The 59,022-nt window shown below is 36.1% G+C and overlaps 3 protein-coding genes and 1 long non-coding RNA gene across 9 annotated transcripts; 2 read left to right on the top strand and 2 right to left on the bottom strand.

The window, feature by feature from the left end:
- Positions 1-1,250: 1,250 nt before the first annotated feature.
- LOC127871712 (beta-1,3-glucan-binding protein-like) lies at positions 1,251-7,908 on the bottom strand. 2 transcript variants are annotated; one of them, XM_052414854.1, is made up of 13 exons: positions 7,742-7,908; positions 7,567-7,644; positions 7,180-7,299; positions 6,571-6,704; positions 6,237-6,311; positions 5,522-5,582; positions 5,007-5,174; positions 4,159-4,236; positions 3,831-3,921; positions 3,502-3,564; positions 2,940-3,058; positions 2,495-2,547; positions 1,251-1,574 (listed from the first exon to the last, which is right to left on the bottom strand). In XM_052414854.1, exons 1-13 carry the CDS (start codon positions 7,875-7,877, stop codon positions 1,362-1,364), a joined length of 1,389 nt encoding a protein of 462 aa, XP_052270814.1. In that variant the 5' UTR covers positions 7,878-7,908; the 3' UTR covers positions 1,251-1,361. The 2 variants fall into 2 exon arrangements, with proteins under 2 accessions (XP_052270814.1, XP_052270815.1); XM_052414855.1 differs by lacking the exon at positions 2,495-2,547 and having other exon boundaries at positions 2,932-3,058.
- Positions 7,909-13,777: 5,869 nt separating this feature from the next.
- LOC127871708 (serrate RNA effector molecule homolog) lies at positions 13,778-46,779 on the top strand. Of its 3 annotated transcripts, none has more exons than XM_052414847.1 (22): positions 13,778-13,850; positions 19,756-19,886; positions 20,251-20,412; positions 21,062-21,199; positions 22,130-22,303; positions 23,870-24,039; positions 24,756-24,867; positions 25,264-25,303; positions 26,869-26,970; positions 28,627-28,759; positions 31,073-31,183; positions 35,876-36,045; positions 36,646-36,786; positions 39,021-39,215; positions 39,588-39,675; positions 39,975-40,048; positions 41,996-42,149; positions 43,506-43,615; positions 44,142-44,294; positions 44,985-45,192; positions 45,566-45,689; positions 46,179-46,779. In XM_052414847.1, exons 2-22 carry the CDS (start codon positions 19,771-19,773, stop codon positions 46,252-46,254), a joined length of 2,751 nt encoding a protein of 916 aa, XP_052270807.1. In that variant the 5' UTR covers positions 13,778-13,850; positions 19,756-19,770; the 3' UTR covers positions 46,255-46,779. The 3 variants fall into 3 exon arrangements, with proteins under 3 accessions (XP_052270807.1, XP_052270806.1, XP_052270808.1); XM_052414846.1 differs by having other exon boundaries at positions 45,566-45,704; XM_052414848.1 differs by lacking the exons at positions 13,778-13,850; positions 19,756-19,886; positions 20,251-20,412; positions 21,062-21,199; positions 22,130-22,303 and adding an exon at positions 22,342-23,505 and having other exon boundaries at positions 45,566-45,704.
- LOC127871721 (uncharacterized) lies at positions 38,094-38,964 on the top strand. 3 transcript variants are annotated; one of them, XR_008045520.1, is made up of 3 exons: positions 38,094-38,123; positions 38,472-38,851; positions 38,888-38,964. It is a non-coding gene; the product is annotated as an uncharacterized LOC127871721 (long non-coding RNA). The 3 variants fall into 3 exon arrangements; XR_008045518.1 differs by having other exon boundaries at positions 38,196-38,851; XR_008045519.1 differs by lacking the exon at positions 38,094-38,123 and adding an exon at positions 38,164-38,227.
- Positions 46,780-51,305: 4,526 nt separating the features above from the next.
- Positions 51,306-58,391, bottom strand: LOC127871718 (phosphatidylinositol N-acetylglucosaminyltransferase subunit H-like). Its single transcript, XM_052414861.1, has 5 exons — positions 57,011-58,391; positions 56,663-56,735; positions 56,082-56,206; positions 55,519-55,602; positions 51,306-53,371 (listed from the first exon to the last, which is right to left on the bottom strand). The coding sequence occupies exons 1-5, from the start codon at positions 57,179-57,181 to the stop codon at positions 53,291-53,293; spliced, it is 534 nt and encodes a 177-aa protein (XP_052270821.1). The 5' UTR covers positions 57,182-58,391; the 3' UTR covers positions 51,306-53,290.
- Positions 58,392-59,022: the final 631 nt, after the last annotated feature.

Here is a 59,022-nt window from a genome sequence, read left to right as displayed (position 1 = left end):
AGAGAATAAGTTACAATGATGTTGTTATGTGTTTTAATTGACTTTTATCATAACATCCAAACGATTTTTATTCGTAAAAAAGGAATGAGTTGTTTTTTTGTAAATTAAAATGTCTGTAATTCGTTGGATTTCACACGGACCTCACTGTTTGTTAATAGAGATTAACCACAATTCCAACTGTCAAATGTTGCTTAATATTTTTCATTTAGCCTCGGTCTTACTTAATAACGTGTGTATGATGACCAATGCTTGGAAACAAGGCTTGCACCTACGAATCGTTGACGTAATTTGCTGGAGCAAAACGAAATGCTCTTACGCAGCAACTAAATGCGAGCTCTTGTCAAAGAAATATGTGCACGAATGCCGTACGGGAATTAATTGTATCCATTCGTAACTTCAATCGATATCAATACGATTCCTCCTTTTTTTAAATCTAGCATTTTATCAAATGCCAACCCTACTATATTCTAATTACTATCCCTTTCGTTATTAATAGACCTTTTCACAGACTTTGTTATGTATTGAAATTTGTCATTAAATCCTTTACATTGAATAATGTAAATATTGGAACTAAATAACTCCAGTAAAACAAAAACAGGAAAAAATAAAGAACGAAAAAAAGTAATTATGAAAAGGGCTCGAACCGCTATCCCTGGAAATGAAAATCTAGCACTTTAATAACTTGGTCATCCTTGCTCACTGAAAGAGTGATGTAATTTATACTTTATATAAACAATCCTTGTAGTATCACAAAACATAACGATAACAACAGAATTCTCCAAATTATTTAATCGTTTCGCGTTTGTAACGCTTGATACTTTTCAGGTTTTCAAATCGTCAAAATATGCAAATAATGGATATTTTAGAGCATGGTTAATGTTCAATATTACTGTTTTCTCGCAAATATCATAACCATAACTAACATTTTCGAATCTGAAACAATTTTTATTTCATTTTTATTCAATTTTTCTAAAAGTCCAAAACGTGAAAAGCCCTTTTAAGAGACAACCGAAAAGCATAATGTGCCAATTTTTGAAACAATAATCTTAATAAATGTCAATTTCAACAAACCTGCAGCATGACCGTTTAAAAAAATACTTCGGCGCGTTTTTTAACATTATTTTCTGCTGCATCAAAGTATGGCGTGACCATGAAGAATTAATGAATAAACAATACAGACAAAATATTGCACCGGGTAGTGCCTTAGAAAACCACCAGAAACAAAATGATACAAACAACAAATAAAACGATTATAATTCAATTATATCATTTTGCACCATTTAATATACACTGCAATATAATGGTTATAAAATCCAAAACTAATTTTGGTATTGTCTTGCGCCCCTCAGCGCCACGAGGACCTAGCTGTATTCGACCATCTCCACGTAGTCCACCTCCATGGCGACGTCGTCCCCATGCCACGAGCCTTGCCAGTTGCTGCGGCCGTCCCAGAAAGATTTCTGAGCGTCCCGCTGACTCTGGTGGTTGTTCCATGGCTTGTGCGAGTTGTAGTGGACGCTGTCGGACCACCAGCCTTTCGTACCGCCCACGGCCACGTTTAGGATCAGGTAGAACTAAACACGCAATAGACCGTGATACATAGGGACACACAGTCACTACCGGTATATCAGTTTCTTGGAACAGTAGGTGCTTCTCTATTTCTGTTTAAATGCGATATGATTGAACTGATAAAAGTGAAGAATTTTACACTGGAATACACACATCTGTCATGGGATCTTATGAAAATTGGTTGGGACTGTAATTTTGTAAACTTATCAGGTAGAACTAACACAAATATTTCGTATAAAGATATTGGGATTACGTAATCATTATAATGAACAAGATGCAGTGTAATTTAAGTTTCAACATAAAAATTGAAAAGATTGTAAGCAATACTTGATTTCACGTACACACAATACGCCAAGTACTACATACAAGATCGCGCTCCTGGATTCAGGATATCGGTTTTTATGGACATTTAATCCCTACGCTTATTTGGTACATCGCAGAATCGACTTGGCGATGTAACTACTGTTCGAGTTCAAGGTATGTCAGAGATGTCCATAGGAACATTTTCACGTAAATATAATAATACATAAAAAATGTATGTGTCGTTTCAATACAATAAGTAAATTTTACTAACTATATTCGAACAAATGTCCGCGTGGCATTTTTGATTGTACATATGCATATGTTTACAATACTTGTAAAATTGAAAATTAAGCTAAACCTAAAACAAAAGTCCATTTTATAAGCTGTAATACTCTATATATGTTTCTGCATAGACTTCTTAAAAACCAATAAACGCTCAAAATCAACGAATAGTTCGTAGCATTTCTCGAAAAATAAAGTTGATACATAAAAAATCAATGTTCCTTATAGCAACAGCCAACATTTCAATTCTAGTTGTGGTCTGGTAACATAGATATAACATGATACAAAATGCTCTTTCTTGTTTTTTGTGGGACAATATATTAGTCACATGTTCATGTACCATGTTAGTGTTCGTGTGTCGTACGAATAGAGATCGTTGCGGGAAATAAAAATGGAATATATTGTGCCGGAAAAACATAAACGAGCATTTTGTATTATGTTTAATTCTATGTTACCATACAACATCTAGCGTTGAAATTTTGGCTATTGCTATAAGGAACACTGATGTTTAATGGGTTAACTTTATGTTACGAAATATTTTGCGAAATATTCGTTGATTTTGAATATTTATGTTACTTTAAATATACTAAGAATATGAGATCTTGTCGATTTACAATATGCTTGTCATTATCATATTACCGTTCAAAACGTGATCAAGAAACATTAATAAAGCACTCTCTCAAGTATTGCTGAACTAAGCCACATCCGAAACAACACAAATAAACAAAAAAAATGTCTTTACAATAAGACTTGCGACAAAGTAAAAAAAGGACTGACATGGTGATCGAAGGGAGCCATCTTTGTTCCGCTTTGCCATATATTTGCTCCTGAAAACCCGCCTTTCTGCCAGAAGCCACCATTACCAATTGCCACGTAGAAAATTTGCTGATCATCTACTGAGACTCTATGCAAAAGAAAACAATAAATAAATCAGGCGAGTCCACAAAATGTCATTATTAACAGGCAAATTGGAATTTCATTGCTCCATCACCACACGGTAGAATAGCAAATGTAGCTTAATTTTAATTGTCCTCAGCTAACTGAGTTTACGATGTAAGTGACGAATAAAAACCAGATGAGTTACATATATGCATGTAGTATATCATATTTATTGCATAAAAGGAAGTCACTGAATATCTAAAGCCCATTTTTGCAATAGGACTTGCAATTGAAATCATAAACGAAACGTCACGCATAAAATATAGGATCAAACAGTATTATCACTCTATGTAACTAAAAATCCCATATGTGTACGTAAGTACATGTACCGGGGTACTTCCAAAATTGTCACGTTGTAAAAGTGCCGTGGTTATTCTAAGTTATCACAAGAACTGATGGGTCACTTACTTGATATGGTCCATGGTCCAGTCAAGAACGTATGTGTGCATGCCCTGAGCAAAGCTTCCTTGTCTGAAGGCACATTGCAATAGATGCGTGAATATATTGAACACCATGACCAATTACAAGAATACACACATAATATTAACAATTGGAATATTATTTCTTACTTCCGCGCACTATATAGTAATATATGGCCTAAATTGGCGTATGAAGTACATTGTAGTTATGTATGTTGGCGTTGAGATTAGGCGGAAATACTGACGCAACACCTCAAAATAGAATACTAGTAGTTAGCCTTTAGGATAAACGGTGCATTAAATCGGTGGCTCACTCACTTAGAGGCGTGGGTCATCGAAAATCTGTTTTGGTTTGGATCCGGACCCCAATGCAGGGTGGTTTCCACCGCGTTGTTAAACCCAGTGTTACCTGTTGGGAAGGATTTAGTAGTTACATGTGTTTAATTATAGCCACATCAGCAAAACGCAGGCCACCAGCAATACGTTTTTTTTTCCATATTTGACACTTTTTATTGTACATTCGTTATAAAGGGACGATCCATATATATTTGGATGGATGTATGGATGTATTGATGTATGTATTGATGGATGGATGGATGGATGGATGGATGGATGGATGGATGGAAAGATGATGTCTGTTATATACCTTTACTCTCCATCATGTCGATCTCTCCGGATCTCGGCCAACCGCCGTAAGCACTGCTTCCCGGCAACATCCAGATGGCTGCAGACGACATTTACGTAACTAAATGGTTTTGTCTAGTGTTTCGTTATATGCAAAGACTGAACTAGAATTCCAAGCATGTCATCATTGCGGGTCTTAACTCAAATATAACAAAATCATTTATGCAGAAACTCTAATTTAATTGTCCGGATATTTTTACTTTCGTTTACGCATTCATATTCATATTTAACTAGTAGTTCACTTAAACTCATGTCTCAAGTTATTGTCAAACGAGGTGTTCAAAAGGGACGCCGTCGCGTATATTATCAGCCATATGCCGCCCGATTAAGCGTCACAGGCCATGACAGTAAACCAAGAGTTATTGATTCGCAGTTTACTATATTAGTAAATAATCTTAGCATAAACGTCAGTTTGTGCTTAATTTCGTATTCGTTATAGACACAAAAGAACGACCAAGCTTTCGCGTTAATTCATCATTCTGAGTTAACCAGCGATGTTATGTAAAAGTATATACATGTACATTGTACGTCGAAATTTAAGAAAAAATCACAACAAGAACAACATCTGAAAAATATTAAATTTCAGAACTAGCTTTCAGAACAAAAATATGCACTCTTTTAAACGTTTTACAAATAAGTTTCACGTACCATGCTAGTTTTTTTAATATTTCATATTATTTGATATGTGTTCATCATGTACGTATGTCATATGTTTAAAACGCTGCTTTACAATGCTGGCGTATGCATTAGTTAAGACTAAGAAAAAATCTGTATAAAATAGATTCTCATTTTCTATCCGAATGAGCCTACCTGGCCACAGCCAATCGCCTCGAGGAGTTCTGGCACGAACGGTGACACGACCAAACCGAATTTGATTCTTGCTTTTCAGTTTTCCGGACATAACCGGTGGAAGTATGCCGTCGTGTCCGTTCCTGTGGCAGCCATTTTCTCCGGAAACCGTGCAGGACCCGCACATTTCTGGTATTTAAAGAAAATGGTTTTTACAGAAAAAATGTTTTATTATTTGCTGATCATTCAATACAAAGCATAACACGCATATTTAGAAAATTAGAAGTACATGTAGTATCGTTTTCGTACGGACAAAGTACAATCTTGTTTGCACCCAATCAGATGATATCTATTTCAAAATGAGTTTCGCATAATGTTTTAATTCATCATTGAAACAACTCTTTGTTTATTACACATGGAGTCATGTAACAGTCATACAATCACTTTGTGTAATTTAAATACATTATATCGTCGTCAAAATGGTAACTATTGTTCTCGTCTACAGAATGCAGCATAACTTGTACTAGACTACGCACGCGCCATATCCATGGTGCCGGAGTGCAGATATGCTTCGCCATACTTCTCGGACGTCAGAGTCTGCATTGCAAAAGCACGTTTATGTCATTAGCGAAATATTTTTAACTTGTCAACCATTTGCATAACTGACAAATATGCTACGATTCTCAAGCAATCATCATATGAACTCTATTATCATTCTTAAGAACTCCGTGATCATACTTATGAACTACATGATCATACTTGAACTTTATTATCATACTTATGAACTCTATGAGCATGTACCCCATAAAATATGCACTATATATGTTATGCCGAAAATCAAATAAGTTCTTAGATAAAAGGTTTTTCATTTTGCTTAGTTCAAATATCAGAAAATGTTGCCGGTTTGATGAAAAGATTAGAGCTCTCACGACAATATTACAGTTCTGATTCACGAATTTCACATACAAGAGTTCATGAAATGAATCGCGTTCTGACAAAACTGGACTTAATGCATGTGCGTAAAGTGTCGTCCCAGATTATCCTGTGCAGTCCGCACAGGCTAATCAGGGACGACACTTTCCGCTTTTATGGTATTTTTAGTTTCAAGGAAGTCCCTTTTTACCGAAAATCTAGTTTAAGCGGAAAGTGTCGTCCCTGATTAGCCTGTGCGAACTGCACAGGCTAATCTGGGACGACACTTTATGCATATGCATTATGCCCAGTTTTCTCAGAACGCGGCTCAAATGTTACCGGCTTGATGAACAGATGTCCGTCCCGCAGAAATACGTTCTTAGGGTCGCAACCGTACACTTGGAACTCGCCGTTCTGATAAAAAAAAATAGCGTTTGATCTAACTTCATCTTTATTTTTCCCATACTTTCTTATCCGTTGAATTTAACCGATGAATTTTTGTTTGAGAATTTCCCAAACAAAACAAGTATCAAGCCATATATTTTAAAACACATTGTAATAAAATTGCTGTAACTCATGTGTAGTCTACACAAAAGCTAGGTGTCAACCAGAAAAGTATTCCACTACTACATATACAAGAAAAATGACAACTTAAGACGTTAATTTCACGTACATAACCTCCGTACATGGAGTGCTCTAAGTCCCAGAGGCCCCTGTTTAGAGAGCCGCCGTCGAAGTCGTCACGCATCACTCTGTGTTCCGCCCGGCGAGGACGCCCATGGGGAAACAGTATCATAGCAGGGGGAGCTGATACGTGAATAGTGTCTGAGTTTCACTTTAGTTTAAACCTATTTTACTAATTAAGCTCTATTGCATCGAAATACTATGGTTTATTGAAACGTTCCCGAGTCCGTTTCTTGGGTAGAATCAGTACTTGGTGTATTTTGGGGTTATGTTAAGAACGCGTCCAATCGGGGATCGAACCCGTGACGTCCCGGTCGCCAGGCGGACACCATGCTTATGTGAGTTTCATTTTGACACCATGGCTACTCGTATTTAATATGCAATGCGATTATAAAACAATACAAATATATTAACCATTTAGTTGATTTTTGTTAAACAAATCTGTTTATGTTTACAGATTCAATATCATCTTATCCTTATCTGTTTTGACCTTTTCGGTAAATAACATCTTCACCTTCTTTCTCAATTGATGGCAACAATATCGTTCTACAAAACCATTATATAAAATCCAATGTCACCAATATTGAAGGGGCGGTACCTGTGTCGCGAAATCCGTCCACAACAACCATCTGCCTGTCCTTCTCTCCGACCAGAGTGTAGTGGACTTTCCCTCCCAGCTGACCAGCGTCTTGTTTGTGGTGGTAGAAATGACCACCAGCTAAAAAGCGTCGAGGTGTAATTTATACCCTTACCACATTTAATACAAATAACATATAATCCAATGATTGTAAAAACTTCAAAAATTAAAGAGAAAAATAATGACAAAATACTATCGGATTTGTTACTTACTTCTGACTCCCCATCCGGTAGGGACAGCAAACAAAAAATTAGTTTCAAGTACAATGCTGTGAAATTGTTTTGTAAATTTTAAACTTTAAATATGTCGAGCTTATCCTTATAATATATTCGCTAATTGAATACATACGCGACTTGTGAAACACGCCACTGTGTTGAACACCTTCAATGGTGTATCGAACTTGCTGCCACTCGACATCAGGGGGGCCTGAAAACACCACACAATAAGTTCATACGGAAATACAACTGCGTGGGTTCCAAGTACATTAGAAACATGTTCCGACCTAATTTCTTGTACAACGCACCTTCAATAGCGATTTCTACCTCGCCCGACGGTAACTGAGATATTCTCGGCTCGTGCACGTCGCCGCTAACGACGGTCACCACGACCAACGACAAGACCAGCAACATTTCGAAAAGTGTCGCCTTATCTGTCGACATCACGCAATTTTATATGCGCAAAGTAGGTCAAGAATTGTGAACGAGCATTTGTTCTGTATTTTATAGAACATGTTTATAGAGTTCAGAAGCTATGAGGTGGAAAAGCACAACCAAAATCAGTCTTAAGTACACACTATCACCAGTTCTTCACAGTCAGCGTTACCTAATTGATTATTTGGAGAAAAAAACATACAAGGTCAATATCTACCGGTATACCGATTTAGTTATACATGCTTGAAATTTATAATATATATTTTGTTATAATATTTAATAGTACCTGCATTATCGGGTGGTTGGGATTTTTTTATTCTAATTTATCAAACGTGTAAAGGAATGTAATGCTATTTGTCCATATACTTGTAAGGCTTTATATTTGGAATAAAGTCAATGCTTAATTTCTTTCTTCATAAATGAAATAGTTGAGGATCTACAGTCCGCTGTCCGGATTTTTTTAGATGATGCAATATTCTACGCCACCATTACTTTTGATGGAGTTGCCAAAGTCCTCAAAAGGCCTCGACAAATCAGACAGATGGGAATAAATTTGGAAAATAGAGTTCCACCTGAGCAAATGCCAAGTTCTATCAATGACAATGAACTAAACACAAATTCACTTCGACTGCAGTCGGCATAATAATAAATGTAAACATGTAAAATAATCAAAATATCTTAGATCCACCGTTATCCAAAACTTGGACTACTTTACGAGGTTACATATAAAGTACAACACCTGTGAACCTTGTTGGTTCACACAAGTTGTGCGCTATCTTCGAGGAAGGCGGTATTTATCAGTTCAACAGTCCGTCTGTGCGAAACTTTCTGTCTCAGCCATCACTTTGCCATATATTGATGGATTTCACATGTCAACAATCCTAAGGGGACGAGTCGTGTGTAACGACCGTCTCTTTACCTTAAAGGTCAAGGTCCCATTTAGATGTCAATTTTTCAAAATTTGCCATAATAAGCTTAACAATAGACAGTATGCTGGTTAATATGTTTGCAAAGTGTCGGTCATTGAAGCTCAAAAGAAGTTAAACAAATGTAACTTTTGCTGAAAAGGGGGTTATAACTCCGGTGATGTCGAAAAAAGATATTGCTGAGCGAACACGACAATCAAATGCAAGAATTTCAATATTTATTTTAATATTCATGTATATTGGAATCGTGGTTGTATAAGGAATAAGGTTTAATTGCACCTGCCTATCAACTTTTCTAGTAGATGGTATATTTAATTTTTAACATCTTTCTGCGAGTAATGTATGAAGTAAACGTTAGATCGAATTACATGTTTAAACAGAACGTTATCGTTCGATACTTTGCACACGAACTGGATTTACGCGTCGGTACAATACAAACGAAAGCAAGTAAATGTAAGCTTCATATTTTTTCCTATTTAAATTTAACCGTAAAATGACGAAAACTATGTTAACATATGTTCAGTTTAAGAATGTATGTTATAAATGCTCCTTTAAGTTAATTTCAACAGCTTAATCTAACACCTGTGTAAATTACAATCGAAAGAAATAATATAGCTGTAATTGGTATATGTGAAACAATGCCAGTTGTCGCGTAGTTTAGTTTACCATAACTGTAGCAAATGTGTCCGATTCGACTGGTGTTGAATGTTGCCGAAGTATATATTATATCAGGAAATCTAGGTCACAACTTTTCTGACCGACAAAACCATATATCTTTAAAATGCTTCTTTATAATTATATCAAAGAAACTTCATTTGCAGACAGACTTCTAAAACTAACGCTCTGCGTTGTGTTAACACATGCGCATGTCTGACTGTCTTGATATTCATTTATTGGTAATTAGCGATAGCATAATTCATTAATTTGCAGTTTTTCTACAGTAATATACATGCATGTTTAGTATAATTCTTTTTCAGTATCATTTTGTAATACACTTTAGACCATTCATATCGCTTATGACATTTAGTACGGGCAAAAGCCCGCGAAGCGGGCGTTGACAGTTCATACATATGGAAATTTAGACATAAAATTACATAAGAATACCACATAGGGATACGTCTCAAAAAAAATTGCCACGTGACATATATTTTCGCGATGCTATTTACGACCTTGAACAAATCAAAAACACTTTGACATATGCTAAATCACATGTAAATACATACCTCAGGAAAAATTATATAAATGACATCATAATTGTGTAGCGAATCGCACTTAATATTCTCGCATGATTTGTTTTTCTTCGCAACCGTTCCAGAATTAAGTCATTACTCAATTATCTCCCCTGAATATTCATCTTCAGCCGAAGACTGGTTCACTGCATATAGTGACAGTCTTTACCAAACATAATTTACGTGAACATAACCCGTCTTAAATATGTTGCCGAATCTCAAATTTCTGTCGAATTTATTTGCTTTGATCTTTTCGATATCTTATTGTTATTATTATCCTGACAAATCACAAACGCTTGTTAAAAAATTATTTGTTTTAAACATTATAGTTGGCATCTCTATTCTTCCAGTATTCTCGCGGTATTCCAATAACGACACCCTACTGTTTATTTGTCAGAATTCGAGACGCATTTTCCATTTGCTCTCAGAAAGAAGTTTTACGTGTGATCATGAGCAATATTCTGGTAAGTTGTCGTTGTTATCCATCAGAAACACATTTATTCATAAAGTTTAAAGACATTGCGATCTTACTTTTTTGTCTTTTAGCTTTAATTTTTAACGTATTTACACCTCGTCTGCTCGCACTTTACAGATATCCCGAAAGGTTACATATCACTATAATATGTTTAGGCCTAAAACCACAAAATCCGATACCGTTGGATTTTCGTACGACAATCTTACGTAAAAAATCTTTCAGATTCGAAATCAACAAAAAACAAGACATTTATAAATTGTCTGCATTATTGATCAAATTCTAAGATATTTGTTGGTTTTCCGTTTTTAGAAGCTGTTCTGCCATGGCAAGAACTGGGCATCACACAAGCCATTCTATCCAGCAAAACTGACAGTTTTGGTTTACAGAAATCAACAAAAGAGGGATTCCTGAACTATCAAAATTTCCAAGCTATTCACACAGTTATTATCTGTGGTGATCTTTATTGGTTCTGTTGGTTTACTTGGATGGAACATGTGTGAACTTTTATAGAACTTTAAAAAGTCTATATCTGTCTATCTATAAACAAAAATCAGCTATGGTATAATAAGATCAGATGTGCAAACAATGTCAAAGGGTTGTTAAATTAACAATTTGAAGGCAATTATGCTGAAAAAATATGAAAGTTCCCATGCAAATTTAGTCTGTATATCGACAAGTGTCTGCCAATAAATGTCAAACTAGTAATACAAAACTTACCACAAGTATGTAAAAGCACTAAGTACCTGTTGTGATCATTTTTAGTAAGATAGTGTAATTCTAAACAGTAGCAAATAGCTTGTTTAGTAAATGCATAATGCAATTAATATGATTTCCTTTCTATTGTGTAATTAAATTGGTTGTTACTTGTTAATCCGTGATAAATGTTTTATGGCTAGTACAAAACCAGCATTGTTAATTTTGTAAAAGGTAATAAAATAACACCACTTTGTAATTTCATATACGTAAAAATTCTTGTACTGTATGTTGATGACAGTGTTTTAGTATTACTTATTTTGTAACTATTATTTTATGTGCAAATAAATGATGTGAAGTGTTTTGTATCTCCACGCAATACCACATACCTTTTTATATATGTACTGTGTTATGTGTTATTTGAATGTTTAAATAAAAAAAATGGATGATATAACATGATGCATTCTAATATTTGCATTCAAATTGTAACTATAGAGCTAAGTGTTTAGACTGTGATTTAAGAATTGCTACAAAATGGCTAGTTTTTTAGTGGCGACAAAATTTAAACTTTTCAACAATAGTTTGCAAAAGAAAATTAGAAACCTGCAAGATACCTGTATTTATTAAATATTTTAATTGCGAAACAAGTATGTTGTTATGCTACTACACATAATTATACATTGATAATAAATAAGAAGACAATTAGCGGTGTTAACGTTTCCCAACAGTAGAAGTCAATCTTCTGATGAAGTCAGTGGTATACAGACGAAAGCTCCATGTATGGCTTTCAATACGTAGTGTGTGTTATTTGACAGTCTAAAACTTATTGGATTCAAAAAAATCCTGTCAAATTTGTCAATCAAAATTGATTTGACACATCACATGATTTTGATTATGTTAAATCAGTGTACTGTATGCTAAATGCAACTGCTTTAGCAAGCTGTCAAGTTGAATTGAGACATTTGATGAAACCAACTGTTTCCTGGGTAGGACCAGTACTTAGTGTCTATATGACGTACCATGACGTCGAAAGTCTACAAGACCTACTAGGTAGAACGGGAAATGTACTTCAACGTACAATTTTCACCGACCCTTGAGTGTTAGCCAATCAGAAGACACCTTACATCTTTTTCTTTTAGAGATATTTGACATTGAACATTATTATTATTATTATTTATACCAAATTATGCGACTATCGACCGCTTACTCATAGATATTGTGCGTATTTATTAAACATTATTATTATTATTATTTATACCAAATTATGCGACTATCGACCGCTAACTCATAGATATTGTGCGTATTTATTGACCTGGCGTGGCGGAATTAACCTCTGACTTATGCAAGTTATGGTTATCACAAAATACGACCAACGGGGAGGTTATTATACATTATTTATCCCGTTAATGTTTCGTAACTGTTTGGTTACCGTTGGGAATTTCCTACACAGTAATGCGCTGGACGGTCGTGATACTCCGCCCCGCATGATCAATAAATACTCGCAATATGCTGAATAATTTTAATTTTAAAAAGGTAACAATTGAATCTTCTTCAAATTTGTATATAATCTATTTCAATGCATTAAATACTTGAAACTTTTATGTGTTTTTTTTTTGCCATTCTGATATTTTTATTCATTTTGTCCTCAATTAAAAAAGAGATTTTAAACATTTATTATGAATAAATCTGAAGGAAAAGCGGCTCCAGAGACAAATGTTTTGATTGGCTGTTCAGAAAATGTGTACGTCGAAGTACAAACATGTATGTCGAAGTACAAATTTTACTTTGACGTACAAATATATACTTCGAAGTATATTTTATATTCGTATGTCGACGTACAATTATTGTACTCTGACGTACATTTCTCTTTTTACCTTGTAGGTCTTCTGGACTTTCAACCCAAATGGTACGCCATAGTATGTTTTTACTTTTTAGGGTTATCTTAAGAATGCTCCCACTTAAGGGATCAATACAGAGACCTCCCAGTGACTAAGCCAGTTAGCAGACACCCCATCCACTATACCACAGCCACCGAACCAGCTTTGAATTCCTGTGAATAGAATACAAAAAAATATATAAAATGCTAGATCTTTAAGCTAAGAACATGTAACTCGTTTTAAGATTGATTTTTTTTTTGGATGCGTTACTTAATTATTGCAACAATTATAATATTTTGAACACAATCATGTCCATATATTTATTAAAAATACATGGTTATCAAAAAAAACTTAAAAAGCTTTTGCCCGTAAATTAGGTAGCACCTATAATCATATTATTACAATTAGTCGAAAATGTACCAAAAGCATACCAACATGCAGTCAGAGACGTACATTATCTACGTCTCTGATGCAGTGAACATAACTTCATTCATTTGATCAATATGTGAAATTATGTGCTAATTAAGTTATTGCACCAGTAGAGCTACGAGTAGAAGAAGTAAAGAAATTTATTTTGATATGTCAGAGCTTTGTTTATACATCTTTATAAAAATAACAAGAATAAACGATATACAAATGCTCATCTGATGGTTACCAAATGCGGACTTTTAGCTAGTTTCTTTTCTTTTCTGTAGTTAGCTGTCAACTGTGTAACTCTAGATAGAGGGCGCAGCTCATTTCCGGTTAAACAATCAACATCGATTTGTGCGGTTGACGGACATGTAAGTTTAAATAGTGCGATTAAGTCCGAAATAAACATGCTTGATGCATAAAAATCATGTGGCATATGCTTATTAGCACATTCTAATAGGGTGTGAGCTTTTTATCCGATTTATTATGACTTAATCTGATATTCTAATGTTCCACTATGTCGTGTTTCTTGCACAGAAATTCGAAAAAAAAAATCGCATTCTTTCACTATTCTGTCAAGGTCACAATATACTAAAAGATTTCCTTATCAAATTCAATGTAAAAGCAATAATTTTAACATAAAAATAAAGTCAACCTTTTGTCCATATTGTGGCATTTTTTACCCTAACACCGTTTTTGAATGTTAATTTTTCTTTGGGTGGTCATGTATTGTCCCTTTTAGTTTAGCTTGATTGGTCATTGTCTGCATGGGTACTACTTAAATGTACCACTGGTACACTTAAGTATACTTAAATGTACCCCAGGTGCGGAAAATGTACAACACTTACCGGCCAATTAAGGCTGTACCCGAGGATTAATCCCGCCCAAAATCCGATGTCGTAAAAAGCGCTACGGAATATCCTCCAATTACCTTGAGTTGAGCTGCTAAGGAAACATATAAAAGAATTTCTGAATAAATTCAAACAATGCCGCAATAAATGTTGTACCTTTAAAGGTTTATTTCATTCCCGTTAAATCCATGTCATAATTATTTATTTACAGCGTGTGTAACCACTCAAAGCCAATGGTTCCATACACACCCGCAAATTACATACACTATGGGCGTTGTTTACCTTGAGTCTAGATGTCACATCCGAAAAGCGAGAGTACTCGATTGCAATCGGCATGAGGTCAACAAAACTTCGAAAATTCGATTCACTGAACACATTTAAAGAAACCGAAAGATTAATTTAACTTTTTTTTAACTTCTATTTACAATTTAACAAGTTTCTGTTTTATCGGTTGATCTTTTTTTTAGGGCAAAATTTACACGAAAAAGTGCTCGAGAATTGGAAAAAAAAACAACGTTGGCAATTTGTTCAAATAAAATCGGCATATATGCTACTTTTAAAAGATTTGATAAAATTATCATCCAATGGGGACAGGGTTTATTCACTGAACGTGCGTATATCGTCATGTCACATATTTTCGCAATACTTGCACACAGATTGTTCCATGGAATATTTTCTGGGAATCTCCAAAAAGTTCAAGAATATTCTTTAAAATCAATCCAATACATGAAAGTAATGTGTTTACCCTGGTGCAGTGGTAGGCAACTTCATTGCAAGTTTAATGAAGTGTACCGAAAAAATGCACCAGTTGAAGTAAGATTTTGAAATGAAATTAAACTGTTTTTCCTTATTTTGTTTGTGTCTGTAATTATTTTCTAGCGTAGTAATATTAGTAAAACAAAATACGCGGAGCGCATGCGTGTGACGTCATCACGAGAGCCTCCTTATTAATTTTAACAAAGTGATCGAAATAAGGTTATGCTCGAAATAAGGGAATCGTACGATACCAAAAAATATTCTCTTTGACCAGTCTTGGCATTAGTTTTTTTAAGGCACTAGTCCAGCCGGGCTACCAACTTGGAAATTTCACTTGCCCGAATCAATTTTAACTAGCCCGAAATAAAAGTTATAACTCTGTTACGTTTGTATCTATGTTTGCATTTAAGCAACATAGAACAATAAATATTAAACAAATAAACACTTGATTCTGTTTTATTCACAGTTAATGTCTGACAAAAAATTTAACACAAGGTCTCCAGACATCTCCATTCCTTCATGATCATTGTCTGAGTCACCGACATCCAGGTCTGACATGTCAGTTATGCTCTTAAAGGCGGTCTGAAATATAAAAAAAAGTTATACGATGATATGAATTTTCCACTCAAATATCTGAATAAGTAAATGCAATGTCAAACTAGCAATAATACCTGTGAATAAAAAGTAGAACAAGAAGGTAACTTTTCTGCCCTAACTTCTGTGTCTTATAAAACGACTTGTGCAGCAGTAGTTCAATTGCCTAGGCCAGCATCTAAAATGCAGTATGATAACATAGTGTTTTTCCCAGGAGGGCAAAGGGGCATGGCGCATAACTTTCAAAAAGGGCATTTTAGCGCGCAGTTTAGGCAAAAAAGGGCAGAAACGTTCCGTTAATACCTGAATTAGGGAGAAACATTTAATCCAATTTGAGGCAGTTGTTGGTAAAACATAAAAATATAAAGAAGCACACTTAAAGGTAATTGATTTTTAACTTACTTTAATTATTATTATTATATTTACCTTGCAATGTCTGACATTTAAGTTCAATGCAGTTTCAATAAACTGTACAGCACGACAAACATAATAAAGCAATATATGCATATGAATCTGATTATACACAGATCCACTAACATATAAATGAAACCATGTTTGTCGTATCCCATTTCTAACGATAATCTTGTCAGATGTTTAACATTGCGAGTAAACTGATCGCTTACCATATGCAAACGCTCGTTTCCGTGACATACATCCACTGAGTAGATTACAAATATGTTGTTGCTATTTAAAACATTTTTATGCATCGTTGATTATCACAGACATTTCATTAATTCCTTCTAAATGTATAACCTCCATCGTAATTTGATTGTTTATGACGTTATTTGCCATTTTTGCCAAGTCACAGTTTAATTCTGTATAGTCCGCCATGTTGTTAAAATGTCAAATGATGTAAGCGACAGGTACGCATAGCAACGTAAAATCGTATAATAAGTCCGCCTAATACGCGATTCGCATTTTGTTTAATTAGAATACGTCTCAGTTATTATTTCAATTATTGGAATAACATAGCCTCTGGCATTATCAATTGATACTGACATGGGGCTATTCATGCATGACTAATTCACAACCGCGCGAATCTTCGCTGCCTTGGGGCCATAATCTGATACAAGTCGGCTTAGAAGTTTGGTCAAGGGGCAATTAAGATGTTATCAATAAGGGCAGAAAACAGCGGGTGCTCATGAAAGGGCAGGGCGGCGGCCTTTGAAAAGGGCAGGGTGGCGCTAAATGGCTTTGAAAGGGGCAGCGTGGCGCTACAAAAAAGGGCATGGCGCCGCGCCATGCTAAACGGCCTGGAAAAAACACTATAACACATTTGAATTTAATGTCAGGATTCGTTCCTTGACAGATTAACTTTATCTGTTAAAAACTATACTTGTAAGTTAGGGCATGATATTTAATTGCATGTTGTTTGCTTACATTAGGTATGAAATGCACTTACCAGCCAGCCAGTCAGCAATGCTAGCTCAGAATCAAATTCCCCAATACTTGGAGACATCAAAACGAAGCCATGACTGATTATTCTTCCATAACGGTTGCAATTTTCGTTTCATTGACTGTTCATAATTTTTGTTGCAACCTTCATTCTCTTTTTGCAGTTGATATGTGTGCGTTGCGCCGTCAAAATAACGCATAAAAGACATTACAATAAATGTATCGCCGCATGTTCTCCACCCAGTAGTAATAATAGTTATAGCGTCTTGCAAGATTGACTTACAACACTGTTCGATAAGAGTCTAATCAATGAGCGCTCAATGGAAATAACAAATGCAGTTTTGAATAAGCGTCTAAATGAATCTATTGCGGACATGTTACTAAGTTAGGACACGAAAAAATGCACTCGACCGATCGGGCTACCGGCTTGGAATTTTTACTCGACCGACACAAAAATCACTCGACTCGGTCGACGGTCCAGTGGGTAACGTCCAAGACTGTTTGACAAAGAATTTCATCAACATGCTTTTTGTGAAGGAGTTTAAATAATATAGAGGACATTTAACAGAATATTGACATAAGTATGAACATAGCTAATTTGAAAAATGGCAAACAACGACCAATTTAGTGTACGTTTAAGTATGCAGTGTTTTTTTCCGTTATAAATCAGGTCCGGTATTCAGCCCCATTCCCCATCAGCCATGAAAAAAGTATATATTTTTCCCAAATGGAACCTAAAAATTCCCAAAAGAAGGTTTCAAATTTTTTGTTGTTGAGATTTCAACATATTGTTAATCTCTCATCCAGCCATATAAGTTGAATTAGTTCAATATTTTTTTTTCTGAACCCGGGGTACATTTAAAGTGATATTATGGGCATTTTTCACTGTTGAATTGAGCTGAAAAGAGTTAACAGGTCAAAAGAGTAAGTTAAATTGTGTTTACTGACCAATTATCTGCAACTCATCTTGCTACCAGTTGTTTATAAAAATATATTTTATATTCGATATTTTACGTGACTCGCCCAGTTCTGTAAGTGAAATGATCCGTAAAACAAAATTGTGTCTTTGTGTCCTATAAACGAATCTGCACTAAAACTAAATTTAGGTTCACATTGTACATGAGTGATTAGTTGTCAAACGAAAGTAAGGTTGATATTCAAATCCATTATTTTTGTATTTCCGGGATATTGTTTTAGTATGTTGATGCTGCATTTACAAATATAAGTGTATATGAAGTGAAAACACCAAAAATAAACAACGGTTGCGATAGACACCTATAAACTGTTAGATGCCCATAATATCACTTTAAGTTAAAACTTATTAGAACCCGGGATACATTTAAGTAGTATCCGAGTCAACAATGACCAATCGAGCTGTAGTTTAAATATTAGTAGTGTCCTTAGATTACTGGTAAGAATGGCCCAGAGGTTTAATTCATCATTGAAAATTTTTCCGGATATCTGGATTTCAGCCGACCAGGGTCGATTTTGATATCAATATAAATCCAATTACGGTAGATGTTTAATGCCGGGGGGGGGAATAGTTCGATTGAAAGCACATCAATTGTGAAAGAAATTAATATATTTATAAATAAAGCTTCATCATCTTTCTGGAAATTTGCGAAAATGCCCGATTTCTGTATTTATTTATTTCTGATGGCACGGACATGATCCAAGGGGGGTAGGGGAGTAGGGGAAATTTGTTTAAAAGGGCGATCAATTGAGAACGAAATTTATATATTTGTTTAAGCTTAATTGTCTTTCCGCTCGGTACCGATTTTGCCCAGTATTTTATTTATTTATTTCTGATTGGCTAGCCAGAAATTGCAACTAGAAATACTATAAAATAGTACAATTAGAGTGGGCTCATGACGGGGGGATATTGCCCTTTATCTCCGTTGGGGACCTGTGTTCCCAGACCCCCGGCCTAATTTTACGGATTTTAAATTTTGGACAATTGACACCCTGATTCAATTAAACATGAATGAACAAAGATCTTACATACTATTTAAAGTAACATTATCAACAACATATGCAGCATTTTAAGTATATGGAATTCAAGACATCAAATAAAAGAAATATCAGTTATTTACAAGCATTGTCTGATTTTTTCATGAAAACAATTAATTAAACTATACAAATTTAAATATTGTTAGAGTCTGAGTTTTACAACATTAAATTACTAAGCATCCATTCATACTGGCAGTGATAGATGTTTTCTGTCAGATTTGACAAGTAGGTCATGCAGGTTTGTTTATTAAGAAAATCCAGAGGGCGCCAATGAAATACTACAAGTTAACTCGACCTGCAAGCTAACCGGGTTTAAGTACATGTATACTTATTTTGAGCGTTGGCTCAAAACAATGTGTCGTGAGTCTGTGATACCACTGTGGCGTGACTGTGCCTCGTCTTCAAAATCAATGTGAAAGCAACACTTGATCTACTTATCATGGCTATTCAGTGCTTGACAATTTCAGCAGCATCTGCAAGCTACGATGAGATCATGATCGTGCTAATCAGCTGTTTGTGTATAGGATGCTACATTCGAATTTGAGATACATGTTTTTTTGCCAGAATTTTGGCCTTCATTGTACAACACATACGGAAAAAATTATTCGAAGCTCTGAATAACACATATTAACAAAAAAAAATAATTTACTTTACATTTACTGTTTGGTAGAAATTCCTCTACAAAATGGCAGACAGTGATGAGGAATATGAAAGGAGGAAAGTGAGAGACAAGTTCAGACGAGAAAGAAATGACTATGAGCATAGAAGAGATGACAGAAGAAGAGATTGGGACCATGAAAGGTAATGCCAGTTTCATTCCATTTTGGTTTAAGATAACCAAAAGCGCAATTTATGTTTATACTGCCATATGGTAAAATTTGTAATAAAGTAATTACCACTTTGTAAATAAGTAATTACCACACAAATATGGAACTTTTTAAAGGGGGTTCTTCCCTTGCTTGAATGTGAAAAATATTAATTTTGTATATCTTTGTGTTTTTTGTCAGTTTCTTTACACTTTTTTCTAACTTCTAACTAATTCAATCCATTTTAGACAATTTATAAAAAAAATCTCAGTGATAAAAACAAAATGTAATTGGATAATGTTAGTAAGAGAGAATATGAATAAACAGATGATTACATTATGATTTGTTCTTCCATAAAGAGTAACAGAACGTTACGAGAGTCGAGGCTGGCGTGGTCGTGACACCAGTGCCGGTCGCAGAGACCCATATGGGCGTGATTATGACCGCGCTAGGCGGGAACGCTACAGTAGCCCACCACGGAGGGACTTCAGTCCGCCCCATAAACGCATGAGACGAGAGTGGTGAGTCTCAGGGTCCACAACCCTCCTTTTTTGTGTGCTTGCATGTTTCTGTCCATAGAAAAAATGGTTGCCACGAGTTGAGGAAGTGTTCATTTTGAGGCTATAGCCCAGGGTTATCCAAATGGGGGACATGGGTGATGTCAATTAGTTTTTCTTTGGCTTCATGTCTTACAGTCTGTGCCTTATGGATTGTGAAAAATAGCGGGATGAACCATGCAATTGGTAAAAAAGAAACATTATTAATATGAGTATAAATAAAAGTATTCCAATTGTTTTATTTATAAGTGCATGTTTAACTGCAATTTAAAATTAATGTTATAAAGTGTTACAGAATTATGCCATAAACCAATTATTAAGTTTATTGGAAAAGTTCTGCATCATTTAGGAGAAATTTTGGTCTGATTTGGGGGGGGGATGTTACTTTTTGCCATTAAGGAAGCAGCCTGTAAGAGGCTGAAATTTTGGGCAAAAACTGGATGTCTTTGTCCTAGGGTGTCTTATATTGCCCTCTGATCAGATCAAAGCAAAATTAATTCTGCTGTAAATTGCAAAATTTACTGCTGAGCCGTTTCACCTTCTTTCACCCTGCATGGTGAGATCTCTGGATTTTTTATTTGATTTCTGATTCAAATGTTCTTGGTTCTTCCAGGGATGACATGGGTCCCTATGAAGCGCCTCATTACGGAGGTGGAGGCCCAATGCATGGTCGCGGACATCCTCCTAACTGGGGACCGGGGCCCAATATGGGACCACCGCCAGAGGCATTTGGGGGACCTGGACAAACCATGTAAGAAAACGAAAAGGACATCAGTTTCATTTGTAACAGTAATTCATTATCAACAGTCGCTATATTATTTTGTTTCAATGGACAGTTTGACAGATATCCATGATGATTCAAGTTTATTTTGTTACCAAGGTTGTATAATTAAGTAATTATTGCCAGTAATTTTGTATAAATTTTAAGGCTTTATATAATGATTCCATGAATGTTGTATGTATCTTGGTTTCATCTCCTTGCACCAGCCTCTCTACTTATCTTTCTTTGTTTAATAAAACTGGGTACGTGAACAGAGTGTCATATGGAAAATATACATACTTTTTTAGTGTTTTTTCAATGGATGAAAATTGTGGTTGCTATGGTTACATTTATAATAATATTAAAAAAATCTGAATCCTGAGATAAGTAAAAAAAGAAGGTAGTTGAATGAAACTTGGTATGTGAACAGAAGGGCATTGGGTGAATATGCATGCTATTTCCTTTTTTTTTGGTCAAAAATTGTGTTTGCTATGCTTACAGAACTAAATAAACTTAGAATGTGGATCTGCGATAAGTCAAAAGAACTTTGCTAGTTTGATTAAACTTGGTATTTTGAGTGAAATTAGAATATGCAGATTATATCAGTCAAAATTATAGATACAGAAATATTTGTAAAAATTAAAATCTGCATCCTGCCTTAACTAAACATTATTTAAGTACGGTTAATAGAACTTGTGAAGAATCCTGTTGTTAACCTGACAACATTAACCCAGTAGAGGACTGCTGTTTTGTCTGTTACAAAGCTTGTGTTAAATATGCTCAGTTCTAAAATGGGTATTTATTTGAAGGTCGCTTGCTATTCTTTAAAAAAGTAATTTATAAGAATTTTTCAGTGGAAAATTAAACAACATCATAGAGTTATGCCGCAGGACATGGTATTCTTTTATCATTTCCTTGCAGGCCGGACCCGGAGTTCCCCACACAGCCCCCAATGATGTCCTTCAAGATGTTCCTGGGCCAGCAGGAGGACACGATCAGCGACCAGGACGCCGTGAAGAAGTACAATGAGTACAAGGAGGAGTTCAGGATCAAACAGATCAACGAGTTCTTCCTGCAGCACAAGGAAGAGGAGTGGTAAGGACTTGTTGGAGATACTCTGTGTTATTGTAGCCGTTCAAAAAGAAAATATATGCATGCTTAAATACTGCTCATTAAAAATTAGAAGCAATTATATTTTCGTAAAATCTGAAACAAAATGTAGTATGTCTGGGTATGTCCATGAAAAATAAATATCTATGAAAAGTTCTATACTTTAATTTATATGAGCATTTTGGCTAACTAGACCCTTGGTTTTTTCATAGCATGATGAAGAAAATATAGACAAGGTGAATGCTGATATTGAAACTAGCATTTAAAAAAAGCATATTAACTGGATTTTCATACATCTGAAAAAGAGGCATGTGTTTTATTGTGATCAACATTAGCATCTGGCTAGGCAAGCCTTATTCTAATGAATTGTATTGCTTTGTGTCAGGAATGTAACTAGAATGCTAAAATAATCATGAGCAAGCCCGCTTCAAGAATCACAAAGCTTGAACCAAGGCTGCTTGTTATTACATTTCACTATTTATGTTGAAAAGTGTTGTTATAGGAGAATGTGAGAGACATTTGAACATTAATAAAAGTTTTGTGACAAGTGCTCGATAACTTGTGCTTGTCAAAATACTGTCTGACAAAATAAGTGGATTTTTTGTGATTATCTATCAGTGAACTCTACCTGTTAGTGTTATTGGTTAAAAGTGGATAATAATCAGAATTAGTTTATTGCCAAAATAATTCTTTTTCACATATTTATGTTGTTTTGTTCATTGTTCATTTTGAAATATTGGGTCGCTTTGTAAATTTTTTGTATAAAAACATTATTTTCATGGAAATCACAATTTACATAATTTTGTCCGCATAATGAAAAGTTTAAATTGTTTGGGGCTTAAAACTATGTTAAAGACCCTATGCATGAAAAATCATTGGATGTATAATGAAGATAATGTTCAATGCTCTTTTCAAAATGAACAAATTACTTAATTAACCATGTTTTCCCCCTATACAGTGGTGTAACAGCGCTGGATATCTCGAGATCTCGTCTTTGACTGGATTTCGCTGCTAAAGAATGGAATATTCCGCGATATCAATTTTAGGGCAACTGCGCACAATGCAGTTTTAATACATATCAAAGTTTAGGTTCATGTTAGGCATATACATGTTTGTGTGCGCGTGTAAACATACTCGCGTTAAATGAGGAGCATTTGTGCTGCAAATGCCGGATATAGTAGGTCCAGGTAATCTGGTTTACATGTTTTGAGTTTCTTTTTGAGTACTGTATCAATAGTTGTTATGAAAAAATGATATTGAAGTGAGTTGCATTAGTAGTTCTCTTAATACTTGCTCTAAATATTGTCATAACAAATGCCAACTGTTGTTTTTGTACTTTCTGCCCGTGATAATAAATATATTATGTGAAGACAATCAACAAAAGTCAAATAAGACCCCTACTTCATGTAGATCGGTCTCAATAAAGCTATTGATTTTATGTTGGCATACAAACAAGACATTTTTGCTCGTCTTAAAACAATATTTTAAGCTTCTGCAAAATTTATCAAGTATTTGCAGAAGTCATAACATAACGTTGCTATGTTCCGGCAGGTTTAAGTCCAAGTACCATCCCGAGGAGTTCGAAAAGCGTCAGGAGGAGGTGCGATGTGCACTGAAGCGTCGCTGCGACGTCTTCTTTGACCTGATGAAGAGAGGCTACATGGACAGCATCTCATGTGACACAGAGCAGCACGAAGGGATTGTCAAGCTTCTTGACGCAGGTTAATAAAGCGTATACATTTTTAGGTGTCAATTTTGACCTTTTTATTTATGTTAATGTATGTAAAACGCCAGTGTTTTTATGAGGTACATCAATCATCTTTCGACGCTCTCGCTTGTTTTAGGCTTCTAATATATTCTTCAAGGCATGATATATAAGATTATTTCACATTTTAGAAAATTTTACATCATGCATTTCCCAATTTAAACTAGGTACTTTTGTCCCCAAACTGCTGTAATATGTATCCCAAAATGATTTGAAAAAAGGTCCAGTAATAGCAACAAAGGATGCCAGTTTTGCAAGCGTATTAATTTCAATATGCAAGCTTGTAAATTACCAGGGATCGTTGAATGAGTAAGACTTCTGAGGCAACTCAATGTCTGCTTAAAAAGAAGTATTAATTAAGAGGATAGGTAATCATAGCCACAATTTAAGCTAATGATATTTTATACTTCAATTTTAGCCTTGCTCAAGGAAAGGTTGGGCTTAACACATGTGCTTTAATAGTCATCCCAGATTAGCCTGTGCAGTCTGCGCAGGCAATCAGGGATGACACTTTCTGCCCAAATTGGATTTTTCGTTCAGAAAAGACTTCCTTAAAACAAAAAAACATCATAAAAGCGGAAAGTGTTGTACCTGATAAGCCTGTGCAAACTGCACAGGCTCATCTGGGACTGCACTTAATGCCTATGCATTAAGCCCTGTTTTTGTGCACAGCTGTTATCCTAATGGAGGGAGGTCAGGACGAGGACCTGAAGGTGCTGGAAGAGCCAGAGGAGGAAATGGACACCACACGCAGCAGGAACAACTCGGAGACTGTGGAGAAAATGTATGCAATTGTACTGAATATGTGGGGTGAATTGCAGTAAAATGGTTAAATGCATGGATCAGTTGATAAGGGGAATAATTAATGAATAAATTAAATTAACTGTTCAAGAATGAGTGAATGATGCATGAATGAACTAATGATTAATGACTGAATCAATGAATAATTAAGGGTTTAATGAATAAGTCATTGTGAATGAATCAATGAAGAAATCAGGAATGGGTAAAATAATTAAAAAAAATAAATAAATAGAATAAAACATATGAATAAATGTATCCATTAAATTGATCATTTGCATAAAAATAATTATCTGGAGAAACATTTAACTTGTTTGTCTAATGTATATTGTTGTCGAAATTTTAAGTTCATTTTTCTAAAAAAAATATTGACATCTTTTAGGAGTCCAGAGAAGAAAAAGGACGGTGATGCTGGTCCCGACGTAAGCTTGCTTCACATGAACATACATCATACATACATTATGAATAATAAAGTTGAATGTTGAGAAATACATTTTTATTTCAATTTGAAATATACATTAAAATAACTGTTGAAAAAAAATTAAGTCGTTTTCATCACATATTGATTTCTGTTGGTTTTCTTTTCAGTATAGTATTGTTAGCTTACCTGCGCACAACGTTCTCATGGTGAGCTTTTGTGATCGCCTTTTGTCCATCGTGCGTTGTCCATTGTGGGTCTTCTGTCGTGCATCGTCAACATTTACTTCGTTAACACTCTGGAAGCCACATTTATTGTCAAATTTTCATGAAACATTGTCAGAACACGTGACCCAATAATATCTTGGATTAGTATGAAAATAGTTCCGGTAGGTTGAAAAAAATGGCTGCATGGGCGCATGTCAGTTTTCGTTATATGGCTTTAGTTAAAACTTGTTAACACTCGAGAAGTCACAATTATTGCCCAATCTTCATAAAACTTAGTCAGATCATTAGTTCTAATGATATCTTGAATGAGTACGAAAATGGTTCTGGTCCATTGAAAAGCATGGCCGCCTTGGGGCGTGGCTTTCTTCCTTATATTTAAAACATTGATAATACTTTAGAATAGAAGTCACATTAATATTTAAATCTTAATGAAACTTGGTCAGATATTTGGCCTAATTATAGCTGCCCTGAGATCCAGCGGGCGGGACATTTTTATGCCCCTAAAGGGTGGCATATAGTTTTTTAACTGTCGGTCAGTCCGTCCGTCAGACTGTCTGAAAACTTTAACATTGGTCATAACTTTTGCAATATTGAAGATAGCAACCAACTTGATATTTGGTATGCATGTGTATCTCATGGAGCTGCACATTTTGAGTGGTTAAAGGTCAAAGTCATCCTTCAAGGTCAAAGGTCAAATATGTGGCTTCAAAGTGGCACAGAAGGGGGCATTGTGTTTCAGACTAACACATCTCTTGTTTCTTGTATGGCTAAAGTGAAACCTTGTAAACACTCTAGAAGTTACACTCTTAGTGCAATCTAAATCAAAATTGTTCAAAAGATTTCTCAGTTGAGTTCCAAAATACTTCAGATATGTTGAAAAACACCACGGCCACCTGAGGGGGGGGGGATCTCCATAAATGGCTTTAGTGAAAACTAACTTGTTGAACTTGATGCTATATTAGCCACATTAATTGGCCAATCTTCTATAAACTTGGTCAGAACATTGAAATCTCTGCTGAGATTGCAACTGGTTCATGTGAGCTCAAAAACTAGGTCAACAGGTCAAATTTATGAAACATGTTTAGAGACTAAGTATAAGTCATCTTTCTGAATCAGCTTGCACTTTTTCAGAAAAGTCTAGGTCCTTTTGGTCTCAGGTGAGCTTTAAGGCCCATCTTAGGTAAATTTCTTAAATATAGTTTCCAGTACTGGAATATAACTTTCTATTGTCTGTATGTCCACTTTTCATACTAGAGTTAAGGCCAGGCTACACATCTTAGTGTTGTAAGTTCAGTTCTTATTGTACAGTAGTTTTGATGAATGCTGCTATTTATGTCCTCAGAAGCCCATGGAGATAACGATCAATGCAGAGCAGAAGGAGCTGGCAAAGAAAGCCCAGGAGTTTTCCAAGAAACAGCAGGAAATACAGAATGGTGACAGTGAGGTAGGAGTAGAACACTGTCAAGGCTCAAGTTCTTCTAGTCTATCTTTTCAGTGCCAAATTGTGTTCACAAATGTGTTCCTTGAAAATCAAAGGGGCCTCCATTTAGAGGATCATGGGTTCTATCATTGGCCAGGCCTTATAGTCCTTCACCTTGGTTTAGCCTTGCATATTGAAAGCCTAAGGTCTGCATTAGATTACAAACAGACTTTCCCCAAAAATGTGTATTTGGTTGATTTATTAAAATCTCACACATGTGGCTATAAATACACTTGACATACTTGTGATCTTATAACTGAATATTTTTTAACCAATACTGTATTACATTAATGGTTCTTTTAGTAATCAAGGATGTTCTTCCAAGTTCCACATGTACAAACTGATTCTGTGTTTTCACGCCTTGTTGTTTTTTGCAAAAATTGAAGTGAACTCTTTCAGTTGCAATTGACTCAGTTAAGCCCCAGATTTCTGACCCATAATTTAAAATTGGTAAAACAAGCTGATCAAACAACTCTAATTTGGTATGTATTTTAATTGTTGGCTAATTTACTAAATATGAGTTAAGCTTAACATATTTATGCCTAGTGGACTCTCCCATCCTTCTAAATTGAATCAATTTATTTCTAAAATTAGGGATGTCTAGTATATTTATTTCTGTATTTAGAATATTTCATACAGAAATTCCTTACAGCAAACAGCGCAGACCCAGATGAGACACCACATCATGCGTCTCATCTGGGTCTACGCTGTTTGCCAAGGCCTTTTTTCTAGACGCTAGGCATAAATGGGTTAAAAACAGCCTTTGAGGCCTGGCCTGCAAGTGTTTTAAAAGTATTTGCAAAAGATCTTCCTTTAGTGAATACAATTCCTTAGTATGTAAACGATTTAACAATTTCTAATGCTTGTTTTTTGTACAAAGATTCCTGGTTGTCTATGCTTTCAAAAACATCTTTTGTCACAAATTTTTTTATGTATTAATGTTGACATCTTACATTTATGTGCTTCTTTAATACACTTAATTTTGGATATATGCTCGAGTTTAATAGGGACTTAAATGAAGTACATTTCATTTGCAAAATTGTCAGATTTGTAGCCATGAGCTAATTAGGTGAATGACAGAATAATGGTACTGCGGTGAAGGTATTATCCTTGTTAAACTTTGAGTTGTTGATGATAAAATAGTTGTGTTTGTTAACCAATCTTGCTAAGTCTGATCAATTTTTAGCTCGGCTGTTTTTGGAGAAAACCCGAGGTATTGTCATAGCCTTCTCGTCGTGTTGTGTCCGTCGTCGTGTCGTGTCCGCCGTCCGCGTCGTGCTAAAACCTTAACATTTGGCTCTAAAATCAAAATGCTTCCACCTACAACTTTGAAACTTCATATGTAGCTGCACCTTGATGAGTTCTACATGCCACACCCATATTTGGGCCACTAGGTCAAAGGTCAAGGTGACTGTGACCTCTAAACAAATAAATAAATAATAATTTCTGACAAGCTTTCATTTATAAAAAATGCAATCGCATCCGAGCGTTGGCACCCGTTATGCGGTGTACAATGATTATGATTTCAACTCCCTACTGGCAGTGTGCATGATAAGTGACCATGTTGGCTATGTACAATGCTTACAACTCCCTATGCTTACAACTCTCTTCGTGATACAGGATGAGGATGAGAAGCCCAAGAAGAAGAAGCGTCACCGAGGCCACAAGCAGGAGTACAACTATGAGAGTGGGTCAGAGTCTGACAGCAGCTCTGGATCCAGCTCAGACAGTGACTCGGAACCTGCACCGCCTGGTAGGAAGTTTAGTAGTTTGTAAATATCTCTTGATATGATAGGGATACTTAATATGGGAATGTTATAAATTATTAACTCATTCATTTGGAAAGAATTATGTGTGGCTAAAAAATTACCATGATACATGTACATTTCTTTTGTTATGCCCCCCTTCGAAGAAGAGGGGGTATATTGCTTTGCTCATGTCAGTCGGTCGGTAGGTCGGTCGGTCGGTAGGTCGGTCGGTCGGTAGGTCGGTCGGTCCGTCCACCAGGTGGTTGTCGTATGATAACTCAAGAACGCATACGCCTAGGATCATGAAACTTCATAGGTAGATTGATCATGACTCGCAGATAACCCCTATTGATTTTGAGGTCACTAGGTCAAAGGTCAAGGTCACGGTGACCCGAAATAGTAAAATGGTTTTCGGATAATAACTCAAGAACGCATACGCTTAGGATCATGAAACTTCATGGGTAGATTGATCATGACTCGCAGATGACCCCTATTGATTTTGAGGTCACTAGGTCAAAGGTCAAGGTCACGGTGACCCGAAATAGTAAAATGGTTTCCGGATGATAATTCAAGAACGCATACGCCTAGGATCATGAAACTTCATGGGTAGATTGATCATGACTCGCAGATGACCCCTATCAATTTTGAGGTCACTAGGTCAAAGGTCAAGGTCACGGTGACCCGAAATAGTAAAATGGTTTCCGGATGATAACTCAAGAACGCATACGCCTAGGATCATGAAACTTCATGGGTAGATTGATCATGACTCGCAGATGACCCCTATCAATTTTGAGGTCACTAGGTCAAAGGTCAAGGTCACGGTGACCCGAAATAGTTAAAATGGTTTCCGGATGATAACTCAAGAACGCATACGCCTAGGATCATGAAACTTCATAGGTAGATTGATCATGACTTGCAGATGACCCCTATTGTTTTTGAGGTCACTAGGTCAAAGGTAAAGGTCACGGTGACCTGAAATAGTAAAATGGTTTTCGGATGATAACTCAAGAACGCTTTTGCCTAGGATCATGAAACTTCATAGGTAGATTGATCATGACTCGCAGATGACCCCTATTGATTTTCAGGTCACAAGGTCAAAGGTCAAGGTCACGGTGACCCGAAACTGTAAAATGATTTTCAGATGATAACTCAAGAACACTTTTGCCTAGGATCATGACACTTCATAGGTACATTTATCGTGACTCGCAGATGACCCCTATTGATTTTCAGGTCACTAGGTGAAAGGTCAAGGTCACAGTGACAAAAATCGTGCTCACACAATGGCTGCCACTACAATGGACAGCCCAAATGGGGGGCATGCATGTTTTACAAACAGCCCTTGTTTGCTAATAGCTATGTGTAGCTGTGATACTTGTTTATACAGAAGTATCTTATTTATCCTGGCACATTACTCCTGTCCCTACATCTTTTCCACCAGCTTTTCCTAATGGACTATTGATTTTTCCAACTGTACCTAGTGAACAAGTAATTCTGCCAAATTTTATAAACTAACACATTTTTATGTGCTTCATATTGGATTTTATGTGTTGAAACTTTATGTGCATACAAATGTGTTTTTTCCATAATTTCTTTAACAAATCCCTCAAAATGTGTAACATTATCATCAAACTATTTGTATTGTCAGTTCAGAAGAATATATATAATCAAATCAGGGAAAGTTCTTTAGGTCTTTGCTGTTCTATCTTCTTAATTGCTTAATGTAAGCTTTATCAAAAGATTTTAAGTGAAATACTATAAATATGTGTATGTACCTGCATTTCTGAAGTTCTTCCTGTAGTTTAGGTTAAGAGGAAATCATTCACATAACTTTAATAGAATTCAATACTAATAGAAATATAATTGAAATAACATGAGTCTTAAATAGCGTCATTGATTCTGTGTCTTAATGTATAATTGTCCCCTACCGGTGAAACTTATGGTTTGTGCTCTGTGTGTGGGTCAGTCAGTCAGTCAGTCAGTCAGTCAGTCAGTCAGTCAGTCAGTCAGTCAGTCAGTCAGTCAGTCAGTCAGTCATTCAGTCTGTGACACTTTTCTGGATCCTGCAATAACTTTAAAAGTTCTTCATATTTTTTCATGAAACTTGAAACATGGAAAGATGGCAATATGGAGATTATGCACGCGAATTCATTTTGTTCATACGTCAAAAATTCTGGTTGCTATGACAACAAATAAAAAAAAAAATCTGACAATGGTGGAGTTTCACCGGTAGGGGACCATAGAGCTTGACAATAGCCTAACATGAGTCTTAAATAGGGTCATTGATTCCTTGTCATGTCTTAATGTATAATTGTGTTCAGGCATGGAGAAGAACAGTAAGCACTCCGGCAGTGAATCTGGTGCTCTAGACTCGGACAGTGAGAAGGACAAACCTACAAAGAAGGACAAAGAAAAGCCAAAAAAGAAAGATGGTATTACCTTACTTTCGCTCTCTATATTCAGTAGGGGCCATTTTTTCACAATTTTCATAAGTTTGCAACTAATTTTTATGCCCCCAATAGGGTGGCATATAGCAGTTGAACTGTACGTCTGTCTGTCTGTCCATCCGAAAACTTTAACATTGGCCATAATTTTTGCAATATTGAAGATGGCAACTTGATATTGGGCATGCATGTGTATCTCATGAAGCTGCACATTTTGAGTGGTGAAAGGTCAACGTCAAAAGTTAAAAAATACAATCCAAGCGAAGTAATAAGCTTCAAAATGGAGATAATTTCTAAACCTGCCAAATGATATATTGACATATTATTTCAAAGCGGCGCAATAGGGGGCATTGTGTTTCTGACAAACACATCTCTTGTTTAATTTTAAAAAGTTTGCAACTCATTTTTTCACTATGGCTGCTTAAAAAAATCAAAGTACTGACAGTACTGGTGTGACGATGCTTTTGAAGAGGATTGATATAAAAGCATCTATTTAAATTTATCTACATCACCACAATTGTGTTTGTGGGTACGAAAATTTTGGGTAAGAAAATACTGGGTAGGAAAATTTTGGGTACAAAAATTATGCCAAAAAGAATTGGGTACGAAAAAAAATTTGGTTCCGATAACAAATCTGGGTAGGAAAAAAAAATAGGGTACGAAAAAAATGTGGGTATAAGCAAAAATTTGGGTACAAACAAAATTGGGTACGAACAAAATTGGGTACGAAAGATGTGGGGTACGAAAACAAAATTGGGGGTACTGGGAAGTAGTACCCTTGGGGAACTTGATCCATTCAGCGAAACTGGGAGGCGGGTTACATTCTCGAGTATTTTCTGTACCACTTATCTTAAAAAAACGTTATGTTGCAGTAAAACGTTTGTAGGTTATAACATTACGTTTCAGCATATAATGACATGCTCTTTAATTTCACATGTATATCATACCAAACTTTATATTTCGTTGTTTCCTTTCCGAGGTTAATGATGCTATGTGTATGAACATGATTTCACATGCCCATGTGCATGAACATATACTTTTTTTCTTTTGATTATTGTTTTTTTCTTTAATTCAATAAGCTTAGGCATGTTTGTTCGTTAAGTACGGTAATAATTTCAAGATGATCCCCGAAAGTAGGTATGAGCACATAGTTGTAAGAGCACTTGAAGATGTGAGTTCGCCCATGAACACATGGTAAGGTTAACTAAATCTCCGCGATATGACCTAATATGTGTTTAAAACAGCAAACAATATCCAACAAACGAATGAATTATCAAACATAGTATCCACTGATGTGGCTCTTTAATTTCTGTTTGAAAAGTTTATTAAATATGCAAAATGAGAAAGCCCGCATAAGAGCGAGTTTCACAGATGTCAAACGGCTATTATGCTGTTTATATACCATAGTCGCTACAACCTTTACAAATGGCAGGTTCGAAATAATTCGTTTTCTTTACACTCATGATCACATTGAAAGTTAATTATACATGTTTTATTTCGCAATTTATTTACTGAATCACGACAAATGTCAAATACAATACAGAAAATGCATAGTTGTTTCATTAATTTATAAACATATAATGGATTGAATATAACTGATTTGAAATTAACGTTTTCAAACTGTTATTAAATCTTTTCCCAGAATATGCTGTCCTATTTATAGCTGAGCTTCCTATACCTTTATCAATGATAATCAGCGAGGTATGCCGATTAGAAAAATCGAGCTATCTCAATCGGACTGGCTCAGTCTTTTACATAGGTCGCCATTGTGAAGAATTTTTTCATGGTATGATAACTTAGACGAGCTGCTTCGCAGCATCGTCAAAAAGAGGAAAAAAGCGCTTCAAAGGAACATTTAAGAACAATTGTTATTCACTGTTACATGTAAGCAAACAGGCTTTTCCTGTCATTTATTGAAGATTTTAAAGAATAGTGCAACTTTGTTATTTAGTCAAAGACATTGTGTGCAATTTCTTAAGTGTGTATTTTGTATCTTGTACTAAGCAACATAAAGGGCAACTTATAGCTGAGAAGAATTTAAAATTAAGAAACATCATGAATTGATGTACTTGTAAGTTGATGATTTCTGAGTTTCCATAACATGCTTTTATATTGGCCACTACAGATATCTTAAGGGTGATTTAGGAAATGAAATCACCAGTCCTGTATGTCATGAAGTTCAAATATTTTGCTTCGACCAAAAGGTTCACATTTGTGTTTTAAAGAATATTTCCAAATAGACCTAAAAACTCCTCCATAATGTAGTTGAAATGATTATGCAATATAATATAGTGTTAAGATTTGCTATTAGATAATCTTTGAAAGCTAGCAGTACCACTTATATACAATGATGTACCTAATTACTATTAATTTAAGCTGAAAGCAGGCTAAAGATTTTCCACAATCATTGAAATCTGCACACAAAATAGCCAGGTGTACATGTTAGACTCTCTATTTTAAAACTTTTATTTAGCCAAAGTAAACCAAAAGTACCATGCCATTAGGGCTGTCACGATTCACCGGTATACCGGTATATCGCGGTGCATGTCGTGAAAAAAATCGCACCGCGGTACGGCGTTGCCGCACCGGTTTTTTAATATTATTATATTAGCACAGATATAAATACATTACATAATTATTTTGATATAGATATCGTTTTGAAAAGTGTAGAAGCGATTTAAAAGGGCTAAATAAATAATATTCAGGTCAAGCAAGCGCTTCCACTGGTGGATGTTTAACTTTCATGATTAAAATGCGGCGATGTATGGGTCCGTAACCTTTTTTGGAATTTGGGACAGATTTCCTTTGCAAATAAGTTCATAATTATCCAAAAGATGTTTATTCTATTTCTTATTTTCTTTCTTTAGTATATCGATCGTTCAAAGCATGGCACTTCCAAATCATGTTATCTTAAGATTCTGAATAAGTCGAGAAAGAGTCAAAACACTACGGATTTTCAATACTGGACCTGCTGACTCCGCATTTTAAACATGCCCTTGAAGCGTTCGATTTACACAGATCGTAGTCACAGCTAATGTAAACAACATGGCGGACATTTTAGAAAAAGACGCGAATAACAATAACAATAACAATGACTACTTCTATCAAGTTTATTACAGTTTCTTTTACAGTTTCTTGTCATACTATGATACCAATGTTTTCTGATTATTGAGTTTAATAAAGTTTGTAAAACTTGTTATTCTGCTGTTTTCTTTACAGATACATATTCTGTAAAATATCGCGGTACGTACCGCGATACAGTGTTGCCGTACCACGATATACCGCGGTACGCTCACGGCGTATCGTGACAGCCCTACATGCCATGTAGAAACTCTCTTGTTTGTCCATTATATGGAGTTACCGTAAAAAGTTGTGTATAAGGCGCACTTTTTACCCCCAAATTTCATTTTAAAAACTTGATGCGCGTTATGCACAACTACAGCCATGCCAAGACATTTTTTTCCTGTCAGTTACCCAGTTGCGGTAATTTGCATCATTCTGTTCCCCGGTGTTTTAACTGTAACTATGTTAATAATAGTGTTATATTTACAATCTGAATAAAATGGACAAACATTATAAAGTTAACATAAATATTTTCTATCTTTTTCAGGTACGTACAGAGCATTAATTAAAATAAATTTGAAGAAAAGAATGAAAAACAAGGAAGCCATTTTTATTTAAATGTTATTGTTTTCCCTCAATATTATACCCCACTGTACTAGGGTTACAAAATTTATTTGGGGGCACTTGTCGATTTACAATAGTATGTCGGCAAGGTCTTTCCTGATATATTTATGATTATTTTTCTTGCTTTTCAAATGTGTTAATTAAATTGATGTTGTGTTTGTTTACACGTTTTCATACGTCTTGTCAAGATTGAGGATGTGATTATCGAGCAATTTGCGTCACCTGTCAAGTTTTGTGTAGCTGGGCTATTATCAAAACATGCGAACTGGCAACCGGCTTTACACCTCCAGTGTTTGTTTATCGCCGGTAATGTCGTAATGGTGTTGAGAAGTTTGAGTCGTTAAAGTCTCCTGTCAATTATAGACACTCCAAAAGAAAGCATGATATGGGCAATGTAAATTAACCGCGCGGTTGTGAATTAGTCATGCATGAATAACCACATGACAATACCAATCGATAATATCAGTTTCTTAGCTATAACTAATCCATCCGTCATGTGTACTCCTCCACGATAAGATCGTGGACAGTTACTTCGGAGACATATGATGAAAACCTTGATGGTATCCTCGTGGAAAGTGTGCATTTCATGCATAATATATTTAAATCCAAACATTTATTTTTACGCATAATATGATTTAAAAAAAACCACACAAACTAGTTGTATCGTTATCGTCTTTAAAATAATTACTAATTGAAGCAATAAAACACGTAAGATCGGCAATGTAAATATAACGATTTTCAGTTAGCCTGCGGTACGGATTTTTTCCCTCGATTTTTTTGCTTCAAAAACTTTTTTTTCCCGATTTTTTAGCTTAAAAAAAGTAGATGCGCGTTATACATAAATGCGCGTTATACACAGCGTTTTACGGTATTTGGGGAAAAACAAAGTTGTTGACAATTAGACATGTTTTCAAAAAATGTGTGCACTATGTCTTATAATAATACCCATGGTGGAATTATCCCTGGCTTGTAAGATATTTTCTTCAATTACAGATAGTGAAAAGAAGGCTGATGCGAAGGCGGAGGGAGAGGAGGGTGAGTCTGGTTCCATCGACAGCAAGTCACATGACGGCAAAGAGCAGCCCAGACGCAACCTGCACAAGACCTGCTCCATATTCCTCCGTAATCTAGCCCCGTCTATCACCAAACAGGAAGTTGAGGCGGTAAGGCGAGATAATTATTGTTATATTTGGCTCTGATGTCTTATGGATATTAGAGGTAGTTTGCTCCTACCTTTTGAAGATAGTAAAAAGGAACTGTCCAAATATGTAATGCTGATATATTCCACATGACCTGAGTTATGTCCTCCATTTGAGAGAAAAAAACAACATGTTTATACCACTGGCTGGCTGGTATTTAACAATTGCCATGTCAGTTACTATGTCCTTCCATCTATTAAACTGTCCACCTGTACCAGGTGTGCCTTAGATGACATGTTGCATATGACATAAAGGCTGCCTTCATCAAAGCTTTGATACTTGCAAAGATGTTATATTTAAACACTCTCATCACAGCCACATAGCCTGACCATATTTTGACTTTTATATTGACCTTCTTTTGGACTTTGAATAATTTAGAAGATCAAAATTTATGGTCAGGTGTTCACGCCTCATTGTTTACATAGAGGTGGTCATGTTCACGCCTCATTGCTTTACATAGAGGTGGTCATGTTCACGCCTCATTGCTTTACATAGAGGTGGTCAGGTGTTCACGCCTCATTGCTTTACATAGAGGTGGTCATAACTCTCTTGTTTAATCATCAGGTGTGCAAGCGTTATCCAGGGTTTATCCGAGTTGCCCTTCAGGACCCGCAGCCCGAGAGACGCTTCCTACGACGGGGCTGGGTCACCTTCGACAGGAACGTCAATATCAAGGAGATATGCTGGAATCTCAATAATATCAGGGTAAGCTAGATTTGTGTAAAAAAGCATCATGCACATACAAATGTTTTGAATGAAATCAGCTAATGGTTAGCTTTTCTGGGAACACTCAAATCATGTTGAAATATGTAAATATTGCATTTGTTTAAAAATATTGGGAGTTTTTGTTATGAATAAAGGGACACAATGATATACTCAGCGCTTACATATTTCATACTTTTAGGACTTGCGTTTTTCTCAAAATACACTTAAGTTGCATAAATAAAGGTACATCTTACTGTTATCTTAATGTATTCCTTGTTAATCTAAGTATTTTCTATTATCTTAACTTTAAGGCCTTACTAGTTTTTCTATCCATTATCTTGAATATTTTCTTTGTTTCAAATTTGGTTAGATCTGTCTTAATATGCATTTACATGTAAAATATCATAATAGCCTTGATGTGGGTAAACTGGGCTTAATGCATGTGTGTAAAGTAATGTCCCTGATTAGCCTGTGCAGTCTGCATAAGTTTATCAGGGAAGACATTCTCTGTTTAAACTGTATTTTGTTAAAAGACTTACTTTAAACTAAAAATACAATTAAAGTGCAAGGTGTCGTCCTTGATTAGTCTGTGCAGCACAAGGTGTCGTCCTTGATTAGTCTGTGCAGCACAAGGTGTCTTCCCTGATTAGTCTGTGCAGCACAAGGTGTCGTCCTTGATTAGTCTGTGCAGCACAAGGTGTCGTCCCTGATTAGTCTGTGCAGCACAAGGTGTCGTCCTTGATAAGTCTGTGCAGCCCAAGGTGTCGTCCTTGATAAGTCTGTGCAGCCCAAGGTGTCGTCCTTGATTAGTCTGTGCAGCACAAGGTGTCCTCCTTGATTAGTCTGTGCAGCCCAAGGTGTCGTCTTTGATTAGTCTGTGCAGCACAAGGTGTCCTCCTTGATTAGTCTGTGCAGCCCAAGGTGTCGTCTTTGATTAGTCTGTGCAGCCCAAGGTGTCCTCCTTGATAAGTCTGTGCAGCCCAAGGTGTCGTCCTTGATTAGTCTGTGCAGCACAAGGTGTCGTCCTTGATTAGTCTGTGCAGCCCAAGGTGTCGTCCTTGATTAGTCTGTGCAGCCCAAGGTGTCGTCCTTGATTAGTCTGTGCAGCACAAGGTGTCGTCCTTGATTAGTCTGTGCAGCACAAGGTGTCGTCCTTGATTAGTCTGTGCAGCACAAGGTGTCGTCCTTGATTAGTCTGTGCCGCCCAAGGTGTCGTCCTTGATTAGTCTGTGCAGCACAAGGTGTCGTCCTTGATTAGTCTGTGCAGCACAAGGTGTTGTCCTTGATTAGTCTGTGCAGCACAAGGTGTCGTCCTTGATTAGTCTGTGCAGCGCAAGGTGTCGTCCTTGATTAGTCTGTGCAGACTGCACAAGGTGTCGTCCTTGATTAGTCTGTGCAGACTGCACAAGGTGTCGTCCTTGATTAGTCTGTGCAGCGCAAGGTGTCGTCCTTGATTAGTCTGTGCAGACTGCACAAGGTGTCGTCCTTGATTAGTCTGTGCAGACTGCACAAGGTGTCGTCCTTGATTAGTCTGTGCAGACTGCACAAGGTGTCGTCCTTGATTAGTCTGTGCAGACTGCACAAGGTGTCGTCCTTGATTATTCTGTGCAGCGCAAGGAGTCGTCCTTGATTAGTCTGTGCAGCGCAAGGAGTCGTCCTTGATTAGTCTGTGCAGACTGCAAAAGGTGTCGTCCTTGATTAGTCTGTGCAGCGCAAGGTGTCGTCCTTGATTAGTCTGTGCAGACTGCACAAGGTGTCGTCCTTGATTAGTCTGTGCAGACTGCACAAGGTGTCGTCCTTGATTAGTCTGTGCAGACTGCACAAGGTGTCGTCCTTGATTAGTCTGTGCAGACTGCACAAGGTGTCGTCCTTGATTATTCTGTGCAGCGCAAGGAGTCGTCCTTGATTAGTCTGTGCAGACTGCACAAGGTGTCGTCCTTGATTAGTCTGTGCAGCGCAAGGTGTCGTCCTTGATTAGTCTGTGCAGCGCAAGGTGTCGTCCTTGATTAGTCTGTGCAGACTGCACAAGGTGTCGTCCTTGATTAGTCTGTGCAGACTGCACAAGGTGTCGTCCTTGATTAGTCTGTGCAGACTGCACAAGGTGTCGTCCTTGATTAGTCTGTGCAGACTGCAAAGGCTAATCTGGGGCTACACTTCAGGCACATGCATTTAGTCCAGTTTCTCTAGAACGAGTCTCAATTTCATGTAAACTATCATGTGTTTCTGGCCTGCAGTTGCGAGACTGTGACCTCGGGGCCACATTGAATCGAGAGCTCAAGCAGCGTGTCAGACCTGTCAGTGGCATCACCGCCCATCACAAGGTCGTAAAACAGGACATCAAGCTGGCCGCCAAGATCATACAGAATTTTGACGACAAGTGGAAGATTTGGGACGACCCGAATGATGAAAAGAAGGATTCAGAAAAGGAGGTATTATAATAAAGAAAGATATCTGAGTGTCTATGTGTTATATGTTGAAGCTCATAAGATGTAGACTGTTGTGTGTTTTGAAAGAAAAATCTACAAGACAAACACATGCGGCAGTAATTTGACTGCATTTGGCATCTATGTTTTATTGTGGTCCTTCAACTCTTCTACAAAACTAACGCCGGTTTTGTAAGTTTTAACAGGACTTATTCATATATTCACTTCATGAACATAAATGTTTTGAGTACTAACTAGCATATAAATACATGTGTATCCAGAAAACTTCAATGCAGCTGGATTTTAGTTACTGTGAACCATTGACAGTAACCTTTAAAGCTTTGCTGTAGATACAATATCCTGTATTGTGACTTGCAGTTTGCCCTCACTGTGAAGAATCCTGTACTGAAGAACATCACTGACTACCTGGTGGATGAAGGCAGCTTTGAGGAAGATGAACTGCTCGGTACGGATATTATTATAATAGCTATAGGACAGACATGCATTTTTGACTATTTTGTACCATATTTGGTACAAATGTATAACACTATGAAAATGAATAAACACAGTATGTAAAGTGTGTTTGAAAAACTATATTTCATTTATAAAAGCAAAGTTGTGGGCCCTTACAAATGAATGCGGAAGATATAGACATTATTTCCTTTGTGTAAATGCTAACCAATTATAAAAGCAAGGTCAGTGACAAACTTGTTGTTTTGGTAGGCTAAATTTTCTATTTAGCAATACTTCTTTGATAATTATCAGGTATTGAAGGGGCCGAGGAAGGGGAGGAAACTAATCCAGAAGTCACCATTGAGCGAGATGAGACACTCTTAAAGGTACTGTGTAATAGGCTGATCAGTTGTCAAATAGCTTTGTATGTGTTTTTAGCGAGGCTGTTTTCGGAGGAAACCCGAGCTATTGTCATAGCCAGCTCGTCGTCCGCCGTAGGCGTCGTGCTAAAACCTTAACATTGGCCATAACTTTTTAAATATTGAAGATAGCACCTTGATATTTGGCATGCATGTGTATCTCATAGAGCTGCACATTTTGAGTGGTACAATTTCAAGGTGAACATCATCCTTCAAGGTCAAGGGTCGAAAAAACAAAGTCAAGGGAAGTAATAAGCTTTAAATGGACATATTTATCTGACCTGCCCACGTATATATTTTTGTTAAATGAATCAAAGCGGCGCAGAAGGCGGCATTGTGTTTCTGACAAACATATTGTGGTAAAAGGTCAAGGTCATCCTTTACGGTCTATGGTAAAAAATACAGATTTAAGGGAAGTAATAAGCTTTTTAAAGGGAGAAAATTATTCAATATTGAACATAGCCACTTAATATACTTGGCATGCATGTGTATCTCATGGAGCTGCACTTTTTGAGTGGTAAATCTACAGTCATGGTAGTGGCTTTTAATTATTTGCTACTAAAAATAGAGATTTGTTACTGACAATTATTTTCAAGGGAAGTAATTTATATAATTATAAATCTCATATTATATATTTCCTTACCAAGAATTGAAGTTCTTTTCACAGTTACTGTACAGATATATTTTTTAGATTATTTATAACCCAAATGATTGATTTGTCAAAGTTTTTTTGTTAAATGATATAATTATCACTTCTTTGATGTTCATTACATACCTGTGGACTTATGTCCATAGATACTCTCTTAGATCTCTTTTAAACCACAGGCCTTGGTTGTCAGTGATGTCTGACATGGTCATAATTGACATCTCTTGTTGGGTCACTAGGTCAAAGGTCAAGGTCACTGTGACCTCTTAAAAAAACAAACAACCCAATTCTGACAAGCTTTCGCAGCCGAGCGTGGCACCCGTTAAGCGGTGCTCTTGTTTGTGTATAGCCATTTTCATTGGAGCCTATAGGGACATATGTAAAGATATCAATGAGGAGATGTGCCATGCACAAGAACCATAACCCTACACTTCTTTAATAAGATTTATTGCCCTGTGTTCTGTTTGTATGATGTCATTATCCCTCACCAACGGCGGAGGGATATTGTATTGGCATTGTCCTTCTGTCCGTCTTTCCATCTGTCCGTCCGGCACTTTTTTGTCCGGAGCCATATCTTGGAAGTGCTTTGGCAGATTTCATTGAAACTTGGTATGAGTATACAAATGGATAAGAGGATGATGCACGCCAAATGGCATTGTACACCATCTGTTAATAACGGAGTTATGGCCCTTTGTATCTTAAAAAATGCTTTTTTAGTGTCAAATATAACACTTTTGGGTCAAGAAGCATATTGGCGGGGGATATCAATTCAATGAATTTGCTTGTTAATTAAGGCTTTATCTCAGATACTCTACAAGATAGAGTACGTAAAACAGTTGTATTTTATCAGAATTTTAATCTGTTTGCATTAATGTGGTAATACTTTGCACACCTTGCACATGTGTTTATATAATTAGATGACTGCCATAAATTCTGACTGATTAATAAGTGTGCACTGTAACATTAGCATGTTTTGATAAATATCCATGTATGCATTCGTAAGTAACCACACAAACATTTATGTACCAACAATACCCAATAGAAGTGTGTTTCTGTGTAGCAAACAAGTGCTGGACATGATGTTAAATAACCAACAGTTTGAATATAAAATCAAAGAAAACAGAATGTACAATAAATAAATTGTAGATCAAAAGAGCATTTAACAAGACCATTTACTTTTGGGTTATTGAAACTGTTAACTAGAATAGTTACTTCAATTTCAACTACCCAATTTACTATAACTTAACATTTATTGAAACTGTCTCAAGGTGCTAGACACGATGATCCTGTACCTGCGTATAGTGCACTCTATTGACTACTACTCGGCCAATGAGTACCCTAACGAGGATGAGATGCCACACCGGTGTGGTATCATGCACTGCAGGGGGGTCCCACCCTCCAGCAAGACCACCAAGAAAGACTGTAAGTTGAGTTATAAAATCTGGGCCTTAGTTTATGAAGCTTTTTAGAGATATTTAAGAGATGTGTTTAATTCATTAAAATACTCAAGTATCTGGGTATGTTTTTGTGTCTTTTTGCTTTTGAATATAAAAAACAATTAAAAAATTACTAAAATGGAAAATACTGAAGTGACATGGTGAGCTTATGTGACCGTGTGATGTCCGGCATCCGTATGTGAGTGCGTCCGTCCGTTGGGGTCAAAAACTAGGTCACTAGGTCAAAAACTAGGTCAAATAATTAAAAACCTTGTGTAGACAACTAGGGTCGCAGTTTTCATCCAATCTTTATGAAATTCGGTCTGAATGTTTATCTTGATGAAATCTGGGTTGGGATTGTATTTGGGTCATCTGAGGTCAAACACTAGGTCACTGGGTCAAAGTATAGAAAAACCATCAACAATTTGTTTGTGTAGACAGTAGAGGTCACAGTTTTCATCCAATCTTTATGAAATTTGGTCAGAATGTTTATCTTGATAAAATCTGGGTTGGGTTTGTATTTGGGTCATCTGGGGTCAAAAACTAGGTCACTAGGTCAAAAATTAGGTCACTAGTTCAAATCATATAAAAACCTTGTTTAGACAATAGAAGTCACAGTTTTCATCCAATCTTTATGAAATTTGGTCAGAATGTTTATCTTGATTAAATCTGGGTTGGGATTGTATTTGGGTCATCTGAGGTCAAAAACTAGGTCACTAGGTCAAATAATAGAAAACCTTGTGTAGACAATAGAGGTCATAGTTTTCATCCAATCTTTATAAAATTTGATCAGAATGTTTATCTTGATGAAATCTGGGTTGGGATTGTATTTGGCTCACCTGGGGTCAAAAACTAGGTCACTAGGTCAAATAATAGAAAAACCTTGTGTAGACAATAGAGGTCACAGTTTTCATCCAATCTTTATGAAATTTGGTCAGTATGTTTATCTTGATGAAATCTGGGTTGGGATTGTATTTGGCTCACCTGGGGTCAAAAACTAGGTCACTAGGTCAAATAATAGAAAAACCTTGTGTAGACAATAGAGGTCACAGTTTTCATCCAATCTTTATGAAATTTGGTCAGAATGTTTATCTTGATGAAATCTGGGTTAGGATTGTATTTGGTTAGTCAGGTGAGCGATTCAAGGCCATCATGGCCCTCTTGTTTATTGTTCTGTCTGTGAAACCTAGTGGTTGTGTTTGATTCTAGTAGATGATTGGCTGTCTGTCTTGGCTTAATTTTAGAAGAAGACTGGTTCAGTCCATGTTACAGGTTGTTTGTGCTTGATTTTAATGGATGACGGGTTCTGTCTGTGTAACACTGTGTTTGTGCTTGATTTTAGTGGATGACTGGTTAAAGAGTTTTGAGACGAAGATCAAGCCCTTCGTAGAGCTGCAAGACAAACTTGATGATGAGAAGGCAAAGAAAATGGGCAAGAAAGACCGAGATGCATATCCTTGGTGTACCAATCATCTGTCTATTTTGACCACAATCGACAACACTGTTTTATACAATGCTGCCCATGGGATTATCACATAAAATTGATTATCACAATCATAACAGCCTTTTAGTGACAGATCTAGGGTCACAAAAGGTACAGGGTGATTTGAAAATGGGCAAAGTGAAGAGGGGATATTCTAGTGACATAATCTTGTATTTAACTAAATCAGCGGAATTTTTAGATTAATACTTAAGTTTTAAAGCATAGTTCTATTTAAAAGCTATAGATTATTTGCAAAATATATAACATTTTAACAGATTTTCTTATGTTTTTCTAGGACCTTCCTTGAAAGTCAGGATGGGCGGGAAAAAGTGAGCATGGTGCAGCTCCCTGCTATTTCACAGTAGATCTTTCCCAAGCTTTTGAAGAATTTGGCAACTTAATTTCGATAAATTAATTTTTGTGCAATAGCTGGTGAGGAGTAAATAATATATTAATATGTATTTATAATGAATTATGTCTTTAACTGCCCACACAGAGGTGGAGAAGTTTATTACAGCGAATACTCAGGAACTGGCCAAAGACAAATGGTTATGCCCCTTGTCTGGTAAAAAATTCAAGGGGCCTGAGTTTGTACGGAAACATATCCAGACTAAGCATGGAGAGAAAATCGAAGAGGTTAAGCAGGAGGTAAGTGCTGATTGTGCATTAACTTTCTTAACATGCATGCAACACATTGACACTAAATATACAATGTTGATAATTACTTTAGTGAATGAATGTATTTGGTACTTATTGGTGTTTTTTACTTGAAGTATAATTTTGCAAATAAGGGATGTAATTATTTTGTAGTAATTTAAAGGAATGTTAGAACAATTTAATAAAAATGCTGAATAGGTTAAAAACTACTGTTAATTAGACAGGACTGGAAATTCTGTTTCATACAAGTATTTTTTTAATGTGCTTGTAAATCTGAGTTGGGACATATATGAAGTGTAAGAATGATCTGTTATATTTCCTGAATAGAACATAGCAAAATGAATATAAACTTAAAGTTATATGTAAACAATTCACCAAAGCACAATACTTGATAAATGATCCTTTTGTAATAATGCCTGATCACAGACTGGAAAACTTATCTGCATGTTTTTAGTTACCAAGCCGCAATGTAGTCTACATTTACTGTAAGTAAATAGGAATTAAATGTAGTACACACGGCATACTGCTGTGTTTATTTACATTTTCCCCCTACATTCATAAATCAGTTGAGTCCTAAAGTGTGAACATAAAATGAGTCCCGAGCCACTTGTATGAGTATTGGACTCGGGGATGCGCTCCAACATGAAACACTACATACTACATTTATGACTCTACTGTCAGGTCTCCTTCTTCAACAACTACCTGATTGATCCCAAGCGGCCCTCCCTGCCTGAGCACCCTGGTAACAAGACGTCTGGCCCGCCCACCCCACAGGCCCAGCAGTTCCCTGGGGCTGGCCCTGGATTCGGGGGGCCCCCTCAGGGGATGATTGGCTTCAACGCCCACAGAGGGGGTGGTGGACCCCACATGATGAGGGGAGGGTATGGAGGTAAGCTCTCCTACGTCTTTGTGTTATTTGTACATGGTGGTTGAATTGGTTATCTGATTTTATTATTGGCTAGTTAATTAAGGGTTTGATTTGTTCTAAAATTTCTACTGTCAAGTTTTGCTTTTTTACTTGAAATTTTGCTTTTGTTGAGGCTAAGAGGAACCCAACAATAAATGAAATTTTTATTTCTTGGTCATTTAGTATTTCGTTCAAATAGCGTTATATTGGTACATTTTAGGGATTAATTAAATTGCCATGTAATAAAAAATACCTGTGCTGTAATGATCTGTTTTTTGGGCCAAAGTTATACTTTAGAGTATAAATATTTTGCTGTTTATGAAAATAGCCTTTTATATTGTATCTCTGCCCTCAGGCAACCCGTACTATCACCAGGGTCAGGGTCATTTTGGTGGGCCCCGTCATGAGCCCAGAGAGGGCGGGGGCTTCCGTGAGAGGGAAAACACACGTCCAGCAGGGGGCTATAGCAGACCTTACAGGTATCGTGGCCAGAAGTAAGGCTCTTTTCTTATACACACATTTGTGTTTTTAATAATTTTGTTTATTTTTCTTAAATAAATTGTTTGGTTAAAAAAAGCATATTCTGTGTTCTAAAGTACATTTCTGTTATCCTTTTTACTACGAAGTTTTTTTAAGCCAGATACCTTTTTAAATAAGTTAATTTTTTCCATGTAAATTAAGTTAATTACTTATTGATGGTACAATTGTGAAAAGGAACCTTATCAGTGGAAAGTAGATGTATTATTATTATTATGTTAATTGATTTTTATTTATCAAAATATTAACTCGGATCTTATCGGTTTCAATTTGTTGCACAAGTATCATTATCTAAATATTGTGTTAATACTCACATGTATGATTGCAAACATTAATTTCTGTTCATATCGGTATCAGTTACTATATCTATTTTTTCCTGCTCATATCAATATAAATATCAGTTACTATGTCCGTTTTTTTCCACTTTCCAGTCGTGGTTCTGACCCCAGAAGAATTATAGAATACAGAGACCTGGATGCCCCCGAAGAGCCAGACCTATTCTCGTAGCGGGCATAAATCATTGAGGAGTAGAAGAATCAGACATGTTCTGACAGTGCTTATGGAGCATTGATGAATAGAAAAATCTGGACTGTGTTCATATTGAGATATTAGTCACATGAACCCCAGAACATTATCAGACTTCATTGTGAACATGTAGTGTCAAGTTTTGAACATGTAGTGTCGAGTTTTGAACATGTAGTGTCAAGTTTTGAACATGTTGTGTCAAGTTGTATATAGCATTTGGAAGACCAATGGTTAGATGGCAAACTATTGACACGGAAATGAAATTGAATAGTAGGTAGTATGTTTACTACATAATGATGTTGTGCAATTTTATACTTCATTTGCATTATATACTTAAATGTGTTTGATTACAATGAAACCGAGTACTTACTGAGAACAAAACTGTGCTGAATGTTAGCTTTAAACTCTGTCTGTAACTTTGTATCACTTCATTCAATTTATCATGTCATCATCATTCATTCCCAAAAAAAGAAGCCGCGTGGTGTAAATAAAATCTTTTAACAAATGGTTTATTCTCATTTGTAACTTGTTATCCCCCGCCATAGGCGGAGGGATATTGTTTTGGCGTTGTCCGTCCGGAGCCATATCTTGAAAGTTCTTCGGCGGATTTCATTGAAACTTGGTACGAGTAAATATATGGATAAGAGGATGATGCATGCCAAATGGCATTGTACACCATCTGTTAATAACAGAGTTATGTATCTTGAAAAACTGCTTTTTTGAGTGTCAAATAAAATACTTTCGTGTCCAGAAGCATATTGGCAGGGAATATCAATTTAACGAATTTGCTTGTTTTGACATCTAGACTATTCTGAAAAAAATGCAAGCTGATTCATGAAGATTATTTTTGACCAAAAAAGTGACTTTTTAGCCGGATTTTTTTCGAAAAAATCTCGGCTTATAGATTGATGTTGTCGGGCGGGCTGGCGGGCGGGGTGGCGGCGTGCTCGAAAATGTTAAAGTTCTTATTTCATGGTATAACTTTGGTATGCTTGGACCTAGAGTCTTCAAACTTGACATGAAGGTTGGCCAGGATTAACAGATGACCACTGGTCATTTCAAGGTCATTCATTTGAAGGTCAAGGTCACTGTGACCTTCAATATAAAAAATGTTAAAGTTGTTATAACTTTGGTATGCTTGGACCTAGAGTCTTGAAACTTGACATGAAGGTTGGCCATAACTAGTTAGTAACCACTGGTCATTTCAAGGTCATTCATTTGAAGGTCAAGGTCACTGTGACCTTGAATGTAAAAATGTTAAAGTTCTTATTTCATGGTATAACTTTGGTATGCTTGGACCTAGAGTCTTCAAACTTGACATGAAGGTTGGCCAGGATTAACAGATGACCACTGGTCATTTCAAGGTCATTCATTTGAAGGTGAAGGTCACTGTGACCTTCAATATAAAAATGTTAAAGTTGTTATAACTTTGGTATGCTTGGACCTAGAGTCTTGAAACTTGACATGAAGGTTGGCCAGAACTAGTAAGTAACCACTGGACATTTCAAGGTCATTCATTTGAAGGTCAAGGTCACTGTGACCTTGAATGTAAAAATGTTAAAGTTGTTATAACTTTGGTATGCTTGGACCTAGAGTCTTGAAACTTGACATGAAGGTTGGCCAGAACTAGTAAGTAACCACTGGACATTTCAAGGTCATTCATTTGAAGGTCAAGGTCACTGTGACCTTGAATGTAAAAATGTTAAAGTTCTTATTTCATGTTATAACTTTGGTATGCTTGTACCTAGAGTCTTCAAACTTGAAATAAAGATTGGCCAGTACTAGAAGATGACCACTGGTCATTTCAATGTCATTCATTTGAAGGTCAAGGTCACTGTGACCTTAAATGTTAAAATGTTAAAATTGTTATAACTTTGGTATGCTTGGACATAGAGTCTTCAAACTTGACATGAAGGTTTGCAAGCACACTTAGATGACCACTGGTCATTTCAAGGTCATTCATTCTAAGGTCAAGGTCACTGTGACCTTGAATGTAAAAATGTTAAAGTTCTTATAACTTTGGTAGGTAAAAATGTTAAATGTCAATTCAAGTTCATATTTGTGACCTTAAATGTTATTGTTGTTCATGTATATGCATGCATTCAAAACATAACACAAGGTTTGCTCATGCCTTGAAAAGTACTTACATTTCATTTTGACCTTTGAACAATATTTCAGTAATTTAAGTATTGCATTGACAAAAACACGAAAGGTACTTTCCTGTCATTTAAATAAAAAATCCGGCTTCAATGCGGTCATCTCCGACCGCGGAACTCTTGTATTATGTTTTTTTTATGCCCCTTCAAGAAGAGGGGGTATATTGCTTTGCTCATGTCGGTCTGTCGGTCGGTCAGTCTGTTGGTCTGTCCACCAGGTGGTTGTCAGACGATAACTCAAGAACGCTTGGGCCTAGGATCATCAAACTTCATAGGTACATTGATCATGACTCGCAGATGACCCCTATTGATTTTGAGGTCACTAGGTCAAAGGTCAAGGTCACGGTGACCCGAAATAGTAAAATGGTTTTTGAATGATAATTCAAGAACGCATACGCCTAGGATCATGAAACGTCATGGGTAGATTGATCATGACTCGCAGATGACCCCAATTGATTTTGAGGTCACTAGGTCAAAGTCACGGTGACCCGAAATAGTAAAATGGTTTCCGGATGATAACTCAGGAATGCATACGCCTAGGATCATGAAACTTCATGGGTAGATTGATCATGACTCGCAGATGACCCCTATTGATTTTGAGGTCAAAGGTCAAGGTCACGGTGACCCGAAATAGTAAAATGGTTTTCGGATGATAACTCAAGAACGCATATGCCTAGGATCATGAAACTTCACAGGTAGATAGATTATGACTCGCAGATGACCCCTATTGATTTTGAGGTCACAAGGTCAAAGGTCAAGGTCACGGTGACCCGAAATAGTAAAATGATTTTCGGATGATAACTCAAGAACGCTTTTGCCTAGGATTATGACACTTCATAGGTACATTGATCGTGACTCGCAGATGACCCCTATTGATTTTCAGGTCACTAGGTCAAAGGTCAAGGTCACAGTGACAAAAAACATATTCACACAATGGCTGCCACTACAATGGACAGCCCATATGGGGGCATGCATGTTTTACAAACAGCCCTTGTTATATTTGACCTTGTGACCTAGTTTTTGAGCTCATATGACCCAGCTTCAATCTCTGGCAAAATTTCATCGGGACAAATGTTCTGACCAAGTTTCATGAAGATTGGCCAATAAATGTGGCCAATATAGTGTCAACAAGTTTTCACTAAAGCCATATAAGGACAACTGCCCCCCCCCCCTGGCGACCATGTTTTTCAACAAACCATAACCATTTTCAAACTCACTCAAGCTATTGTTAGAACAAATGTTCTGATCAAGTTTCATAAAGATTGGATAATAAATGTGACTTCTAGAGTGTTAACAAGGTTTTGTAGTAAATAGCCATTTAAAGAAAAATGCCACGCCACCTTGCGGCCATGTTTTTTAACTGATCTCAACCATTTTTGAACTTAGCCCAGATATTATTAGTTCAAATATTCTGACCAAGTTTCATGAGCATTGGACCACAAATGTGACTTCTAGAGTGTTAACAAGGTTTTACAATACAGTAAAGCTATATAAGGAAAACTGCCCCGCCCCATGGCAGCCATGTTTTTCATTCAACTGGAACCATTTTCGAACTCGTCCAAGATATTATTGGAACCCATGTTTTGACCAAGTTTCATGAAGATTGGACTAAAAATGTGACTTCTAGAGAGTTAACAAGGTTTTACTATAGCCATATAAGGAAAACTGCCACGCCCCCTGGCGGCCATGTTTTTCAACCAACTGGAACCATTTTCGAACTTGTCCAAGATATTATTGGCACACATGTTCTGACAAAGTTTCATGAAGATTGGACTAAAAATGTGACTTCTAGAGTGTTAACAAGGTTTTACTATAGCCATATAAGGAAAACTGCCACACACCCTGGCGGCCATGTTTTTCAACCAACCAGAACCATTTTCGAACTCGTCCAAGATATTATTGGGACACATGTTCTGACAAAGTTTCATGAAGATCGGACAATAAATGAGACTTCTAGAGTGTTTACAAGTATAATATAAGGAAAACTGCCACGCCCACTGACGGCCATGTTTTTCAATCAACCGGAACCATTTTCGAACTCGTCCAAGATATTATTGGGACACATGTTCTGAGTAAGTTTCATGAACATTGGGCAATAAATGTGGCCTCTAGAGTGTTAACAAGGTAAATGTTGACGATGCACAACGCACGACGGACAAAAGGCGATCACAATAGCTCACCATGAGCACGTTGTGCTCAGGTGAGCTAATAATCTGACCGCGATGAACCTCTAAAATTGTGAAAACAGTTCTGTCGCACTGCACTCATTACCGTAATGCAGTTTTGGATGGCATTCAGTGATGAACTCAAACTTGCGTCGACAAGAGGTTCATGACGAGCCTTTGTGCCTCACATTGAGTTCAATAAAAATGTTTTGTTTAGTTTGATTACCATTTTTATGAGTTTTTCAGTCACAATTATTAAATCATTTTAACAATTGGCATGCTTTGGTTTTGCTGGTTTACTAGCTTTATAATGAGCGCTTAGTACTTTATACCCGTCTATCCCAGGAAAGTGTTAGTTGGAAAACTTACAGTTTAATAAAATACTTCTAATATACAACTCAACAAACAAAAATCAAAACTGGCCTGTTAAAGAGGTCACATGATTTACATAAACTTGTAAAGGAAATAACTTAACAAATATCACTTAAATCACATATTAAAGTAATTATATATTTGGTATGAAATGTAAGGTACATTACACAATATTGTACAATCCGTACAATAATAGTGACACTGATATTTGACTGTTAATTCAACAGGTGAATCAATTAATGGCTGTTTTATATATTAACTAAGGTATAACAATTTATTATAATTCGTCTAAATGGTATATTTTTAGGATATAAAAGAACACTTGGTCAGCAATACAGTATTGTGTGAAAAGCATTTTTATTTTTTTTACAGAAAATATAAATATTCACAACACGTTTCTAGAGAATGAAAGTGTGTCTTCAGAACAAAAATAACAAACATTTTTATTTATAAAATTGAACATTTACAACTGGGTGAATACAAAAAGCATGTACCGTTTGAACAGATATGCACTGAAAAGTTTGATTAAGCAATTGTAAAACTGAGTGAAAGAATCTACAAGCAGGTATTAAATAAATAAATAAAATATTCAATCTATTGGTTTACAACACAATCTTTTTGTAATTCTTATAGGTCTGTAATAAACTGAAATTATGAGAATAACAATTCAATAAAAATGCATTTTGATTATGATATCTTTGCTTTGATATTTCTAGTACAAATACAAGAAAGACGTGGAAGAATTACAACAAAAAAGACAAAGAAATTATTTTCTCAATTTATCAAGAGCAGTGGAGGACAGTGTGCTCAACTTTTCTTGTTGTCTCAAACTTTGGCGAGTTTTTCTAAACCAAACATGTTTGCATATGTCATGAGTTATTCAAACAGGTTAAATATCAAATGAGAACATAAACATTGACTTTTAAAAGAAATAATGTTTCTTTATTGACTAACAGTGACAACAATTTCCAAGAAAAACAAACAAACGTATGTTTGATACATTTCGAACTGCCATTTCAAAACTTAGTCAAAAGTGTCATTTTAATATGTGGAATAAATGTTGCAAATTTGAATGCTGTTCCTGAAAACCAAGCAAACAAAAAAACTTTAACCTAGCTAGGACTCTGATGCAAATGCACATGTCTCTGAAAATGATTGGCTTTTCGTTAAGAAATTTTGAACACAATAATCACCAAATGCATCACTAACAATACTTTATATTAAAAAAACAACATGAAATTGAATTCAAGGCACGAATAAAGCTTTCAGCAAAATCAGAAAATCTTAATTTTACTTGAAAAAAGTGCAAATACATAATTTGTTTAACTATATATTTCTGGATTAAATTGACACAAATAATGCTATATATATATATATATATATATATATATACATGAACATTGCAATGTGTTGCCTGGCGGCCAATAACACCAAAGTGATTCAGACAATTTAACATTTACATGTATTACAAGTTTCTGTCTGAAATAAACTTTAAAGGATGCTAATGTGGCCAACAAAGCCAATGCCACCAAAGCAACACCTGCATGTCATCCTGTACGACGACACACAAGCAAATACACAGAAAGTGTGCCAAGATGGCCATAAAACGCTCACCTCGGTTCCAATTACACAAATTAAAGAAGACTTGACCTTGACCAAGATGTCATATATGTGGCTGTTAAAGAGGTAAAATTGTTTTTTTCTCACATTTGAGGACGTGACTAAATTTTCCGATGCATATTATCCAAATCAATTTTTGCTTATTATGTTCAAGACAAATTTTCACCAAGACACGAGTAAAAAATAGCAATAGTAAAAGCACTAGAGTTTTAACTTTTGTTTTTATTTAAAGATTTGACCAGGTCACCTAATGTTTGTGACCAAGCTTGGTTCTTTGCCTTGATATTTTTAAGATAAACATAGGAACCAACATTCATCATGGTTTAGTCATAAATGTGGCTTTTAGAGTAATAACAAGATCTTTCTCTGAGATTTGACATTGTGACGTAGTTGTGTGACGCACTTCACCGATATAAAAATTTGGCCTAGATATTTTCAAAATAAACTTTCTGATAAAGTTTCACAACGATTGCAGAGTTCTAGATTGGATTGGATGAAAAATGAGATCTATACAGAGGTAACTTCGTGCTTGAGTGAGCTATAAAGCACGCTGATAAAAGCGATCATTAGCCTCAATCATTACCCTTTGTCAGAGATATGTACTTGGTAAGTAGTTTTGATAAATGCAATAACACATGTACAGGAAAAGTTTGTCTAGATAAATAGTGAGCTTGATATAAATGTGAAAATCTAAATTATTTCTTGTCATCTTTCTTCCATGGTCCTCAATTTTTCTTGAGCTTGTCTGTATATGGTGAGCAGATCTGCCAGTTTGGGTTGAAAATCCTTAAACAACAAGCAAATTCGTTGACTTGATATCCCCCGCCATTAAACTTCTGGACACAAAAGATTTCTGGACGGATGGACAACGCCAACGTTCATCATCCTCTTATCCATATATATACTCATACCAAGTTTCAATGAAATCCCTCAAAGCACTTCCAAGATATGGCTCCAGACACAAAAGAAAGCATTTTTTCAAGATACAAAGCGCCATAACTCCGTTATTATCCATATATATACTCATACCAAGTTTCAAGGAAATCCCCCAAAGCACTTCCAAGATATGGCTCCGGACACAAAAGTGCCAGACGGACGGACAACGCCAAAACAATATCCCTCCGCCTATGGCAGGGGATAATAATTGTACCCTGTCACGACTGTTAATCATGGGTGCCACCACTTTTGAGTATGCATTAAGAAATGAGCCATTGCTACTTCCGAGATGGTGCTTAGGACCGGATGTTTTGAAATTTCAAGGAAATGGGTTGTGATTGTATGTTTCTGTACATTTGTGCATGAATTTATCTTTGCCTAATCGCACTACATAAATCTACTTACCCTGTAGAATTATCCTTAAAATTTCTAAACAACCGGTTCTTAGCGCCACCTCGAAAGTAACATTGACTCATTTATTAATGCATCGCCAAAAAGAGGTGGCGCCCGTGATTAACAATGGCCATAACTTTTTCAATATTGAAGATAGCAGCTTTATATTTGGCATGCATGTGTATCTCATGGAGCTGCACATTTTGAGTGGTGAAAGATGAAGGTCAAGGTCATCCTTCAACGTCAAATACATGGCTTCTGTCTGTCCGTCCGTCCAAAAACTTTAACATTGGCCATAACTTTTTCAATATTGAAGATAGCAACTTGATATTTGGCATGCATGTGTATCTCACAGAGCTGCACATTTTGAGTGGTGAAAGGTGAAGGTCAAGGTCCTTCAAAGTCATATGTCAAATATATGGCGTCTGTCCGTCCGTGCAAAAACTTTAACATTGGCCATAACTTTTTCAATATTGAAGATAGCAACTTGATATTTGGCATGTGTGAATATCTCATGGAGCTGCACATTTTGAAAGGTGAAAGGTCAAGGTCATCATTCAAGGTCAAAAGTCAAATATATGGCATCCGTCCGTCCGAAAACTAACATTCGCCATAATTTTTTTATGCCCCCAAAGGGTGGCATATAGTTTTTTAACTTTCCGTCAGTCCATCCGTCTGTCTGTTCGTCAGTCCGTCCGTCCAAAAACTTTAACATTGCCCATAACTTTTTCAATATTGAAGATAGCAATTTGATATTTGGCATGCATGTGTATCTCATGGAGCTGCACATTTTGAGTGTTGAAAGGTCAAGGTCATCCTTCAAGGTCAAGGTCAAATATTGCAATATTGAAAATAGCAACTCACTATTTGACATTTATGCATATATCATGGAGCTGCACATTTTGAGTGGTGAAGGGTCAAGGTTATCCTTCAAGGTCAAGGTCAAAGGTCAAATTTTGCAATATTGAAGATAGCATCTTGATATTTGGCATGCATGTGTATCTCATGGAGCTGCACATTTTGAGTGGTGAAAGGTCAAGGTCATTTTTCAAGGTCAAGGTCAAATTTTGCAATATTGAAGATAGCAACTCGATATTTGGCACGCATGTGTATCTCATGGAGCTGCACACTTTGAGAGTTAAAGGTCAAGGTCATCCTTCAGGGTCAAAGGTCAAATATATGCCTTCAAAGCGGCGCAGTAGGGGGCATTGTGTTTCACGAACACAGCTCTTGTTTAAATATTATTTTATCATGTAAATATGGAGTTGCAAGACTGGGTAATTGATAATTGTACCCTATACATTGTCCTATAAAATATGATTATGACATATAATTGATAATAGCATGTCTGTATGTTAGGTCCTGAACATAAATTCACAGAAACTGTTGACGCCACATTTATGTGTTGTAATAATCGGCAGAAGACTTGTAATGTCTTGTTCATTTTCACAGATTAAAATCAATACCTGCTTACTTTCATAGCATTAAATATAGTTGCAAATTTCAAATATAACAATATTATCTACACAATTTTTAGAATACCTTTATTGTTGTATGCATTAAAAGTACATGTATTGTGACGTAGCACCTAAAGTTTAACTTACCAAAAATAATGGGTAAATTTTAGGTGATGTAACATCTGAAGTGTTCGTCTTTTGAATGACCACCAGCTCAAAGATAACTTGATGCTGAAAGAGCCAACATTTATTTTTCGTAAAAAACAACACTAACATTTAACTTCAATAGGTGTTTTATTTGATGATTAATGTTTTTTTTTTTTTCTAAGAGCCCAAGTATATCAAAACATTTGTATTTATTTGCATTTACTTCTATGTCATTTAGTTTAAGTACAGAAGAGAAAGTAATCAGTTCATTGTTTTAGATGTTAATTGTGTAAATCTGTTTCCATTTGTCATGTGTTTTTATATTTTAATGGAGAGTTTAGTAAATGCTCTAACTATTTACATATGTATGCATAGCTTCTCCATGCTTAGAAACTTGTCTTATTGGATGGCTTGTCTGAGCAAATGTGCAGCCAAATACAATTTTCAAGGCCCATATGCCATTAATTTTAGTCCTTCACAATTTTGTGTACAGCAGAGAAGGCAATGCATATGAATTGAAAATGATGCAATCATTCAATTGTTTTCAGTGAAAACTGCATTACCATAGATACTGCTTCAACTATGACTATATCCTCCACGTGGTGAACATCAAAGTATTTGTGGGAGACTCCAAGTAGACAACATCGAGTGGAAGTAATACCAATAGAAGAGATTATCAGCAGAGATTCTGTGGGAACAAATAAACTAGAAAACCTTAGTGTTTGAAATCTGACTGACCACTAAATAGCCCATAATGTAAATTATTACCATGTGCTTGCATTAAAATGACACTGTTTAGTGTTCTTTTGGATTGTTATTTTTGCAACTCATAAAAAACCATGAAAATGCTATAAACATGTATTTATTTACTTCATAAATTAGGTGTAATAATAATAATAACAGTATATAGTAAATAATTCACTGACATCACTGCAATTGATGAATGCATTTTAAGCTGTTTTAAGAACTGTATTTGCAAATCTTTGATTATGGTAATATGTGATGTACAATTGTAGGTCAGTGCTAAAAATATTTACAAGAGGTGTACTATAATTTATGTCCATTATCATTTTAAAAGACAAACTATCAGGAAACTGAATGTATACGTATGGTATCGCAGTTTTATATCAGATAAAACACCCACCTTTGTGTACTATCCTGAGGCAGTAAATTATGGCATAAAGTGTGGTCAATATCACAGCCAGCAATACACAATTCTGTAAAAATAACGAAGAATTATGGTAGTTAATGTATACTAACTTATTGCATACAGTTTAAACTGAGCTTTATCATTTGGTAAAAATGCAGTGATTATTGATAACAGATGAGCACTATGTTGGCCATTAGAATAATGTACCTTTTATTGAAAAGTGCACAGGAAATTGAAATAGCTTGCTCTTTTTTACAGACGCATGGAAAATATAGCTTTATGAGTCTTAAATGTATGATAAATTGATATAGCGTAGCCTTATAGGTCTAAATATATACATGCCTGCAATAAAGTATACTGATGATAATGGATACAGTTCCACATTGCAAAACTAAAGAAAGACAGGAGAGTTATCACTGCAGTTGTAGGTTTCCCTTTTGTGAAAATAATTTCAGTGCCTTGCTTTCCATAATCTTTAACAAGCATTTCATTATGACTGAAGAGAAATGTCATAACATTAAGGTTTGTTTACAATCATGCCGTTTCCTGTTTATAGACTGGTTATTTCAGTAGATCCTAGTTAATAAGACGTTTGTTTAACGGTTACAACACACACACACACTCTCATTCTTAGGACAACTCTTCTGAACAATGACGCAGAAGTCACTGTTATATCGGTTGATTATTTATTATTTCAACATATTCAGAGTGATAAATATACACGTATACCGATGGCTTTGATAGTGAAGCCAAGAAATGCCCAATACTCCATATAGATTATTTCGTAAGGCGCCATTTTAGAACTGGCAGCCTAGGGGCCGTCCAACAGATTTTGGCATGTATTGAAGCTTGTCATTAAATGCTTTATATTGATAAATTTAAACATTTGAACTAAAAATCTCCGGGGAAAAAAACAAGAATACAATTTAAAACAAGGGACAAAATTGTCACAAAACCAGGTTTTCAGTTGAAAAAAGTCTGATAAAGGGAGTCAATTCAAAATGTGTATTGTTAACCCCCTTGTGTAAAATTGACCTTGATTTCAATTAGAAAAAAAGTCTGATAAAGAAAGACAACTCTAAATCAAAATGTTAATTGTTACTGATTGTTCATAGATACATAGTTGTTGCAAAATCAATCAATTTTTAGTTGTGGCGACCTTGACCTTGGAGATATTGACGTTATTCTTTCGCGCGACACACCGTCCAATAATGAACAAATGTGCCACATGATTTAAAAACGCACAATGAATGACATAGTAATGGCCCAGACAAGCTCATTTATGGCCATTTTGACCTTTAAACTCGAATCTTGACCTTGGAGATATTGACGTAATTCTTTCACGCGACACACCGTCCAATAATGAACAAATGAGCCACATGATTTTAAAATGTACCAATGAATGACATAGTAATGGCCCAGACAAGCTCATTTATGGCCATTTTTGACCTTCAAACTCAAATTGTGACCTTGACCTTGGAGATATCGACGTGATTCTTTAGCGCGACACACTGTCTAATGATGGTGAACATATGTGCCAAATGATTTTAAAATCTCACAATGAAGCACAAAGTAATGGCCCGGACAAGCTCATTTATGGCCATTTTTGACCTTCAAACTCAAATTGTGACCTTGACCTTGGAGATATTGACGTAATTCTTTTGCGCGACACACCGTTTAATGATGGTGAACAAATGTGCCAAATGATTTTAAAATCTCACAGTGAACAATATTGTTATGACCCGGACAAGCTCATTTATGGCCATTTTTTACCTTCAAACTCAAATTGTGACCTTGACCTTGGAGATATCGATGTAATTCTTTCGCGCGTCACACCGCTAATGATGGTGAACAAATGTGCCAAATGATTTTAAAATCTGACAATGAAAGACAAAGTTATGGCCCGGACAAGCTTGTTCCGCCCGCCAGCCCGCCAATCTAACAACCATTTTTTTCCTTCGAAAAACCTGGTTAAAAAAGGAAAAAAAGTAACACTCAACAGGGCTCGAACCCCACTGACCCCTGGAGTCCTGGAGTAAAGTCTCCTGCCTAGACCACTCGACCATCCATGCTCATGCATAGAGTGGATGTATTTTTTTACCTATATAAGCAATCCTCGTAGTATCCCAAAATAAAACAACAGAACTTTCCAAATTATTCAATCCTTTCGCGTCGCACGACGCTTTATAATTTTCAGGTTTTCAAATCATCAAAAGATGCATAGAATAGATATTTAAGAGCATGGTTAATGGTCAGTATTACTATTTCCTCAAAAAATATCATAACTAAAACGAAAATTTGCGAATCTGAAACAACTTTTTTAATTTTGTCAATTTACCAAAACGTGAAATCTG

The sequence above is a fragment of the Dreissena polymorpha genome, chromosome 3 (assembly GCF_020536995.1).
Source record: "Dreissena polymorpha isolate Duluth1 chromosome 3, UMN_Dpol_1.0, whole genome shotgun sequence".
Taxonomy (NCBI): Eukaryota; Metazoa; Mollusca; class Bivalvia; order Myida; family Dreissenidae; genus Dreissena; species Dreissena polymorpha.
The sequence above is the reverse complement of the archived record's forward strand: the minus strand, read 5'-3'. Positions and strand labels throughout refer to the sequence as shown.

Excerpts from the sequence above, each read along its gene's own strand:
- LOC127871712 (XM_052414854.1), bottom strand. The coding sequence starts at position 7,877 with ATGTCGACAGATAAGGCGACACTTTTCGAAATGTTGCTGGTCTTGTCG. Across the intron at positions 6,705-7,179 it reads GGACGGATTTCGCGACACAG|CTCCCCCTGCTATGATACTG; the intron begins GTACCGCCCCTT and ends TTCACGTATCAG. Across the intron at positions 1,575-2,494 it reads GACACACGAACACTAACATG|TTCTACCTGATCCTAAACGT; the intron begins GTACATGAACAT and ends TTGCGTGTTTAG.
- LOC127871708 (XM_052414846.1), top strand. The coding sequence starts at position 19,771 with ATGGCAGACAGTGATGAGGAATATGAAAGGAGGAAAGTGAGAGACAAG. Across the intron at positions 25,304-26,868 it reads ACGGTGATGCTGGTCCCGAC|AAGCCCATGGAGATAACGAT; the intron begins GTAAGCTTGCTT and ends TTATGTCCTCAG. Across the intron at positions 36,787-39,020 it reads GGAATCTCAATAATATCAGG|TTGCGAGACTGTGACCTCGG; the intron begins GTAAGCTAGATT and ends TCTGGCCTGCAG.
- LOC127871718 (XM_052414861.1), bottom strand. The coding sequence starts at position 57,181 with ATGACATTTCTCTTCAGTCATAATGAAATGCTTGTTAAAGATTATGGA. Across the intron at positions 56,736-57,010 it reads ATCAGTATACTTTATTGCAG|AATTGTGTATTGCTGGCTGT; the intron begins GCATGTATATAT and ends TTATTTTTACAG. Across the intron at positions 56,207-56,662 it reads CCTCAGGATAGTACACAAAG|AATCTCTGCTGATAATCTCT; the intron begins GTGGGTGTTTTA and ends TTGTTCCCACAG.